We start from the raw sequence: 67382 nt of genomic DNA on the forward strand, positions 1-67382 counted from the left end.
AATCTTTTCAAAAAAAATATATCCGTTCTATCCAAAAGCAGATTATTATGGCTATTCCGATCAAAGAATTTAATGATTTTCTCCTACTTTTCCCCATTTTATAAAGTACGGAAAAAGTAGTGGCAAATGGCGGTGGCGATGATGATGAAAGAGGCCCCATGCCTACAATCTTTTCATTGCCCAGACCCGATGATAAAGAACCCCTGAATCTAGACCATGCAATAAGATTTCGATTAAAACAAAGGACTATGCAAAAAGATATTTCGCGTAAAAAAAGGGAAGAAGAAGAAGAAGAAGATCTCAAAATTCGTAAATTAGAGGGTGGCATGATTTATGAAAGGAGGCTTTCGCATTAAGCTAGGATAGATCCAGGTTATGTACGTAATCACATGCAGTATTATGATGTTGTTCATCAGGCGAGGAAAGCCCTAGCTTGAGATCTAGGGTTAGGGCAGAGACTATTAATACAGAAACAAAGCGAACAAATTATATATGAATTGCACCACCTTCATGGTTGAGCTTGACACGTGGGGAATTAAAAGAAAAACAAATGCCATCGAGGCTCGAGATACAAATTACATCGTTTCTACCGATTCGAAGTCGGGTTTATGATGGTAAAAGAAATACATGAAGCGTATCACGTCAAGTAAGGTTATGCTTTTTTTGTGTTCTCGACGCACCCTGATACGTCGTGTCCTGAAACTCGGGAGCGTTCTTTCTTTTCGTTTCCATTTACTTCAGGAGATGTCGGCTTATACGGGGCTCGCTCTAATAATCATTAGATTTCGACTTTGATCGTAAAAGGAAATTCCTATGATGGACGGGGGGACTTAGCCACATCTCCATTTCGTTCGGCTCGTGTCCCCGAACTCAAGGGGGGGAGGGCCTGGTTTCCACTCGAAATTCTTTGCAGTTCTATATTGGGTCAAATCAAATTCACATTCCTCGGCTGAAGCTCCAACTTTTGCTATTCCGAAATGATTTCCACAGTCATCCTCTGTGTCACATGCCGAGCAAAAGAAGAGAGGGGCCCCCCTTAACTTTCAAAAGCGCCTTTGACACACGGGGAAAAGGACAAGAGAGCCTCGGGAGATTTTTGCAGGCATGGCTCTGCATTCGCCCTCGCAATCACGCTGCTACTAACTACAGCAAGATTTTCGAGCAGGTAATGAAGGGAAAGAAAAGGGGGGGAAAAATGCACTCCATCACGTTCACAGTGCCAAAGATTTTGATGTGATGAGACGAACTTTAGGCGGGGGTGGGACGGGGGCAGATTTTGCAGGCATTTTGGGTGTTTCCCACTCGGCGTTTTTGCTTTCCCCTGTGCCTGCACTGTGCCACTAGAGTCCACATCGAAACGCAACATGGTTTGGCATCCTAAGCATCATATGGAGACGACCCACTCGGGAATTATTTACGGTCCGAAGCCAAGTGGGGCTCTCTGTTCAAAACTTGTCTAATGTTTGATAGAAGAAATGTATACCACGGCCGATCTCTCGGTTTTGGGATAATGACACAAATAATCCATGAATTTTAGCTTAATGTGCAATTTGGTCCATGAACTTTTAATTTGTTCAATGTAGTCCCTGAACTTTAGCCTAATGTTCAATGTGATCCATAAACTTTTGGTACGTATTTAATTTAGTACATGAACTATATGAAAATGTACAATATAGTTCCTGAACTTGAATTAATGGAAGGACTACATTGAACATGTACCAAAAGTTCAGGGACCACATTGAATAAATTGAAAGTTCAGGGACTATATTGAACAAATTAAAAATTCAGAGATCAAATTACATATTGAGTCCAAGTTCAGAGATTGTTTGTGTCATTTTCCCCTCGGTTTTCTCGACCGGTAATGGGGAAACATCCCACGCTTCAAAGCCCCTTAGATGAGAAAGCGCCATCTTTTACTTGTTCACCCAGCAGATAAGCTCACTCTCGATTCGAAATTGCTTTCGCCCCCAAAATCACCTCAGAACACAGAGGATGCTCCTGAAACCCAACAATCGCTTGAGCTGAACATCTTACCCACAAGACATGATAGATTGTATCATCTTTGAAATCGGAAACCAAACCAAACTAACCCAACCGCGTTGCGCCTTGCACGACCTTATGGACACACCCACAAAATTTCTGGCCTACCAAGCCAAGAGGGCCTCTCTTACTCATAACCCTGTCTAGCTTTAAGAAACCTACTTCTAGAAAAGTGTCAGAAACCTATTGTATCGATGCCAATTTAGTTATAGATATTTTGATTTAGTGCCAATTTAATCTTTCAAGATAATTTTGGTCGGATATTGCTGATGTGGACACAGGCGGCCTACATGGCTTCACCGGCGCTGACGTAGATAATTTTTAATAATATTTTATTGATTTTTTTTATTATCGACAATTTAGTCCTATGTGGAGCCCTCATTGGGGGCTTGCCCTCACCTGGCAGGGCCTCGCCTGTGGCAGGTGATGGCTGGCCTTGCCTGGTGAGCCTCACCCAGGTGAGGCCAGCCTGACCGGCCATGGCCGGTCACTGGCAAAAGGAAGATGAAAGGAAAAAAGAAAAGAAAAAAATTAGAAAAAATCGGAAAAAATATTAAAATATTATTAGAAAAATTTTTAACGTTAGTGCCGACGGTGCCACGTAGGCAGGCCGGCGTCCACATCAACAGTATCTAGGAGGATTGAATTGGCATGAGACAAAAATGTTAATGACTAAATTGGCATAATTAAATAGTTTAGGAGTAAATTGACACTAATGCAGTAGCTTTAAGACTTTTCCGATTCTTTTCCCAACTATTTCTGTTATTTAAGAAGCCAGCCACAACATGGAAAAAATTTCCAGATTTCATGGTTCTATTGAATGAAGAGTGGACAAAATTCTGACTTTTGGGCAACCGTGTGTCAAAACCTTCTTTCTGGATGGGAATGAACGAACTTTAAAGACCTGAACTTCAAAGTAGAAAATCGATTACAACATTAATGAATTTTTGGCGGTTTTTTCCCTAACATTATTAAGACTTAAACTGCTTCCGGTAGCACGTGCATTTGCATATTAGCATGCCCCTAAAACGCTAACAAGAGCGTACCATACGCAATGCGTATGAACACGCCACTTAAAAGTTGTTGAATTAGCCGATGGTCAATTTTGGACCCACTTATTTTGTTAATATCCAGCACAAGCACGGGTTCACCAAGAACTGTCACTAGACAACGGACTAGAATGTCAAGCATTGAACGTGCATTGGCAGCGACAAAGAAGTTCCCATCTTAACTCCAAACTCGATACTTCCGCAATCTTGCACTAAACCAGGCAGCCATCTGTTGTTCGTTTCTTAGCCGTTGACCGACATAAGGAAGAATCCATACCATAATGAACCATCAATAGAATGTCAAAACACGAAAGTGTTGGCTCCTTAGATACTAGATCGAGCAGAGTCTCCTTCCAAGTCTTTAGATAGAACACTCAAGTAGACTCAATCTTCGCGAAAGAGAGAGACAACAGTATGGAAGTCAGCTCATGCGAGGAAAAGTAAAACCAGAAGGCTACTGAAATGTTCGAGTAAACAATCTTTAGATCTTGCATTCCTCCGCTCTGTTAAACAAAAAGTTAGTAAACAAAAAACTGTTCTACTTTTAAACTAAAACCACTGGTGTTGACTCGGTCTATTCTATATCTCAACTTAATTTCAAAACTGCAGGAGGTCAGCACCAATATGTTAAAGATGAATTTAGAAACCAAAGAAACCGAGTTCAGTAGCTCTTTCCTTCTCGAATGTCTCAAAGTATTGGTAGATGATGGTGACTGCAAGGAGGATCCCAGTCCCCGAACCGATTGCCCCCATGAAGTCTGCCAGCACTGTTAGCGCACCGATGCACATGCCCCCAAATGCCGCAGCGGTTGGAATGTAACGGCTCAGCTCTTTCTGTAAGTTGGACTCCCGATGGCCAGGCATCACCATTTGTTGCTCCTAGAAAGCAGCAAAACAAGAATAGGTAAGAGACAGTAAAATGTTAAGCAGCAAAACAGTGTCACATCCTTCATCCAATTCATCCCCGTCTATTACTGCAGCTATTTAAAAAAAAAAAAAGAGCCAGATGAATATTAAACATTAGCAACTATGAGACTTGAGAGGTTCTCTTTTACATGATCAGAACACCCAAGCCACTCTAAATGCAGTTTCTCTCTTTGCCCTCTTCTGCATTGTAAACGACGAATTTAAAATGTCCATCCGACAAAATCAAGTGCACACTAAAATGACCATTGAAGCTGCTGAGCTCTTCTTGAAAGAAAAACAACAATACCACGCGCGCACTTCAAACTTTAAATGTTTGTGAATCCCAGAATGCCAGTCAGTAGTAAAATTATTCTTTTTACATGTCAATGATCATTCTACAACAGAGAACCTAAGAGGAATGAATATCAGATGAACAGTGACAGAAAGAAGAACGTGTAATTATACCTTGAGTTGCTTCGCAACATCTCTGGCAGAGGATCCAGAAACTTCAATCCATGTTTTTGAGAAAAGAGCACATGCTGTGAGCATGAACACAAGGTAGAAGAGTGCATGGAAAGGATGAGCTGCCATGTCAGCCAAGCTGCAAAATATGCCAACACGTCAATCAAGAGTGATTTCTGTCACAAGAAGACAAAGAAAAAGGCACCCCATTCAATGTGACAAATAAAAATTACCTTGAAGGTGCAGTTATATAATATGCTAGACCACCAACTGGAACATACTGACCACCAGAATATTCTGATTCCTTCCATTTACCCAGCAGGTTAACAATAAAGTTTCCACTGTACTTCCTGTGAAGCAACTGCATGCACATGCATGACGTCATTAGTTTGTCAAACGCCAAAAGCTCACTCATTGGTCATACATAAAAAAAGAGCATCATGGTATACCTGTGAAATGAAGTAAATGTTGGAAACAAGAGCAGACTGCAAAATGATTGGCATGTTTGAGGTGTAGAAAAGCTTGATGGGATAAGAACCCTGCTGGCCACGGGCATTCTTCGACCTCACTGGCAGAACCACACGGAATCCTTGGAAGTATATAACAATGAGGAATATCAAGACTGTCGCGAGCAGATTTGTCACATTTGGAAGGTTCTGCCGATAAAAGGCCTCTCGTAAAGCACGGACCTTATCTGTCCGCGTAATCAGGAGATGGAATAAAGCGATCACAGCACCTTCAAACTCAGCTCCTCGCCCACTGTTAATGGTCGTGGGACTGAATGCTTTCCAGATAATGCTTTCGCTGCGACCAAAAAATTCAACCTATAAGTATTTGTCTCATATTTATTATACACTGCCATCATGGCTCATTAATACAGTCGATAAATAAAATCTCTCAAAAAGCATTGATCTTTTTTGGCCAAAGAAAGCATTGATTGAAGTTAGTGATATCAATGCCGCTTTATATACAGGAAAATACTGCTTACCAGATATTGGTTGCTATGAAAAGGGAAATTCCAGAGCCCAGACCATATCCTTTCTGAAGAAGTTCATCCAAACATATCACGATGATGCCAGCGAAGCAAAGTTGGATGATGATGAGAATGGCATTTCCAACACCAAGTTGTCCAACACTGCCATACATGCCCGAGAGAACATAGGCGACAGCCTCGCCGATGGCTATCAGTATACCCAGTAACTTCTGTGCTCCATTCCTGCAAGAAGGGGACACCCATTAGAAATTTAAAATTGAGAAGGGGACGAAAGAAGTTTATATCCAAGCACTGGCTCTAATTCATTTTATTGCCAAAGATATGGCCCAGAAGAGCAACAAGCACAGCAGATGATCAAACTATCAAACGGACTAGCAGCAGGTGTTTGGAAAGAAAGATATTCAATCTGCATCAGCACTTCCACTTTAGTTTTGTACTCAATAAAAAAGGTGATGATGCGCTGCCACAAACCATTTTTCCAGAAACCAAAGAGCAATCATAAAATCCCAAAGGCTAGAAATAGGTCCTTTTGGCATTTGCAAAGGTAGAAAGCAGAAAAGAAAAGAGAGCAGCATCATTCATGCCTAGAAACTTACAGAAGGGCACGATCCTCTCTAACATTGTTGTCCACTTCAATTATCTTAGAACCAGCCAGAAGTTGCATCACCAATCCAGATGTTACGATCGGAGTGATACCGAGCTCCATGACAGTTCCACGATTTGATGCGAGAATAACACGCATCCAGTAGAAAGGATCTGCACCTGTTGTAGAGTGGATCCCATATAGAGGAAGCTGACTGCAAACCAAGAAGATGAAAAGGGAGATCACAGTGTATATGACCTTCTCCCTGAATGGAATTTTCCTGTCAGCACTCTGAACCTCAGGCAAAAAAGAAAGAAATGGCCGGACAAGGTGAAGCACCCTAAATCCACCTCCCATAGCTGAGACTCTTCAGGTTAAACCTGGAATATGAGTGAAACAATAGTACCCTTGTAAGAATTAACTTTTTTATCAGCAGCAACCCTATGCCTCAAATGGTAAGTGTCCCTATGCAACTCACAATAACAACAACAAACTACGCCTTATCTCACTAACATGGGTCCGGTCCAAAGCTATATAACATCAACAAGATGTGGCAACCAAGATTTATAACCTCAAAACAAAATAAAGACATGTGTCTACGCCTACAAATCCTCAGACTCAGTGACCAAACAGCCTGTTTGATGGGAACCTCAAGAGGAGCGAAACATCACTAAGAAGACTGTTGATTCTAAAAACAGCTTACTTAGGCAACTCCTCGTTAGTATAGGGCTGTCAAAGAATTTACCGATTTATCAAATTTCAACTAATCCGAAGAATATCTCAAAACACGTCTTTCTCTATGCTCTATCTTCTAAGTCAGTCAGCAATGAGTCAGTTACAATAGTTGGAGAAACCCTGAGCGCACTAGAAAAATACGTCAGCCTGTTTTTTGACCTCAGATGTTGTTCAGCACATGAAGTCCAACACCAACTAAAGTAAACAGTCTAATTGGCTACAGTCAAATTCAGGAGCAAGAAGCAGAACAATCAATTTTCTCAGATATGATTTCAACGAAGAAATAAGCAGCTCAGGCTACTGAAATATCGCGGCAAATTCCAATCCTAATCAAAGCAGAGACAACAAGCAGCAATACCCAATAACAGCACAGACAATTGCACTACAATGCGGGTCCTAACAACCCGGACATCCTCGTCCCAAGCCCGGAACGAGCACAAACCGGAGAAACGAGCAACAACAACCGATGGAACTCGGATCCAACGCGCATGCGAATTCAAGAAAAAAAAACCCCACACGAGAAGACGCAGACCCAACATGCGCCCGCGCATCCGTACACAATTGCTCGCAGAAAAGAGCAACCTTGACGCCGCGCGTGCATGAACAGATCGAGAGAAATCTACCGACTTTTCCTCGCTCTCTATTCTCTCCAACGGATCTACGAATTTCGAAATCGCGAGCTCGGGCGAGATCAGGGAGCCGAGAGCTGCGCGGATAAACCCAAACCAATGCATTCGAACCGGGGGAAGAACGGGGACGGAGAGATTACCTCGCGGATTGGCGATTCTAGAGAGAGAGAGAGTTGGCCGGAACTGGACCTCGCTAGAGAGAGAAATTGTCAACGACGACGAGGGCTGGTTCTTATGCTCTTGGGGGGGACGGCCCGGCGAGGGTGAGGCTTCACGCGTCGATGTGGAGACGCGGTGCACGCGAATCGGTCCCCGACAGCTTGGGAGGGGAGCGGATGACGTGGAATTTCTGTTTTGGGCAAAAGGGAAAGCGGGCGTGGATGAGGAGACCCCCCTCGTATCGACCGCGTCAGGGAACCCTGATCTTAGTATTACGTTACGTTACATCGTACACCATCGCATTTGCGTATGCATCGCTAATTCTTAATATCTAGAGCAGTCCGATTACGATGGCTGAAAGAAAGGTATTGTAGCGAGGCCTCTTCCAGTAAACATGTGATGCGAGGGATTGGCCGAGTTACTATTCGATCCCGATGAGGCTGAGGAGAAAGAGTCGAGATGATAAGAACTTGAGCATGACGAGTCTCGTGGTAAACTGGTCGGATGGGAGTGGCAGGTAAACGAAAGGAATCATAATTTAGTATTTAAGGCTGCGAATGATAACCATCCTGTTTATATTTTTCTATTCCGGAAAAAGGTTTGGAATAGAAATCCGCTTGGTAACGTAATTTCATTTTTCTTTTTTTTTGGAGCGAATTTTGTTTTCAGAAATATGTTTTGGAACAGAAATGAGAAGTTAAAATTTTTTACTTTTTTTTATTTCCGAAATAGAAATGAGAAGTTAAAATTCTTCTCATCGCTCGCTCTCGCTACTAGCCAGTTGCCCACCCGGCACCCATCACCGTCCGCCGCCGCCTCCCCCTGCCGTTCGCAGCCTGCCGTTCGCTACCATTGTCCACCGCGGCCATCCGCCCGCCGTCCACTCGCCGGCCACCCGCAGGCCACCCGAGAGGGATAAATTTTGTGCCGTTATCAAATAAATTTTTATTTCGAGAACAGGAATTTTGTGTCGTTATCAAACGTATTCTTTTGCTCAAAAACTCGTTCAGGAACAAAAATAGTGGCCTGAAACAGAATGATTGTCATTTATAAACTAAGCGTCCAATCAAATCGAGAGGGGTGATGTTGAATTACACTATGTGCATGATTAAACTTTTTGATGAAGCAAGCTCGCTATGTTTTCCAGCTCAGTCTTTAGGCAAACCGTGCATGTTTCAATCGTTGCATTTGGCGGTCTAATTGAGATGGTCGAAAGCCCTTTAGAGGACACGAAGAGATAAGTTGCCAGGAACCTAGTTTTGGCTCATCTGAACACAACCTCAATCCATATCTTGGCTTTTGATAACTTAACATTCTTTCAAATCTTGACCCAGAAAAGAAATATTAACTACTGGGACCAACTGCCCACCATCCACATGCATCTCCACATTCTTATGTTCAAACCACGGCACACACAGAGCAGCACTCCACACAGATCTGCCGTGGGACGGAATCATAATCTAGCATTTGTACATTAGCAGGTGTTCTAGTTAGTGTTTTTTTTTTTTTTTTTTTTTCTGTATATGAAAAACATAGAATCCTAGAATCCGACATCATTCTCTCTTTGATTTTCTTAAGAACGTCCAAATTACACAATAATCTTATCAATCTCTCCCTCTCTCCGTGTCCCTCCTTCAAAGATCTCGCTTTGCTTTCTGTCTTTTCGGGCCAAAATCCCCGCCTCTTCTCTCTGTTTTGCCAAGATCAAAAGTTGGAATGAAAAACGACCCAAGAACAAGAAAAGTGAAAAAAAGGAGAGAGAAATTTCAAGAAAGGCTTTTTTCATCTTTCTTTACCCCTCGCCTTTACCGTTCCAATCTCAAAGCGCAGAGAAGAGGAGGAAAGCGCAGCCCGAACTCGCTCTCTGTCACTCACTACTCACTCGCCACTTCCAGCTGCTGCTGCTGCTGCTGCTGCTTGTATCTAATCATCTCTCTCTCTCGCTCTTCCTCGATGAGCACAACGACGCCACCCACTTGAAGATCAAGATAAGCCCACGGGGTTCAGATTGCCCGATCTTTTCTACTTGCTCGCGCGCCATGAGAAGCTCCTGCTCCTCCTCCTCCTTCCTGCTTCTCGCTGCTGTCCTGGTCACTTGCAATCTCGAGTACCGAGCTGATGCTGCTCTTTCTGGTAGGGCCCTTCATTTCTCTCTGGAATTCTTGTCGAGTTGTGGCTACAGTGGACGTTTGCTCTTTTGCGTTTTAGCTCGTCGGTGCTTGGTTGGAACCCTCGCCCAGCGTTCTTGGAAATTTATCGACCGAATTTCGTTTCGCCTTAGAAAATGCTGTGCTGTTTCGAGCTTGTGCTTCATCTGATCTGTTCGCGTGATGGGTATGGTGTTCCTTGGCTCATGATGTCCGGGCTAATCTTTGTTTTCGTCAGGGCACTTGGTGAGGCAGATGTCCTCTCTTCTGAAGTGGACGAGGGCTTCGTCAAAAACGCCTCAGTCAGGTACGGGTCTGACGGTCGAGAGACATCTTGTAGTTTCGCCTTCACTGCGTATTTTGTTTGTTAAAGATTCGGGCGTTGTTCTTCAGATGGGAATCTTCTTCAGTTTGAGAATGGGTACTTGGTGGAGACTGTTGTCGAAGGAAATGCGATTGGCATGGTTCCTTACAAAATCCGTGTCTCTGATGATGGCGAGCTCTATGCTGTGGATGAAATTAACAGCAACATCGTCAAGATTACTCCTCCGCTCTCCCAGTGTATGCTTCCTTAGCTCTTAAGCCCTCACTCATGTTACTTGTATTTGGCAGGTCTGTGCGGTGGGCAAAAATACTTGGCTGCTTTTTTGAATTAGGATGCTCTAGTTACTTTTATTGATCCATATTACCAAAGTTCTCCTCTCTAGGAAAATTAAACTTGTAAATCACATGTTGTACAAATTCAGTGCGAAAAATGGTTCTGCTTGAGGTGGTTTGTCTATAATTAGTTTCTGATGTACTTGGAAATGTAATGTATAATGCTGTCTTTGAAAGTGTAGCTTGCTTGCTGCTGCTCATTTGTTTGATTTGGAACATTGAAATTGTTGCTCTTGGATTGTGGGATTGGGCTCCTCACAGGATGTTATTATGTTGCAGATAGCAGAGCAAGATTAGTTGCTGGATCTTTTCAAGGTTATACTGGGCATGTTGATGGAAAATTTAGTGATGCTCGTTTCAATCATCCCAAAGGCGTCACTATGGATGATAAAGGGAACGTGTATGTCGCTGACACCTTAAATCTTGCCATCCGAAGAATTGGAGATTCAGGTTAGGGAACATTGTTCAATTTATATTATTATGGAATTGTTTGTGCGAAATTCTGGAGGTTAACTATGAGCAGTCTACCTTACCAAGAAAAAACTATGAGCAGTCTTGAAAATCACTACCGTGGATTATCAGAAAGTTTAATTCTGAAATTATTTGCAGGTGTGACAACCATTGCAGGTGGCAAATCAAATGTTGCAGGGTACAGGGATGGGCCCAGTGAGGATGCGAAGTTTTCAAATGATTTTGATGTTGTATACATCAGGCCTACCTGTTCTCTTTTAGTTGTTGATAGAGGAAATGCAGCTCTTCGACAGATCTCTCTCAGTCAAGAAGATTGTGACTATCAGTATAATTCACTATCTTCATCAGGTCCGAAACTGTGGTCATTTTCTTTTTCTGATTCCGAAGCAATTCTCTCCCTCTTAATCTCTTCTAGAAGTCTGGAAGTAGATAATTTGTTCTGCAAGTTTTACAAACAGGAGTAAAAGGAATAGATCCAGAATAAATCAGAGGAAATTGACTGCTTAATTTCAAAGCACCAATAAGGGTAAATTGACTCCTTCAATAGATCCAGAATAAATGTAGCTCAGAAAGTCGAAAGAAAAGCTTGTTAGGTTTTCCTCCTTTACGATCCAAATATTTCCTTGATGTTCCAGATATATAAGATTTCTTTTTAATTCTCAATTTTTGTTTTCTTTTTATGAAAAGGTCTTTTAGCAGATGTCCTTATGGTTGTTGGAGCTGTCTTGATTGGATATGTTGCCTGCATACTGCACCAAGGATGTGGACCTTCTGTCTACTCTAACAAGGTATCCTTCCCCAGCTCTGGTTTAGAAGATTTATATGTTCACATCTGCTACAGATATATAAGCATCTCTAGTTTGCCTTCATTTATTCTCTCTTAGCTCTCTTTACGCCACACAATCTTTGAGCACTTTGTCCAAAGTATTCTCATGCATTCCCTAACGGGGTCTTCCGGGTCCGTTAGTCATCTTGGAGTATAAACGAGTAAATGTTATTACCACTTGCATGGTCATTAGGATGCCTTGAATGTTACATGTCAACTTAGTATCTCTCTACTTCTCTGTTACTGGAGGTGAGAAGTTTTACCACAAAACTTCAGAAAATTTTCGTTTTTTCTATAAGGGTGACAACACATTAGGAACCTGTTCTGAAAAGACCAATTGCCGCATGTGGTTGATCTTTGATTAATGTACTGATGCAGATGCAGCCACAACCTTCTGAGTTTGTGCTCAAAAAGGAACTAATGGAAGAAAAGCCAATTCCTTTTGTGAATACCCCCAAAGAAGACCCAGGGTGGCCATCATTTGGGCAGCTCTTGATTGATCTATTCAAGCTTGGACTTGAAGCACTGGTAGGAATATTCCTTTACTTTGTGCCCTCACGTCTCAGACCCAGGGGCACAAAGAAGGCTCTCACGCCATTGAAGGATTCTCTCCGGATGCCTGAGGATGAAGCTGATCCCCAGTTAGTTCAGAGGCAGAGGACTCCTGCTCCACTTTCTGAAACCAGGCAGGTTCATACTCCTATTGAGAAGCACTCCGAAACTAAGCCTACGAAACTCAAATCGAGCAGTTTCAAGGATCCTTCTTTATTGAGCAAACATCGAAGTTCAAAACGACAGGAATATGCGGAATTCTATGGTTCAGGTGAGGTTCCTCCATATAGCAAAGTTAAGAGCCACAAAGAAAGGACTAGGCATCGCCAACGAGACAAAAGCGGAGAAGTGGTTTATGGATCATTCGGGGCGGAGCAGAAACCAGTTGAGATGAAGCCTGTTGATTATGAGAAAGCGAGATACGAGCACTACAATAACAGGGGCAAGTATGGTGCTGATGACTCTTTTCGGTTTTAACTTGCTCTTCTTCTATGCTTTTTCTCCCCCTAAATTCATGCTGCTATGTGTTTCATTTTTGCCATCTGTAATTGAATCCAACTTTAATGAGGAGAGTTGTGGCTAGCCCGAAACTTTTGGAGCAGTCACGGGTAGTGCGGGGAGCTGGCTGTTGCTCCTATACTAATAGTGGCATTGTGAAACTCACTTTTAAGCGCTCGAGGTCTCAATCTACTTCTTGGGGAAATACATCAGTCACGGTTCCACTAAACAGGTATTGTGCTCGATATATTGCAGAGTGAGTTTGCAATATAAAGCATCTATCAAGTACATGCTACTTTGGGCATACGAGGAAATAAAATACTAAATACGCTCGTCGTCTCATACATCAACTGTGCAGTCAGTTCTTCTGTTTTGTTCCGGATGGGGACGACGGTTCTTCTGGTGCCCTGCAGGGCTCGCATCATATCATATTGGAGGCTAGAATTCACAGAAACAGCATCAATGGAGACAGAGAATCCGATGTGGTCCTCCTCAAATTCCTAAGATTGGATCCACATATATATGGTGGTGTTGCCATTTCAACTATCTAAGATTTAAACACAGTTTCATGGAAATGGAGATGGTACTTTGTCTTGCCCCTTGTTTACAACTTTCCAGCTACATGAAATGGCTCTCCAACTTATAGGTGGCACATCCCTTTCATACAAATAAACCAGAGAGAAGGAAAAATCACGATCATCGAACTGGACTTCTACCCCTAAAATAACAAACAGAACCTTGATTTCATCCCCGTCTTCTCTAATCGTTTAGGCGACGGAAAGTAGATGCATGGATTCAATCTGTTGTTTAAGATGTGATTCCATTTGACGAAAGAAAAACCGCATCCTCTTTCTTTGTGACATTTCGATATCAGATCCTCTGAGAAGGAAGAAAGGCGTCCTGAATTATATTATTCACACTAAGATCTCGTTGTCTGCTGTAATTCACACGAGTATGATAATTTTAACGCTGCACAGATTATTCAATCAACAATTGCCGATCAAATGCCAAATGAGAATTGAAAATACGTATAAACAAAGTAATCTTTCAATAGATGCCTGTATAGGGTCATCGTGCTCCATTCTCTTGGAAACGTCTTGGCATTGTTTACATGACAAAAGAGGTTGTGGTCACAAGGGCTCCACCGCAATTAAAGGATGACAGACGAGAGTGTCCTTAAGCAGAAGGCGAAACTGCGGTCTTCTCTTGAGGAAGTTAAAGACGGGGACCTTCCTACACAAAGCGGGGAAACGCAAAAACCCTAGTACTTGGTTGTGTGACATGAGAAAGCAGTTCCTCACTAGAAAGATAGTACCATAGCCTGTGAGGACCATAGCGGCTAGTGTCAATATCATCCTGGGCCTGACGTTCAACGATGGCATCTGATAAGTTTCTTACGCCAGTGACTTCCTTTTAACTGTCGTAAAGTTTCGCGACTTAGTTTTCAGTAACGGTTAGATTTCGCGAGGCTTGAATTTAAACTCACGGTCTCTCATCCTCACCTTGCGTCACTGGTTCACCTGTACAACAGTTCCCATTTTTACCAAAAAGTTGAACGGATCGACGAGAGTAGTAGAGAGAATCATTTTCTTCTCAGGCACACGGGTTTTTATTGTTGCACGCCGATACCATTTATCGAAGCCAAGTTATTCCAATCACATCTTCTCAGATACATGGTTTGGAGCAACATTCACCTTTAAAAGACGTAATTTTTGTTGCAAGCGTACGTATATGGAATGATATATCTGGTGAGAATAGTTCGTTTGAAAAACTGCTTGTTCTCTTCTGTCTCTATCATGACAAACACTTGTGGGAAACCTTCAAAGGCCCCACGAAAGCTCTCTCATGCTGATTCTGGACAAAGTCTGTTTCTCTTTTGCAACAAACAAAGTAAGGTGACATTGCCAAGCAATATTGCTATTAGCTCCATTAAGAACTCCACTTTGGAAGCCATTATTTGGAGAGAGAGAGAGAGACAGAGAGAGTCTTGACGTGGTAATTTAAATTCTGTAACCGCTCAGAGTGTGGGTGTGATCGAGCAAGGAACAAACAAGAAACAGGAGATGCTATAATATGGGCGAGAAATGAGAGAGCAAGTTGAACGTTTTTTGTTTTTTCTAATGAATTTCGAAAGCAAAGAAAAGAAAAGGTCTTTCATACTTCCAACTAAATTGTATAGGTTCGACCTGATCTGTCTCGTCTCTCAGACAAGCAACTGGTTGTGAGAAATATCCGGAACCACTCAGATTCTCTCTCTCTCTCTCTCTCTCTCTCTCTCTCTCTCTCTCTCTCTCTCCCCTCGTCAATCTTAGCTGAAAAATGGGCTAAGCTTTTGGGTGATTTTCCTCCAAGGGCTATAAAAATTACTGGTTTCTCGGATTCATTGACCAGCCACTATTTTGTTTTGTCATTGGGCATTTGGGTTCTCCATCTTCCTCTAGATTTTGATTCTAAACTCAACTTTCATGGTAATAATCTTTTCTGGGGTATCAATGAACTCTTGGCCTTCTTTGTTTTGAAAGAAGTGTGTCGATACTCGTTCGATGAACCCTTTGCCATGAGAAAGTAGCTGCTTTCTTATTTTGAACGAAAACTATGATGGTCCTTTCATTTTGGAATTAGATAGATCAGAATGGGACAAGAAGAGAGAAATCCAAAGTGCAGCATCAGTAGTTATGGTGGTGTCAGAACAAGATCTTCCAAAAAGCAGAAGCAAAAGAAAGTGCCACAGAGAGGACTTGGAGTGGCACAGTTGGAGAAGATCAGAATTGAAGAACAACAGAAGAACTATGCATCTGTTCCTGCAGTTTCAACATTAACGCCTCCACAAGATTCAGATCCTGACATGTCAGTCCCGGCGAAAGGCACAGCTCCATTGGCAAAGGCCTTTAAATATGGTGGGCTTGAGAATCCTGGTCTGTACGATACAGCATATTCAAATTGGAATGATCGTGTAGTGTGGAATTCTTGTGAGCATATTGCCGAGGATGGTCATGAGATAGACCCTCGATTCACTTTATGCTCAAAATTACCCCTGCCTAGTGAATCTGACTATCTTTGGCCTTTGTCAGGTTTACCCCGGTATGATCCACCACCTTCTTCCATGGTAATGCAACGGCTTGTTATTCCTGGATTTCAGTTTGTGACTTCTAATTTACTAAGTTTCCTCTGGTCCTTTTTCTCCTTCTGTATTGAAAGATTGTATAAGAACTTTAATGTAGTGGGTATACTGCAGGTGAATGCGTCAACAACTTCATCATCATTCATACTAAATTCTCAGACAGAGCCCCCTTCAAACCAAATCTATCATGGCAATTATGCTCCTATCCAGCAGGAGGAAGAGAAGGTATGCCGATACCTGGATAATCCTAGGCTTCCCTTTAGCGAGCATCCATCTACACAAAATTCATGTTTTCTCAGGACTGGCAAGTTTTCCTTCAGCAATCAGTGAGGAGGATATCCACATGAGTCTTTCCTTCAGTGATCATTTATCTACACGTACATATGTTACACTTTTCTTGAGTGGTAGAATTCGTGAAACAATTAAGGATTCGCGTCTTGATTCCATGCATTACATAAAATGGACTTAGTTCGCTATATTTTTCCTTGACTTGTTATGTAGATAAGTGGCTTGAAGCGGTCATGTCCATTCTCTTCAGAAAAGCTCCCTGTATTTCCGGTCCACTCAAAGCTTCTTACATCTGCCAGTACTCTCCCGGGGTCAGATGTCTCGGCTTCATCTGCCTATGGAGCTGAATTGATTTACGAACCAGGGACCGGGAGTTTTAGGTACATTTTCATTGTCTCGCCAAAACAGCAAGTGTCGTGCTTCCTTTATATATACTTGAAATTGTTGCAGGTATTCTTCATTTCAAGCTTCAGTTTCCGATGCAAAATCAATTCCAAGTAAGAAACAAAATGGAGTTTTCAGAAACGAGTTCCTCACATTAGGCCTTCCTACTTTGGCATCGGCATGGCCGAGTACCAAGAGCAAGCAGCCATTTGGTTCCGGAGCCTTTGCCGACAGTGAACCTCCCGATAATGAGATACCACACTGTCAGGTGAGATTAATTTTTTTAGTAAGTTTTATGTTCCGCATCATTGTCGTCGTGGTTCTAAATCTACTTGATTACCTACATTTGTGAAAAGGGACGTCAGCAAGATTCAAAATTTCAAAAGGGACCTAGGTGGGCGAATCAGCAAGGGAATTACAACTACTACAGCTTCCTCCCTTCGACAAAGATGCATTCTGATGAAGGAGCTGCAAGCATTACTAATTTTCGCAATGGAGTTGCAGATGGAACCGTTGATCTTGACTTGAAGTTGTAGAGATGGGTGGCCAAGATAAAGTCGTCGTGAGGCATCTCATTTATTAGTGGCAAGCTCAGAAAAGAACTGCCTTTATTTCCCCTGAACTTCAAGATGGCTCCATGTTACATGCGAGGCTAAAGTGAGCGTTCTGACCTGAAAAGTGACGTGGAAAAGGAGAACGGAGATTGGTTTGTAGATATGTTTGTTAGGACGTTACATTTGATGGATGTTGGTTTTCTTGGGTTTTTTCTGCCAATTCGTCTGATTGGTGGATCATGAATCACGCGGATGATTGCATGGCAATCGTGATCATCCTCCTCTCATTCCCAGAATGGCGAGGTCACCATATTAAACATCCATATTCATCCATATCAGCTCTGCATAAACCCTAACAGAGGAGGGAATTGACAACCCAAAGAGGATGACAATGTACCATCCTCTGACTAATATTGAAACAGACAGTTCCACTCAAGCATATAAATCCACAAGAACGATCAAAGAGGAGGCAGCATCCCAATGTAATTCCGCAAACAGAGTGTTTCATTCAACATCTCAGCGACATGGAAAAATTCTTAATCCTTTCACTACAAAACACCATTTCTCAGATTACTATAACTAAGGAATAAATCCGGATGCAATCTTACTCCAAAAGATCCAATGTTAGAAAAGCCAGAAAGGGAATATGACAGAAAACTGTTGCATCCCCTTGAGTACCCTGAGAACAAATCTATGACCAACCAACGACATAGTCGAGAACGTAGACCAGCGCCAGCGAGAAAGGATAAAGTATGAAGGCTACTGACGATGTCCACAAAGGAAAGGTGGTACGGAAGCTGGCAAATAATCCCATCACAACGCAAACAATAATAATTACAAGCACTTCTGATGTGAAGTCCCATGTTAGTCCTCTGATGTAGACAAGAGCCAAGAAGACCGCTAAGCAGAGCGAATTGTTCATGGTCACCGCCCCGTATAACTGCACAATGTACCAAAAGAGATAAGATGCCAATCACTGAGCATATCGTCATTCTTGTTGAACATAAGACAAACAACTTCATAAAATAAAAACAACAAAAAAATGATGGAATGACTGCTGACGAGATTTATCATTCCAATGTCCACACCGAAAATAAATCTTAGGTTCAATGACATCTACGAGATAGTTGCACTAGATTCTGATAATCAAATCAAGATAAATAGAAATAAGTCAAAGGCACACCTCAGAGAATGTCAGTGATGATGTCCTCTTCCTTTTACGACTAGCAAAGATTATTGCCGACACTGCTTCACTGGAGTTGGTAGCCAAGGGCAGTGCAATAAACGAAATGAAGAAAGTGGGGATACTAGTGGCGTCTGAGAAATTGTCGACCGCATCTACCAAGGGATCAGCAAACGCTGCTGCTATGACTGTTCCAAGAACAATCAATCCCACTGCTTTTAAGGAGGTCATTTTTACATTTTCAACCACCTCATCGCTTTGATCCCCCACTAACAATTGCGCGTGCTCTTCCTTTGCTTGCTGCACAAGGGTATTGCAGAAGAGTTTGTGAACCTTCAAAATATCCAAATAAACTAGATAGCGACTTACTAAAGAATACGGGAACTTGCTTGTGTCACTTACACTGTGAGCGTCATCATTAAACTTCATCGTGCCCCAATTTCTGCGACTGAAACCTACTCCTGAAGACACCGCCTTCTTTAGCCATTTTTTGATACCCTTTCTGAACTCCTCATTTGAAAGTCGACCATCACGGTCAATGGTATCAAAATCTGCCATGATTCTCTTTACAGCATCATCCCGATTCAGATCTATCTCTTCAAAACGGAATCCTACTAAGAATGCCTTTAGTTCGCTAACGCTGAGTTGGCCATCATTATTCTCATCAATGATTCCGAATAGCCTGTCAAAAAAAAAAAAGGTGTGAGCTACCTAAATAGTATAGGAAACCTAAAGAATTTAACTTAGCACCAGTACTAACTTATCCACAATAGCCGTGTCAACTTCACCATTATCGTTCATAAGCCTTCCTAGGGCACGCCTGTTTACATGTCTTAAGAATCCAAATATAAGTCTTCTCGTTTGGATCCAAGGCTGGAACACCTGCCCACTTTATAAAGTCAGAATATCGAACGTCTTTATAAGCTCGCGCCATAGAACATCAAAAAACCTAGGCACAAATACTTTTCTTAAGCTTGTTTGCACATGGACTCACGCAGAAATGTGTATGTACATCATCGTCAAAGCAAAGGAAGAAAAAAGATAAGACTACAAGAACAACGTCACCATTTCGCTGTTAGGAACTTATGACAGAAGTTTATGAGGGAAGGGTCACCTTCCACTCAGTTAATCCAATTGATTGGTGCCAGCAACCATACACGGAGGTCGCGGCCTTAAAGTTTTCACACTAAACAGCCTTAGCTATATAATGGCAACATAAAAGCACACCTCATCCGTACTTCCGCAGTTGCTACATATACTCAAAATGCATGACAAAAGGCAGAGTCGCAGAGTCCGGGTTAAGAACAGCAATTCACAACGACTTACCTGATATAGGCAGTAAGAGATCAGTAGAACCACAGACAGAATCAGTGCTATCAACTCTGCCACATGCCTTCCCGATGTTGAATTGAGAAGTTGCAGAAGTTGAACAACCACGAATGGAATAACTGAGATAATCATGATCCTTGCTGCACTTCTTGTTAACTTATCGGTAGTAACACCAGAACCTGAAAGTGTTGCGCTTATCATGTACTGTGAGATGATGAGTCATTACAGACTGGTAGAGATAACAATGCAAATTAAGATATAGGATGGATTGAGCAGTCTCTAGAAATCACAGTCACAACTTCTATGCTTCAGCTCAGTGGACCAGGGTCAAACAGATTTAAGGAGGGCACGGAACCTTTTAGCATGCCAGTAAAGTAAGACCACATTATACTAATTGAAAAACTAACACACTTCAAAATTTTTAAAGCCAGTTAGGCACCTGGCCTACGTAACCTGTTTCCTACACTGAAACCTTATTTAGCCACACAAGAGCGTACCTTCCTTAACCATAACTACCATTACTGCAAACCTATCATTCAATCACAATAAAGGCTGCCTTTTACATGATTCAATCTAAACTTTAATTAGATTAGGTTCCCAGCTTGGGGGATTGTCGTTGCCACTGGGTAATGACCACTCGCAATAGAAGCTCAAACAATATTCCCAGCCAAATAAAACCTCTATTGCCAAGGGAGGGGACTGGAAGTTAGCAAATTTTTACCTCTCTAAAGCAACTTTTTCAAAGGTCAGCAGCAAAAGCTGCTGGAGGGTTGATTAGGCAAACACAGGGCATTCACATACACATTAAAGAAGAATATTAGGATCTTACATTTAGAGCCTCTAATAGGCATACATAATCGAGAAATGCTAGCAAAAGGCAAACCTGTCAAACTAAACCCTTTTGTATCCTCATTATCCACTGCAGCTAAGCCTGACTCAGGCACGTCCGTGAGGTCACACTTGCCAACAAGAACACACGAACCCCATATGACAGTTAGAAGCATGACAGTTGAACCCGCAAGCAAGCCCATTCCAACAGAGACTTGACTTTGTGCAGTTTCCGTGCTTCCAGACAGTCCAGATACTGCAGAAAACAATAATGAAAAGCATTTCTCAAGAAATTCATTACAATCATCAAATGAATAAACGCATCATCAATCATCAGAGACAGGAGGAACCCTTAGACACACAGAAAAGGTGAAAATTTCCAAACTGGGTAGCGGAGTAGGAAATATAACGTTCTAGTTTAGAAAAAGACAGGGTGATGAAAACTACTCCCAGCAACCAGTGCCGAGCGTTTAAAAATGTTACAAAGCAATCAACCAAACTGTTCAGCAACAAAAATGCAACTTAGGCAAAGAATTGACTAGTCTTATCCTCACAAGAGGATTGACTACAGAAGGTAATGACATAAAGCTATGCAACAGAGACCAAAGGACTAGATTATTATGTGTGACCGGTAAAAAGAAGATGCATTCCCATATTCCGTTGCTCAACCAAGCATCTGCCACTTGAATCTATTTAACTTGATATTGTCATCCACTCTGTAGTGCACAATCCCCGAAGTATAAATCTCGCCATATCTCGAATATGGGCATCTTTTTTAGCATCTGGATCCGGGATCCTGATCCGAAAAACAAAACACTTACAGAACGTATAGTCCCATTATAGCCAGTGAAAAGCAAATCCACCTTGGCGGTGTCCTTCGGATTATATAGATAATCTTACTACGGCAGTGGAAGTGCATTAGGGTCAGGGCAGGAACAGGACATCGAGATGCTACTCCAGTAGTAAGACAGACAATTACATCTGCATCTTCAGCAGAAATAACCTACCAAATCCAGGTTCCAGATAACACTCAAATTGCATCGGGTAAAATAGCTTACGATGAATTGCAATCATATAAAAAGCAACAGCAACAGTTCAGATTCAGTGAAACACCAAAACCGTAAATTTTCAGAAGGGAAACGTAACCGAGCGCTCTATTTTCTGCCCGCTATAACTTACTCTACTACTCAACTTCACTTCACTCTCTCAAAGTTTCTCAGGAACCGCGCCCGAAACACGAGCCGTCCGGCAAATGCGAAACCGACCAAAACTCACCGAGAATGAGCATGGCGTCGGGTAACGCCCCGAGCATCGGCAGCAAGAGCCCGCCGATGAGCCCGGGCCCCAGGATCTCCAGCAACAGCTCGCTGCCGCTCGAGAGGAACGTCGCGGCCATGTACATCAGGTAACCGTACACCAGGATCAGGAACAGGTTGCCGATCCAGGTGGACGTGCAGGGCAGGAAGCCGTAGGTCTCGTCGCAGGAGTCGGACGAGGCCGAGAACGGGGACCCGCGGCCGAGCGGCGGGCTGAGGACGCCGGAGACCGGATCGGAGGGCCGGATGGTGATGGAGCGGGAGCGGACGGCGGAGATGGAGGCGAGGAAGAGGAGGACGAGGACGAGGAGGAGCAGGAGAGGAGGAGAGGAAGGGCGGCGACTGGCCATTTGGTACGGAGAGCGATGGAAAAGCGAAGAGATTACAGAAGCGATCGAGGAAGAAGGAGAGACTGTAAGAGAAGCGCAGCGGACAACCGCAACGAAAGGTTGGCTTAAGTCGATCAGCTTTGCCGGCAAAGGACAGCTTTACGTATGTTGGAGTGCCGGCCGCGTGGTGTCGGATTTTCAATTTTTTTTCTCTCATTCTGTTTAATCGCTGATTATTTTTTACTTTGTTAAAAAAAAAAGCGCGGCAAATATAGTATTTTTATGGAAAAATGGCATAAACAATCCCCGAACTTTGGCTCAACGTGCAATGTAGCCGATGAACTTTTAATTTAGTCAACGTGATCCATGAACTTTAACTAAATGTGCAATGTAATCCCTAAACTTTTAATTCTGAACTCTATGAAAAATATTCATTGTTGTCCATGATCTTAAATTTATAAAATGATTACATTAATTCATGGACTAGATTAAACATATAATAAAAATTCAGATATCGTATTGAACAAATTAAAAGTTCAGGAACCACATTAAATATTAGGCTAAAGTTCAGACACTATATTAAATAAATTAAAAGTTCAAGAATCACATTATACATTGAGCGAAAGTTTATATTCGTGTCATTATCCCTATTTTTCTTCGTGTCGACAGACAAAAATTTTCGAGCGCGATTTTCTTATTTTATTTTAATACCACGCGGTCTCTCGAAGTCGAAGAGCCGTGCAAAATTAAGTTAATGCTGAATATTCAGTCCACAGTATTATCCGGTCTGCGTCATTTTGGATCGCCAACGAGCATTCACATCCGGAGATCCGAAGGGCGGGGCCCCACGTGGCCGACCTCGGGAGCCGCACTATTGTCGGACTACCGAGCGAGACGGTGAGATCAGCTCCACGATCTCCTGGGCCGAAGCTGCGGTGTGGGGCTCGATCACCGTACGATTTCGCGTGATCGTTTGAAAAAGGTGGGGAAAAGCAAAGGTCTCCGGTTTGGTCCAAAAGATATAATTGCCCTTTGTTGACTTCTTCAGGAGGAATTATATCGTTTTTCTAGGATGATCTTGTGACTTGTCAAGGCGGGAATGGTTGATGGCGTTTGAGATTTCATTCCGCCTTCGCTTCCGGTAACAGTAGGAGCAATCTAATGTAATCAATGAGCCAATTTGCGCGGCAAAAATGGAACGAACAGTCCTGAACTTGGACAAAATATGTAATGCGATCTTCAAAATTTTAATTTATTCAATGTGATCTCTGAACTTTAACTTAATATTCAATATGGCCCATGAACTTTTAATTTGTTCAATCCCTAAACTTTTAGTACATGTCAATGTAGTTCTTAAATTATGTAAAAATGTTCAATACAGTCCTTCTATTGAAATTCAGGAACTGTTTATGTCATTATATCTTTACATGGCGATTGCCCTTTATTTAGGGTAACTTTTCATTTTTTATTGTTATTTTGGGACTTATTTTTACTCTCTTTTTTTTTGTCAGACCTTTCGTTTACTCTTATTCGTTGTGAATCATTTCAAATTCTTCAAAACACGTGATATCATGGACGCGAAATACTATATACGTTCGACTTTTATATGCCCGGAACGCTTTGAATTCTTCAAAAAAAAAAATGCATGATATCGACGTGCGAAAATGTACATAGTTGCGTAATTTCGTTTCGAGCAATGTTAAAAAAAGTCGTGACTAGAAGTATAGACGAAAGTAACGAACAGGCTTTATGCACCACGTCCTCCGCGATCTCCTCCGCAGCTGAAGCTTGAAAACAAGTCGAAGGGACACCTGTAACAATAGAGAAATCAATGGCTGATAAATAAAGCCAACGGTCAAAGCATGACTTATCGGTTGCCGAGTTGCTCCACTGAGTTCATCATGGGGGATCTGAAAGAGAATTGAATGGGGCTGGGGCTGTAGACTGCAGCTGCAGCTGCAGCATTGAATAAATAACAGTTTCAATTCAATAGATTGGCAGGAGCTGCTCCAAATGGTCCAATTCATTCTCTTTATGGCAAGTTAGTGCGCACGATCCAACTCATTCTCTTTAAGGCAAAGCTTAATACGGTCGAATCCATTCTTTAAGTGCACGATTTGAGTAATTAATTCGTGTTAGAACCAAAAGGAATAACGATAACTTTTAGAAGTTTGAAACGAATACACAAGTTGGAGGAAGAAATTGTTCTTAGAATACTTTCTGATGGATTCTATTCGTATACAACACTCACCTCAAATCCTTATATATAAAAGCACAGCACCTATACTACATTTAATGACGAAGAAAAAACATACCACTGACTTACTTTCTAAAGGACAAAATGTCAACAACAAAATAAACGCAAACGTTAAATTAGCCAAAGATCGTGAAGGTTAGAACTTCACACTTTTGACAAAAACCTTCTGACAAGGTTAGAACTTCACGCTTTTGACAAAAAACCAAACAAGAGCTCCTCTTTTCCTTATGAAAGCATTAAATGGTGGAGGTTCTTATTGTGATTTTAACCAACGCGGAAGCTAAATTCGGGATCTTACAATTTATGTCAACGCGAACATAGCCAGAGAAAATAACGAGGAATGATAAATGACGCCCAAGATTTACGTGATTCGGTCCGACGTATCGAAATCTACATTCACGAAGAGAACCAGTACCGTATAATTTACTATAATTGGAGAATCCAAGTTTACAATAATCGCTCACAATACTCGAGTATTTTTCGCATCTAGATTAAATCCAAATTCTAAGTATTTATAAATAAACAATTCAAATGAAAATAATACTCACAGCACAAATTCACTGTGCGGCGCCTTCTTCACTGTTTTGCTTCTCCACAGATTCAAGGAACCAGCTACAATGCACACTTGGGAACCCACGCCCATCCTTCACTGTGCGGCCATCTTTCAAAGCTTTGAAAGAACCCATGGCGGCTGCACACCTAGAAAGAGGACGACCTCGGGCGTAGGGGCTCAAAATGAGACCCTTGACCTGGGTCTCCTTTTTCTTTTCCTCCTCTCCTTCGGCTATAGTGGGCTGGGCAGAGGAAAGAGAACAAGCTTGACCCTTTTACCCCACCCCCACACGAGAAATATAAATATTCTAGAATAAGTGTGCCCCCTTTTTGTCTTGTAGTGCTTTCTTTTGTCCACGTCCAAATTTTTGGTCAAATAATCAAACCAAGACAAAAGAAGTAACTAGTGCATATCTTGTGCTAAATCTTGGACATTTATCCAATCGGGTCGGGTCCCTTCGATCTTCTTCTGGCACCCACCATAAATCAAGACTTCCAAATTTAGAATCCAGCCACGAACGTGCTGAAATCCAACAATCAATTTTATATTATTCAAACAATTTAGGGATGGACACAATTGGAATTGAAAAGGTGTTCCAGACTCTTGTACCTCAAAGGGGGATAAGTGCGTAGGTTCGATTGTTGCTCGAGCTAAAATCGCAAGAAGGTATTTCTTTATCAGCCCCTTACCGTCGATGAGATTTTCCAACCGAAAGAATGCGAATCATTAATCGAGGACACCGATGCACATCACGCCGATAATATCTTTGCCAAATGATTTGCAAATCGCTCCCTCGCCTGCAAATCTAAATTGAAAAACGGGCGGTGTGGAGCTGGAGAGCATGTGCTATTCGCACACGTGTACTATTATACAGTTTGTAACGCATAAAGCGCGGCCATGAGTCGAGGATGTGAACGCGATTACCGAAAGAAACTGACTAAGGACCCATCACGCTCACGCGCTCAGACAACCTAGCGCAGAAGCTACCGGTGTTTCCCAAATAATCAACCGTGACCTTCGATCCATCCACGAAGCGGGTTTTAACGGTGCACGTCAAATTATCCAAAAGCCAGAGCGCGTGCGTGGGAGACGCGACACGTGGCAATGTACTAGCCGATGGGGGTCGGCACACGAGACTGTCCCATGAAAAGCGAGCACACAGGAAAAAACAACAGGACAAACCACTTCGGTTGCCGTGTTCATCTGTGGGTCGTAAGCGTATAGGATACGGGCGAAGGGTGGGGGGTCAAAGAAAAAGCGTCGGGTGGGGTGGGGGTGGCCACGAACTAACCACCCGCGCGCGGCTGGCCCCCACGCTACCGGTAAATCGTCCCGGCAGTTGCGTTGAAAAGAACGAGACGTGACGGCACGCGGCGACAATGCCGGATTTCGCAAACCTACTTTTCAAAATTTTGCGTTGACTGCTCTACCAAACTTTCGTTTCCCACCGCAAAGGAGCTCGGAAATATCCGCTCGATCTTTGCGCCGTGGGCCCTAGGGCTAGGATAGGAGGGTCCCCCTACGGAAGTTGCGTTGGGGTGCGATGGAGACTGGCTTTCATCCTACCGCAATCTATGCGGCCGCGCCAACCAATGAGCGCACGGATGGTTTTCTCGTTCCAACACCAGGTGGTATCCTATGTCGGCATAAGGCTCATTTCCAATTGCTTGGGTGATGAGACCATTTTTGGGTCTGTTGAAGAATCCTTCTTGACACCCAAAAATGGGAGAAGTATTGGTACAAATTCGGTTCTAGGCCTTTCGATTGGATCAATTTAGTCGTAGACCTTTTAGCATTGGTATCAATTGAGTTCATCTGGCCAATTTAGTCCGAAAAAACGTGGACGCCGGCCGTCTTACATGACATGGTCGACGCTGACGATGATATTTTTTTAATTTTTCAAAATATTCTATTTTTTTTTTCTTTTTTTCTTTTCTTTCCTTCTTTTTCTTTTTCTCATCTATGGGCCAGCGAAGGTTGTTGGCCCTCGCCGACCCACATTTGGGAAAAAAATGAAAGAAAATAAAATAGAAAAGGGAAAAAAACAAAAAAAGTAATATAAAATTTAGAAAACAATTTAAAAAGAAATGTCCATGGCAATAGCGGCCATGCTACGCAAAATGGTCAACATCCATAGTAGCAATTCCCGATCAAAATTGACATAAACGTAACAGGTTATGACTAATTTGTTTAAATTGAAAGGTTTTAGGACTGAATTTGTATCAATGTAGTAGGTTTAGGATTTTTTTAGTATTTTCTTCCCAAAAAATGATCCAAGGTTTAGTGAGAGATGTTGGGATGGAATTAATGACAAGATAGTCAAGTGAAGTGGTCACAAATTGATGAATGCCCAGTGTCAAATCAACATCGGGTAGTCAATAATGCCATCGGCGAAAGGGAGACCAGGGTGCTTGTCGACGTACAGAAATGAATGGTCAACCACATTTGAAGATAATCAACCGAGATAAATCATAAATATTACAACTGCGTATGGATAGGGGTATGCAATTAAATATCACGAGTGCGGAACTGAGAACCTCGGAGGCAATTGATTATTGATTTTACAATTTATACATGGCTATATAAGCCCAAATAGAATCAATTGTAAAGGATCCACAATCAACAACACTTATCAAATATTCTGCAATTCAATTTACCGATTCTCCATTCATGTTTGCAATTCTTTAATCCTTATTCTTTTAATTTAGTTAACATTCGAAATTTGTCCCATATCCACTTTTTCTTGTTTGAGGTGCCACATAATCTAATTCACTCAAAAAAATCAAAGGTCAAACCTTTGGTGAAAGGTATTTCTTTGACGATAAGTTTTGACAAAACGGTCGCGGCTGCTGATGATGACTAGCGGCACTTGCAAGTTGCAACTAGCAAAGGAGATTGGTGACTGACGACCGTCCGGGGTGAAGTTGGGCCTTTTTTTTTGTCTTATATAGCTTTGTTGTCGTGGGAATGTGAACATGGAATCCCAATGCTAAAGCGAAGTAATCCAATTCCCATGTGGAATCCAAATCCATATCGTAAAGTTCTATCCAAACATGAAATATTTATATGAATCGGAATACCATTCCTTAAGGAACCCGTTCCACATTGAACCAAACGAGTGCTTAGGTTACCGCGATACCTTTCATTGTATATATTTATTCCAACGTCATGTCAAGGGAATATCAGCAAACAAGATGGGCATTTGTATATCATATCTCATCACATCTATAAGATACGTATCCAACCAAAGACAGGACAACGCATAGTCGCTTTATTGGATGTAAGAGAAGTCACATTTGATCGAAAGTCCAGATAGAGACTTTTTTTTCCAATGGGATTAGATAGAGGAAAGTACAGCTCTCCATTGAATTGCCTTTCCAATTGGGACGAAAATGATGGGTCAGATGGATCTACTTTCGGGTCGGCGTTAAATTAGAATGGCCAAGCTGGACTATGGAGCTCAACGTAACGGGTCTAATTGATCCAGCACCAAAACGCTTCACTTCATTATCGCACAGTCAAGCTGGGCCTGCTCCCAGCCCGTACAGTGAACGTGTGTCGTGGACTCAATCGGGCATGAATTTTGCACCCATTTTTGCTTTGATACATTATTGGGATTAAAGCACAAAAGCTTCATGAACTTTGATCCGATGTGTAATATCATTTATAAACTTTTAATTTGTGCAATGTGGTCCTTAAATTTTAGCCCAATACTCAATATCGTCCTAGGACTTTTAATTTGTTCAATGTGATCCGTGAACTATTTGTAATTTTTTTAATAGAGTCCATAAACTATATGAAAATATTTAAAAGTTCAAGGACTATATTGAACATTGAACCAGAGTTTAGGGACCACATTGGACATATTAAAAGTTTAGGGATCGCATTGCACAAATTAAAAGTTCAGAGAGGGCATCGCACATTGGACCAAAATTTATAGACCATTTCTGTCATCTTCCCCACATTATCTCCCAAGGCGAAGATTCATGCCATGAAGTAGAGTCCACTACAATACAAAAAGGACCATTGTCGGAGCAACAAAAATGTAATAGATATGCTTGATGTATACGAATATATGTTGTTAAATTATTGGCAATTCAAATTTTTGAAAACAAATATCCGTCTAACGTTAATATGTTGTGAACACCCGTTAAAAAAAATCCAAATTCTCACATTCCTCCTGGTCATTTTGCCAGCTCTCCTGTTTGTTCTTCCCTATTCGTGATTATTCGATCAATGTGGTCGCATTCACATTATCTTTTGCGTGGGAAATCCGATTCACATGAGAGTAATTATGCTGATAGAAACGCTCTGTACATATTTATTCGAGACGGTCCCTTTTCCTTATCGTATTAATTATTAACAAAAATAGTTTGCATTCGAGAGATAAGAACTTCGCCCCACCAAGAACCCTATAGCCCTACTCTATCTTAGTTGCTCTGAACGAATGAATCCTTCATCTGCAGGAGTAAAACGCGCTATAAAGTAAGGGAAAACAACGACGGATGTGTAATTTGGAACGTATTAGGATAGACAATCGCAATGATTTCATTACAATAGTCGCTCTTTCGCTACAAACTTTACCCAATGATGTCGGAGATTGAACCCAAAGTCTGAAAAAAACGAAAGGGCTAGAGAACAAGAATAATGATTGCTGAAGGGAGGGAAGACTGAAACAAAAGGGCTTTTTCTCAACTGCCATTTCAATTTTTCTGTCCCTTTTTTTTAGGGGGATGGATAGGAACACGCGCCATGTGATCGTGATGGCCCAATTCGAGGAGACCCCTCCTCCTCCTCCCCTTTTCAACTTTCATGGTCGAGGATTTGGTCCTTATCTGTTGATCCGTTGTTGTCGGATCTCCCCTGTGGATCCTGTGGTGGCGAAGATGGATTGGTGGCGGGGGTCACGTCGGCCATCTTCTTGAGATTTTGCTGCTGATACACCCGCCTCAATCTCTCTATTTCCTTCTTCAGTGCTTCTTGATGAGCTGATGAATAAAGATGCTATAAGCCCACCTTCGCATGATTGAAGTTTCATAACAAAAGCAAAGAAGAATAGAAAAAGAAAAGACAATGATCCATACGCTAAGGCATCTAAAGGGATCGAGATGCTAAAGCTCACATTTAACCAGCTACATTTCTCACCTTTCAAACAATAAAGGGATTGATTAATGTATCAATGTACGTTTCTGGCCAAAAGCAAAAGTGCTTAAACATTGAATATGATGAGGTTAAGCGCATGCCGTTGGATTGATACGCAGTAATGTTATTCTGCTGTGTGCGCTCATGCATGATGCGTATGTATCTGGAAATGTTAATGAAGGTTGAAGGTCGGAGTTGTTTACCGTCTTTGAAAATCTTGTCTTGAGCCAAGGCGGCGATCCGTTGCTTGAGAGCGCTATTGTCGACGTTCAGAATCAGACGTTGGTGATCCAGGAATGCAACTCTGGGCGACAATGCCGATACTTCGCTCTGCATATATCGTGTGCTTTAACATTTATTGTGTGACTCGAGAACAAATACAGCAACTCATCGCGTCCATGTCCGCGTGCACAATGAGTTCTCACTCTCTCAAGTTGTCATGAAATAAGTATAGTTGATGCAGAAAAGAATTGACGGCGTACCTGCAATGTGGTTACGCTCCGTTCCAGCTCCGAAATGTATTGCAATTTCCTCACCCTCGACCTCTGAGCAGATTGTCGATTTGCTAAAATCCTGACATTTGCAAACATTTCACATGGTGCGAGACAGAAATTTAATTTTTCCATCTCATGGATTAACATATATTCAATACGTCAATGGATGTTTATCATGGTTTCACTTTACCTCTTAACCCGTTTCGGGTCGACAACGGCATCGGCATCGGAGGAAGCTTGAGCAGCCTTGGCCGAATCCGATTCGGCCTTGCACGAACTATCCACCTCCAACATTCCAGGTTCTGTTTTGGGCAATTGCTGTCGCGTCGCCCGATCAGCATTTGCCGGGGCCGGCTTGATCTTCTCGTTGTTGCTGTTCTGATCCGACGGCGTGGACGTACCGGAGGAGGAGGCCGGGGGCAGCAGCGCGACAGTTACGGTCATGCTCCCGTCTTCCGAGAACATGGACACGAGCTGCTCGTCGTCCAAGCGGTCGAACCCATAGCCGTTGTGGCGGACCGTATTCCGGTACTCCCCCGCCTCGAGGAAGGCGATCGAGTCGCTCGCCGACCTCCGGTGGGCCCCACGCCTCGTGGACGAGAACTCGAGGAACTCATCGACCCACGAAGGTTGGCAGCCGCCACCGCCGGGGTGAGGGGAAGGAGGCCAGTTTGGGGCGATGAGGTGGGATACATGGGATGGTGGTTGCGCCATGCAATTTGCAAATCTGGAACGTGAACTGTCAATGCTCGGGACCTTGACCTCTACCAAAGAATGTCCCGACCAGTGAACGGAAAGGAGAGGACCAGCAAGCGGAGACGGTAGAGATGACGAATGGGGAGAGAATCAGAGAGGGTTTAGGGAGATGGGAATCGAACCCGAACGTCGAACCATGACAAGAATGTCATTCCTCGTGAAGGGTTACAAGAACTCTCTCTCTCTCTCTCTCTCTCTCTCTCGCGCTCTGAATGGGGTTGGGTTGGGTTGGGTCAGACAATAGTTTACTGTATTTGTCGCAGGTCACATGGGGAGGGGACGAGGGGGACACAGCTAGCTCCAGCTGTTGGGGAAGAACGGCATCCCCTCCCTTTAAAAGTCGCGACTCCCTCCTCTTTTCCGTTTATTCACTGCTGGAATCTGGCCACCACGTGCCGTAGGACCCCCCCCCGTCCTCCCTCCCTCTCCTCTTTAACCCTCCGAGGCTCCCATTCTTCGTCCCCTTTGAGGTCGAAGGTGGGGGATCTTGACGTCCGACACACTGGAGAAGATGCAACGTGCCCTTCGGTCGCTGATGGATACGCATTGCTGGTTGGGACGTGCAGAGGTGCGTATGGATGCAAGCGGGAGGAGCCGGATGGGACTTTAGGGAGGACGAGCTGTGAAAAGGACAGGAGCTCGAATTTCTCGTCTGCTCAGCCTTCTTTTGGCTACGATCTCCACACTCCGAGAACACTTCACATGAGAATCTGTCCCCCCCTCCCCACCCAACTTTGCCTCCCTTTTACCCTCCGTCGACAAAAGGTTTATCGATAATTTTGCACGTCCTGTGTCTTGTGAAGTCGTAGTCCTCCTCGTAACGAATTCATTCAGATAATTCAATACGATTTAGAAAATTACATTAGTCGAGAAATTCCTTAATTTTTTTTAGTTGGTTAAAGAGATCTGGCCGAGCGAAAAAAGTTAAGGTGGCTCAGTAATCTACGTAATGAAATCGGAACGAAAAATTTCATGCCAAATCTGCATTGATAGAAGAAAGGGGGCGCAATCTCTCTCGTCAGCCCCATGATTCTTTTCCTTCTAGAATAAAAAAAAAAGATTGTTCGAGGGCTTTAATGGGGCGATCTTCGGTTGAACGATATGAACCTTGATTCTGCTCCGAATGTGATTCGATGGCTCGATGGCTCGATCTCGAGGCATGTGCTATTTTGATTCTTCGCATAAGCACAACCCGTGGGCCTTAATGGCTTTATTTCGGACCAGATAGCATGATCTTTCATTCCTTGTCAGAAACTGGATTTGAGGGCTTCAAGGCTTGATCTCCAGTGGAGGTGCTAAAAACTTGAATATTTGGATGACCAAAATAACTTAATTTTTAATAGCAAGTGGCGAACGCGTTAAAATAACTAAAGGGTTTAATTAATGAGTGTTTCGCAACACTTTTTAAGCTCATTCCGTAAAGAAACACGAGGAGGATGTGACATTGGAAATCATGAACTTTCTTTCATACGGGTGTTTGAACAAAATCCATATCTAAGTAATGTAAATCTTAGCATTCAAGAATTATCTAGGAAATTCTGGTATAATCCAGAAATTAAATTCGTTTTTCGGAAAAAATACGGGGAAGAAAAAGGCGGGCTCTTAAGCCCCCAAATCGTTCCAGGGTCCCCACGAATATATAAACTCAGATCGCGCCCAAAAAAGATACGTTGCAATTTGCGGAATCGCAGCAGCGCTGTGTCAGCCATGTTGGAATTCGATGATGCGATGGCAGCGGAAGCCGATGGCGGCGCTGCTGTTGAGGAGGACGAGGAGAGTCGCAAGAGGAAGTTGCCGGCGAACGCGGAAGCCGACGGCTGCGGCGTCGGGTCAGCGGGCGACGGTAGGCTGCTCAAGAGGATCATGCTTTCCTTGACGAAGCCGTCGTACGTCCTCGGGCTCGGCGGGGGTAGCTTGCGGTCGGAGAACCGCCGCAGGTTGTATCGGCTCCTGCGCAGGCTCGCGAGGCGGCACGACTGGGCCGAGGCGAGCGGGGTTCTGAGCGTGCTCTTGAAGGGGACGCGCAAGGATAGGTGTCCCGAGCACAATCGGCTCAAGTATTCGGTGAGACACGAATTCATTTCTCTAGACTGTTTAGGTTGTTGGATTTGTATTTTTCTTTTGCGGTGATTGTTAGGGCTGTGATTTAGTCACTGTTACGACCGAAATTGGGAAAAATTAGTTCGGAGTAAAGAAGAGTGCTGCCACATGGCGAGAAGAGGGAAAAGTTACGGTGTGCAAACGGTAGAATCGCTGCTTCATGATTGCTTTCGGTTCAGGAATCGCAGAGTGGAAGTCGCTCTTTGGCTGCATGGTAATTTGGAGAAGGAATTTCTGAGCATTGATTTGCAGTCAGCTTCTGAAAGTACAAAAATGTGTTCATGTTTAGGCTAAACTCAGTGGTAGCCCCGGTTTTTTTTGCAGCAGTTAAACCGTGGTATTTGGAGTTGCTTCTCTCGCAAAAATTTGTGTACAGGCGGAATGTGATGCCATGTTTTTCAGGTGCTAATGGAGGTCCTTCAGCATATAGAAGCCAAGTGTATCAAGCGCATTTACGATATTTGGATGGCAAGGATAGGATCGAAAAGGAATTGCCCATCACAGGTATCTATTGAAATTCTTGTGTCTGAAGACATTATTTTGACCTTCTTTACTTATTTTAATATATATAATTTGGAATGAAATGGTTATACCTTCCTCGGGTGTTTGTATTTCTGCTGTAGTCAGCAAACTCTTATTAATATGCGGTCGTTTCCGTGGGCAGGATAGGCTTGCAGTTCATTTGGAGCTCATCTTCTTTTGTCTTACTCAAGGGAATATTGAGAAAGCACATCAGAATGCTCAATCGTACGATTTTTTCTCTCTCCCGAAATGATGTGTTACTCATCCTTGACAACTGGCTTCTCTTTAAATATGGAAATAATCCTTTCATTAAAACTCAAATCCATCCAGGAATAATCATCCCTTGATTTATGCACCTTGTACCTTAGTTAATATTTTCTGAATCATGATATGTTGTGACAAGACAAAGAAGGACAATTACATGCTTTTGGATTTGCAAAACTTGTTGGTATTGTGCATTGATAAGGACTTAGTTCGAAGGTGGTACCTTTTTAATGCAGCTTTACTTAGCATAAAAAAAGCTTTGCAAATCAAGGTGTAATGAATACGCATCTTGAAGGTTACATTAGATAAAAAAGATTGAAATCTTTATCTTTATCGACACTACCCTCGTGTTTTCTCAGGCTCATGCAAGAACAAGAACTTGGGAGAGATTCGACTTCAGATCTGATATTGGGTTTGACATTTTATCAAAAGTGGTATTCGAGTATCCCAAGAGACATGCAAATGATAGATTTGGAGCAAACTAATGCTTGTCAACAAACTGGGATGTTGGAGGAAAGATTTGACGTTTCAGTTAGGAACTCAGAGGGATATCCTGCCGTTTATAGTTGCGAGGCCAGTACATCCTCACAATGCAATTCTGACACTTCTGTCATGAAGGATAAAAGGATATCGGTGGATACTAATCATGAAAGACCTACGAAAGTCCCTGTGAAGGTCGAGGATAATTTGGAGGAGGAGCAATCACAACGATTTTACATGAATTCTTCTGAAGATGAAGCCCCACAGTCTACCGATGTTGGAAATGTACGTTGCGCTTCTTTTTTATCTGATCTAGGTGAGTGGCATAATTTTTCGACAATAGTTCTGCTGTTTTGGTCAGCTTAAACACTTGATTTCATGCTAGGCATATAATTTTTCGGCAATACTTTTGGAGATTAAGCATCCTATTATTCAGCATAGAATAAGTAGTATGTGTAATAAGACTAGTTTTTGAAATTGGTGCCAAAATGAGATGGCTGATTCTATCGGGTGTTGAATATGTTCCATTTGCTTATATATCCACACGCATTCTGTCATATCACTTTGTAAACAACTTTGTTGACCAATCTTACTATACTTTGTATACCACTCACATTCCGTCATATCACTTTGTAGCATTACTCTATTACAATCGTTGACATCTCTGTCCTCTATTGCTTTCACTTGCTACAGTCAATTAGGAGTTTTTGAGTTCTTCATTGATTATTGAGAGTGTTTCTCATGGTCTTTAATTAGTTGGCCTGGATTCATGGCTGTTGCCCATAAGACTGCCACAAAACATCAAGAATTCTGAGGACTTCATCCAGCGGCACCGGGAGAAGCTTAATGTCTACAAGGATGCAGTAAAGTATTTGCGACTAGCTCTTGATTCATCACGCGCAGTATCAGATGCCCTACTTCCTCTGATTCAGGTGTAGCAAAAGTTTGTTTGATGTAGACTTCAAAAAAATCTTGAGAAATACTTTTGAAAGAATCTTTCTTGCCCTTATACTGGTCATCCTGATCCTGTCCATTGGTGTATTGCTTATGTCAATGCTCATTTTATCTTACGGCTCCAGAGTGCTTTTAACTTTTTGATCTAAATCAGACGGAGTTCTTGAGTGTCTGCTTTCTTTGCACATTGCCTCTGCCTTGCCTGAACAAATTGATTGCGGCATTCCCTTTTCATCTGCAGTTAGAACTTTGTTGTGTAGAATGAAATGGTTTAGACTAAGTGAGCTTAATCCTGCTGAAATGCAGAAGACAAATCACATATTGGGTTTCTCTCCTAGCTGGTTAAATAGTTTTTGTATGTATGCACCATACCATTTGCTTCTCCATCATATGGCAAGAATCTCATTTGATTTTTTCCAATTTTCTGCTAGTTGCTGCTGATTTGCGGACAAGTAGATGAGGCATTGAATGTGCTCGAGGAGGTCTGTCATCATGCAGATACTGCCCTTCCTTTAAGGTACTTCTGTTATATCACAAGTTTAGGTTTGGATACAAGCAAACAAAGTTGGAAGTAACATGTACAACTTTACTGAATTCGTAGGACTTAATGTTCTAGTTTGGACTTGTACCTTAGCGTTTTCTTGCTGAGTATCGTCATTTCTTTGTCAATGTCTGCCTGTTTCTGTGGAAACTAACATTTGAATTTGATTAGAGTGCGAGCTGCTCTGTTGGAACGTTTCGCTCGTGAAAATGTTGTCGAGCTCTCATCATGTTATGAAGAAATCTTAAAGAGGGATCCAACGTGCTGCCATTCAATGGCAAGGCTTGTCACTATGCATCAAAGTGGTATGTCAATGAAGCTTCGCTGTTAATCCCCATCCTCCTAATTTTTCAATAAATTTAACCAAATGCAGGTAAAGAAAGAGGAAAAATTTCGTCATACTGCACATCTCTCTCATAAGGTGGGCAAAGGTGTTAGTGCACATGAGGGTCGGCAAATGGGCTAAGATCTTCTTTGCGACCAAATTGGGGTTTGGATGGTTATTAGTTTCTGACGATGGGAACTTAAATTTTATCGAAGAATTTTGTCTTGGGACTCTTGACATTTTTCTTTTTGATATGCAAAAAATTGTCTGTGAGATTATTTCCAGACAGATGTATTGTCCAGCTGCTTTTGTTTTTCTTCTTTCGGAAGCTATTAATGACTTGGTTAGGGGTGGATTATTCCATTCATTGGAAGTTGCTGTGATGGCATCCGTCCAAAGCAGATGACACTTCTCTATGGGCTTTATAACTTTCCTTATGTTAATGTCCCATCATAACATGCAGGAGATTATCATCCTGGATCCATGCTGGAAATGATTTCTCTGCATCTGGATGCTATGTATGCTGAACACCAGATATGGAGGGAATTTGCAATGTGTTTCCTCAAGCTTGCTAGGCAGGAAGAAGATTGCATGTCAGTGCATCTGGATGGTAAAGAAGGTGGATTTAGGCAAAACTATTCTGGTCGTTTTAATAGGATCCCTGACCATTTCCTGAGGGGTGGCTTGGGCAAGAATTGGAGGTTCCGGTGCAGGTGGTGGTTGACACGTCATTTCAGCTATAGCATCCTTGAAACAGAGATTGCAGCTGGTAATTTATCTGATTTATCTCTGAGATGTCTGCATGGTTGGTCATGTCATGTCATGTATAATACCTCAAGTTGGCTTTGTTGACTGTGCAAATCAATGTTGAATGTGCCACCTAAGTGTGTATATTCTCAACTACTTACCAAAAGGAGATTCAAAACCAGGTTTTGTAGGCATGATGAACTTTTTACTCGCTCCTGTCTTAAAAAATTAAAGTTACTGTAGTGCATGATTAGCCGCTTATCAATGGGGATAGTATTCTGAAAATAGGATGTTCACATGCTATACTGGCCAAGATGATGAATTGCGCAGCTCCATGAGATAGAGCGACTACTAATTAAAACTCAAGAAGTGTACTATTTGACTTCGTTTGAGTTTAATCATTTAGCCAGTGGTTGTTTTCGCTGGTATTCAATCGGTTTTAGTCCAAGTCAGGTTTTATCAGTTTTCCGTGGTCCATTCTAGATTAATTTCATTTTTACATTTGCCTTTTTCCCTGCAGGTTATATTCAGCTCCTAACTTGCAAGGCGGCATGTGCTGCCCATATGTATGGGCAAGAGTTTGAATACGTTGTAAAGGTTTACAATAGTTTAGAAGAAAGAACTAATGAGGACTTCTTGTTGTTCTTGCGAACGCACTTGCGAAATTCCGTCAGTCTCCAGTCAAGCTTTCAGCAGAACCGGCATAACTTTTCACGGTGTTGTTCTCTGGCAGGTGAGTTTTCATCAGCATTTAATGTGCCCGTGGCTGAGAAAGGTGAGGATGCACGGTCAGCAAATCTGACCGCCCAAATGAAAAGGTTCATGTTCACATTCTGTATATAATTGGTAGTTAGGGGAGAGTTGTCACTTATCTGGGTAAAAGCATTTACAACATGCATACAGGAAGCGTGTCGCAGATTTTGCTCCTCCTGTACTAACATTCTCCTTGTTTGATTCTAATTGTGTCAGTTTTCTTTGTCATTCTTAGGGAGGTTCCTTAGATATCACAGGCGACTTCTGTCATGCATTTTAGCCAGGATCAGCAGTTGCAACTCCTGCAGAAAAATCCACCAAGAAATTGGGAGTTCACGATCTGCCTTGTCTAAAACATGCGTGCGTGAAAAGTGAATTCATGTCGTGCATACGCTATACGAAGGAGACAAATTACAGGCTCAAAATGTTGCGGGCCGGCAAGATTTTCTACTTTTTACTAAGGACCATCAAGCTGATAATCTCAAGAATAACTGCACCCCAAACAAGCTCTTAATATGTAAGTCCCTCCAAATTCCACCGAGTTTCTTCATATTTGGGGGGGACCTAAGTTGTATATCAAATTGCCTAGACCAATCATTCCTAATCTCTCATAATTCCTCGTAATTGTTTCTTTCCATCTCTTCCCTTCATCCAAATACGTTGTATTCTAACAAATAAATATGAACAAATGCGGAGAGATTGTGTATTAAGAAGTAAACTTTTTCTTCTCTGTTACTTATACTCATGTTTATATCTACACCTAAGTATATAAAACGATACTTACATCGCAATGCAGTCTTTCCTTTCTTTTCTCTTGCCTCTTGTAGCGGAAGCAAATCTGCCCCTTTCTCACGCTAGTTGGATCCGCCATTTACAAGCACGGGACGATGACATAGGAAAGCCTAATTTGTGCTCACCACCGTCGGATCAAATCTCCTCAATCGATCCTAAAGAACATTTCCCCTTTTCTCTACCTTTTGCCTAGCGTTCCCTTTAAATCTCGCTAGAATCCAAATATCATCTCTTCTTTTCTCTAGTATAAATAATTCGAACATTTTTTTTCCCTTTTGAATTACCCCTATCTAACATAGTACAAACTCTTTTGACCATAAAAAATAACATAGTACAAACTCTTTGAATGCTCACAGAGCTTTAGTATGCACTTGAGCACTTCAAAAAATAAAACATGTTTATATGCTCCCAAGAGAGTTCCTTCAAATGAAGGGAGAAAATGCGGTCCGCATTCGAATTTGACGGGCCGACAAGGCCGGACGGGTTCGGGTCGAAGCCCCAGCCCCGCCCCGCCCGAAGAACGAAGCAGCGGGGGCTCCCCAACCCGGTCCGACCGTGCGCGTACACACCTGAACTCATTTACATCTGCACCCGTCACCGCGTCATCAATGACATTCTCCATTTCGTTCTCGTTCCCCATATCCGTCTCGCTCGGAGCTCGCCGGAATCTCGAGCTTTTGCCGCGAGCGTGAGCAAAACCGAGGAGCTCCAGCCGGTGGAGGAGCTGAGAAGATCTTTGGATGGCGGGCGGGTACAGAGCGGACGACGATTACGATTACCTGTTCAAGGTGGTGCTGATCGGGGACTCCGGCGTCGGCAAGTCCAACCTCCTGTCCAGATTCACCCGCAACGAGTTCAGCCTGGAGTCCAAGTCCACGATCGGCGTCGAGTTCGCCACTCGCAGCATCCGCGTCGACGACAAGGTCGTGAAGGCCCAGATTTGGGACACCGCCGGCCAGGAGAGGTGAAAATTCCGCGTCCCTCGCATCTCTCTTTTCTTTTGGAGTTCGTCCGATGCGAGTTGCAGCGGTCTCTGCCCCTTTCTTCTTTGTCGTGTTGGATCTGTTAATTTTTTGCGTGTTGTGTGATTGGTCGAATTCGAATCTGGAAAATGGTGATCTTTGAGCTGTAGTGCGAATCTTAGATCTGGATTGATGCTGACGTTTAGGTGTGACGGGTGTATCTATCGTGTAAGTGAAGTGGAGCTTAGGCAGTCTTTTTCTTTTAAGGTTGCGGTGGAGTCATGCGTATCATATGATTCTTTTTCGCGCGCCAGACTAAGTTCATCTCCTCGATCCGGACAAAAACCGGACATTTCATTGTGAGTTGGTTTCGCAAAGAGCTGTTCTTGGTGGTCAGTTCCCAATTAATTTGGGACAAGAGTAGATTTGGTGCTGTAGAGGCTATGTGTTTGTCGGAGAATCAAATTTGGGTTCTAGCTTTGTAGAGGCGAGGCATCCTGATGAAAGAGAAGTTAATGAATGCAAAGACAAATGATTTGTGCTTTTTCACCCATGGAAGTTGAAGTTAGATAGGATGGTTTCCCCTTTTCATGTGGATTCGTTTTGATTTTGAGTGCCTGCTTGCTACTTTGGTTTTGCTCGATAAGTGTGTTATTTTGTTGTTCCAGGTGTTCTTTCATCCCGAAGCATGCCTCAATTCTTTAGTGGACTGAATTGCTAATTCACTTCTTGGTGTGCGACACGTTGCATGGTTTTGAAATCAATCGATTTCTTCATATCTTCTATTTTAAGTGGGGGAAGTTTTTTCAGAATTGCTGGAGGTTTTAACGGTGGGGGGCAGCCATTTTTTGGATTGTCTAGGTTGACCTGGAGGTGTAGGATGAATGTCTGTAGACTTACCAAATGCTGCCTGGGGCGAAGATCTGGATTAATAGTTCACTACAGTTTCAAATGGAAGAAACACGTAGAGTAATCAGGATGCAGCAAATAATACCTGTGTTAGAAAAGTCATCGGCGATAAAAGTTCCTTCCGGATCTGACCTCTTATTTTCTGCAATGAACACATCATCGTGTCACGCATTGACTATCTGAAAAGCAAGATACCAGGCGAAGGTGCTGCATTTATAAATAAGAAACTTTTACGAAGATAAGAAAAAAGATTGTGATGCATATTGAACATTTTCATACAATTTAAGGACAAAATTGAACATGTACCAAAAGTCTAGGGGCTGACTTAATCAAGGTCAAATTTATTTTTAATGATTAATAAATTTCGTAGAGAAGCAATAGTGCTATTAGAAGGTTATGCATTGATAGGAACTAATGAAACAGAACAATGGTGTATGCCTTTATCTGAACAGAAGATCCAGCGTGAGCCACTTCCCGATGTTTCATTTCCAAGTTATAGGCTGAATTCCAAGCTTTCTGTGCTTGTTCAGAATTCCACCCTGATAAATTACTTAGTTTTGTCCGTAATTTGCCGCAGGTACCGAGCAATCACTAGTGCATATTACCGAGGAGCTGTTGGCGCATTGCTTGTCTATGATGTAACTCGTCATGTCACATTCGAGAATGTGGAGAGATGGTTGAAGGAGCTGCGGGATCACACAGACTCTAACATCGTTATAATGCTTGTGGGGAATAAGGCTGATTTGCGACATTTATGTGCTGTTTCTACTGAAGATGCGACGGCATTTGCAGAAAAGGAAAATACCTTCTTTATGGAGACCTCTGCGCTCGAGTCTATGAATGTTGAGAATGCGTTCACTGAAGTGCTCACCCAAATATATCGAGTAGTCAGTCGGAAAGCTCTTGAGGCTGGGAATGACCCTGCAGCTCTTCCTAAAGGACAGACTATTAATGTTGGATCAAAGGATGACGTCTCAGCAGTTAAAAAGGTTGGTTGCTGCTCTGCTTGAGGATTTACCCGTCGAACATTTAGGGAAATGAAATACGTCGTTTATTCTGCAACCCGGGTTTTACGAGAATACATGTGGCAAGTCTCAAATTTTCTCCAGTAGTCTCGTGTGTCAAGATGCTTTAGTTTCTCAGCTCTCTTTGGTTTTCAGTTTTCTATTTTATACTTGTTGTACTCTTTCTCATGTATAATTCTTTCCTTTTCTCTGGCTCTTCCCTTCTTTTTTCTCTTGGGTTGTGATTGCTCTAAATTATTCGGACAAGCTCGAAAATTGTATTCTGATAGCCTAGTTTCTGTATTTGAGATCATGAGACGTGACTTGCACGGAGAATAGAATACAGGCACATGATTTCATTTAAATCCAGGGGCATTATTCCATGTCTGATAGCGTATCTTCTCGTTTGTCTGACCAATTAGTTTGTGTTTGAATAATTTCGCATTGTATTTTATACGAAGGAAACACCACGTAATCGTGATGACATGGGTAACCGACTGATCTTTTTTTGTTTGCATGCTATGAATCTACTTCTACTCGGTACCATTTGTGATTCGCTCTTACTTTTAATTGGTCGGTTACATTTAACGTGAAGTACCTTCTCGTATTCAATGAAGAATTCAGGCAGGAGCATAGAGCTTTATGGTGTTGAGTTAAGGGATCTTTTCTAGTTCCTGGTGGCATATTTCTTTGATGCTCTGTTGTGAGAAATTGAGTTATAGCCACGCAATATTGAATGGACTCGAGACAATGCGTGAGTTTCTGGGAAAATTGAAAGTGACACGCCAGTTTTGGCGGATGAGGAATTTACCATCTGCTGACCTGCCATCAAATGCTTATTCTAACAACATAAGATATACTTTTTATACTCTCCTCAAGATTTTATGCAAATTGTCTTTCTTGGCTAGCTTTCCAGAAACCCAAATACATATAATGGCATCTGCTGTGGACTGTTCCAAAGAAGTCTTATGGTACTCTCATGAAGTAACTCGAGAGTGCACAAACCACAAATAATTTGAAATAACCTATAATGGTACTCTCGAGATATAGTAGTAGCCCACTGCCCAAAGAACCTAACCAAGTCGCGGATTGAATCGTTAATTGGGTTCTTAATTCTCCTTTAGCTTTATAAAACCCCGTATGCTCAAAAGCCGCATGTTATTTGAAGTAATGAAAATGTTTTTATTCCGACCAAATAGAAAAGAAAAAAGAAAAACCCGAGTTCCTTAGCCAAATTTCATGAATTTTTCATGTACCCTCGATTTCGATGTCTATTTTCATACTTACCGTAATACAAATGAGGAATTGTTGGTGGTTTGGTTAGCTAGCTCTTTAGACAAAAACTTTGTAGTTAGACCGCTGGTGGATAAAGAAAAGATTGGATTGACCCGTCGGACCATCTGGGCCGGGTGCGCTGGTGATCATGGGCTGAACGAGCGGGCTTTCACCGGAAAAAAGAAGAAGGAAAAGGAAAAGGGCAAAGGCAAAAACGACATCGCGCGGGCGCCTCTTGTCGCGAGAAGCGCGCACCAAAGACGTTCCTGGCTCACCAACCTATTCAACGTTTCGGAGTCGGCGACGAAGAGTGCGAGCCAACGATGAAGCAGCACAAGAACTCCCAGCAGCTCAATCCCAACTGGGCTCAGCTGCAACAAGTACTTCTCTCTCTCTTTCTCTTTCTGTGTACGTGCGTGACTGCGTATGTGTTTCAGCGTGCGCGAATGCATGTTTGTCATCTCACTCGTCTTCTTGATTGTGCAGAAGCTCAAGTCCCATGGCTCCCGACCTCCAAAAAGTTCCGACCTTTCCGACTCCGGACTCTCCAAATCCATATTGGGTACTCCCAAGTCCTACCCTTTTGGCCCTTTTGCCATACTCTTGTTGGGTGTTGCGTCGTATTTTCACGGGTTTTCCAGGTAGTAACGCGTACGCGTGCTTGTTTTCGAGCCATGAGCCTCTCACGCATTAAACTTGTCTTCCTGCGTTTGATGTGTTTTGACTCACTGTTGTCTTAGTTGCTTTGGAGAAAGAAGGGTCATCTGAATTTGCATACTGTTATATGATCCGGCTTTGGGGGGCTTTTTCCATGTGCAGGGAAACGCAAGGAAAGGTCCGATGCGGAATCTGATGATCCTCGCCCTAATCCCTTGACTCCCGCCAATAGTGATTTCGGGTTTGTTTCTTTTGTTTCCTGTTCATTGCTGCCTTTAACCATCTGAACTACTTGCTGAATATTAAGTATTTCTCTGGATGGTTCCTGTGTTTATCATGAGCAACTCTGGGGGAATAAAGTCATGTTTGGGGTTCAATAGAAGACATTAACCTTGGCCCCTTTTATGTTTAATAGTGCAGCTTTTAGGCATTAGTAGTTTACTTTCTTGTGGGTGGCATAATTCCTCCATGGTCATTTGTTGTGCTATTCATAATTCCGTAAGTGAATCATACGCAGAATGACGGATGCGATTGCCATGGATTGCGAAATGGTTGGTGTCGCTCAAGGAAATAAGAGTGCACTTGGGCGAGTTACACTGGTATGTGAACGTTCTTTTTTCTTTTTAGTGATTAGTGGGATACGAACATTCTTACTTACTGTGTTCTCATTTTTCTTGAAGAGATCGTAGGTGATATCTCATGTGCTTATAATATTACTGTATATTGGTGACGAGTGTCAGATACTTTCCATCTCTTAGAATTTCTGGATATTCTAAGGCTATCCTAATGCCTTTGCAACTTTATCATATTTCTGTTTATTGTAGATTTTGTGAGAGTCCGGTGACAAAGTTGAGATGGTAGTTGGTAGTAACTTTGATGTATTGTTTTTACTTTCAATGGAATCGTGCTAATGGGAAAGAATCTGGTTCAAACTAAATCCACTACTTTTGCATGTATACATTGCATGGACTTTAGCTGTTTGTCCACCTTGCTGTTCCAACTTCCAGATGGTTCCTGGATCCCCCACCTTCATGCTTTCCACTTGGTCTCTGGAGAGTGGAAATAGGGATGGAGTGAGAAAATTAGGACCTTTAGAGAAAGAAAGATCCGAAGTACAAAGGAATAAAGGAGAACTTAAAACTACGAACAGTAAAAGAGAGATAGATAAAGCAGAGAACGGAAACAGAGATTTTAAATTAATGCTTTGTATTGATTTCTCTCGTTAAGGATTTACAAAGAGATGATGGGTTTATATCCACTTGTAGAGAATCTGTATAACAAAATTCAGTTGAAGTTTGAATAAAATTGAATGAGTTATCGATAAAGAGTTATAGATATGGAGAGGAGCCAGAAGTTTCTCGTTGAACCGATTCTGGTGGAGATGACTTTGACTTGTTCAACAGATGGAGAGTATGAGCAAGACTTGCAGTCTTGGAGAATGTGCATGACTCTTATTTGGGCCTTTGTGAGTTAGGAGGGATAACCGTGTCTTCCATCGAGTAATAAGCATTAGTATAAGAATTTGTTTAAGGCATTCCTGACTCCTCGATATCCTGGACTGTTCCTAATTAAAGGTACTACATACCATTCACTGAAGTATTTACCACAATTCGTTGGAGTGTTGATTGACAGCGCTAAATTTTCTTGAACATGCTTCATGCGGTCTTTTACTATTAATTTTATGTGCTTCACAATATCTCTGTCTTGGGAAAAAACCAATTGTTTACATGAGAAAAAGTATTATGCTTATTCAACTTGTTCATAACTTGCTATTAGAGCTAATGACAGGTAAATAAATGGGGAAATGTTGTATACGATGAATTTGTTCGCCCAATTGATCGTGTTGTTGACTATCGTACACAAGTCAGTGGAATTCGACCCAGTGATATGCGAAAAGGTTTGTCTCATCTTCTCTTCATTTTTTCCATGTTCTTTATCCTATTCCTATCCTTGATTGTGCAGTTAGTAAAACTGGTTAAAATAGTGCATATGATGCCCTTATCCAATGTTTTGAGTCTTTGTGGGGAATATTTGAATTTTCCATCTGGTATTGAATAAAGTCTTCTGTTAAGCTCGAACCAAATGTTAGAGTTAGCAGAATAGCTCCAGTAGTCAATTTTTTTATAAGTGCTTTTGAAAAATTTCAAGTAATGAGGGTGATCTTGTAAACTGCATTATGATTTGAACATTACCGGGTATCCTTGGTGGAGATTTCTTTTGGATGTCATTACTTTTGTGCTGTTTTTTTATGCTATCATTTTTGTTCATCCTGCTGCATGGTCAAGGCCTATTGAATGAAATTAAAGGACTCAACAATCACGGAAAATCTAAAGAACTCCATTCTTTTATTTTTGGGTTAATACCACAAAAAACTCCAAACTGGTAAACCTATGACAATTTTACCCCAAACTAATTTTTTGACTGCGAAAAACCCCAAACGGGTACACTTGTGACAAATTTACCCCAGACTAATTTTTTGATCACCAAAAACCCCGAACGGGTACATTTGTGATAAATTTATCCTCCGTTAGTTTCCATTAAATTAAACTAATACTACAAAAAATCATAAAATGGTACGCCTGTGACAAACGGCGGGTAAAACATAAAATTGGTACATCTGTCAATTGCCGCGTGTCATTTAACAAAGCAATTTGACAGTAAAATTTAACGGAAATAAACTGAGGGTAAATTTATCACAGGTGTACCAGTTTGGGGGTTTTTGTAGTTAAAAAATTAGTTTGGGGTAAAACTGTCACAGACATATCAATTTGGGGTTTTTTGCGGTATTAACCCTTTATTTTATTTGCAGCCAAGGATTTCTGTACTGTTCAGAAGAAAGTTGCTGAATTGATTAAAGGGAGGGTTCTTGTAGGCCATGCATTGCACAATGACCTTAAGGTATGTAAGATATTGTTTCTGGTGGGTATGAATGGCGTGTCATTCTGATCTGGACTATGTTTTCTTTATACCAGGCATTACTGTTGATTCTGGTGGGTTTGAATGGCGTGTGATTCTGATCTGGACTATGTTTTCTTTATACCAGGCATTACTGTTGACTCATCCTAAGACGGACATAAGAGACACCTCCGAATATCTACCCCTTCAGAAGTACTGAATTTTACTCTTGCTTGCTATCGCCCTCATGCATTTTAATTGACCTATTTTGGTTTCCTTAGTGACGTGCAAATCAATGATGCAGGGAAGGGCACCGAAAGGCGCTTCGTCATCTTGCAGCCGAGCTTCTTGGGGCTTCTATCCAAAATGGAGAACACTGCCCTGTAATTAGATTGACTTTGTCCCGACTGTACTCTCCTTTTTTCCATTGATAGTCCATTCCTATGACCACATATTGTTGCAGCATTTCTATATTGCTTCAGTCATTACCTGGAAATATCTCAATGCAATTTATTTTCCCTTTCATTTATTTATCGAATCCTCCTTTATCCTAATCACAGTGATTATTTCTGATGATTCTTTTTCACATTCCCCGTAACAGAGCTAATATCTTTGTTGTTTATGGTTTCAGATAGAGGATGCGCGTGCTGCAATGTTGTTGTATATAAGAAACAAGAAAAAGTGGGAGAAAAGCGTCAAAGATCAAATCAGGTTCAAACAAAAGCAGAAGAAACGCAAGCCAAAAAGGAAGCCTGTCGACAATGGTGCTTTGAAAGTTGACTAAACTACAGGTAAACTCATTTTCCGGACATTTCCTCGAGTGTCAATATGCTAGATGCTGCAGATCAAGCCTCGTGGACGCCTGAAAGAGGAATGTATTCAAACGAATGCTACGAGTTTGAATTGGAAAAGATGATAGGGGATCTGCATTTGCCCTACAAAAGGTTGAAGCTTCCATGAAGCAGCCGTGTATTTTGTTTTCTTAAAGATTATGATTTTGGCATCGGTCGATCATGTTCAGTCTACCAAATGTAACGGAAAATTGTCGACAGATTCAGAAATGTACGATTATATTGCACCTTGCTATTCAAACACGGGGTGAGTTGCAAAGGAAACCTTCTTGTGCATCAGATGTGGCAAAGCAGTCTGAATTGATAATGTCTTAAATTTAAGCATGTCCAGTTGATTAAATCACGTGAAAGCACCGTCAGTTAATTGAAAAGCCATCGATTCACTTCAATGTCGGTAGCTTGACCATTCAAAGCTATTTTCTCACACCAGAGACCTCCATCAGCATCCTCTACTTCTGAAGATGCAGCTCCAGCAAAGTCAGAGTCTAGCCAAAGCATCGATTTCGTTATTTAGCAGAACCATATCTTCTTAAAATACTGCTCCACTGTCAGTCTTTTTAAAGCTGAAGAGGAGCGTAGAATCATTAGTTAGCGGTTTTCACTTTTTAAGAATTTATTATCAGGATCAGTGGCAATGCCATGATCACTTTTGTTCCATTTTTAATGAAGATCATGCTTTCGGCCAAAAACAAATAATAAAGGTCATCCTGTGTTAGGTAAAGCACCAGTTCTTTTTTCCAGAACTCTCCTGGTGCAGGGTCATTGTCAAATTTGCTTTAGCATCCAAAGTAAGGCAAGCATAATTCATTCTTCACTTCTAAAACTCAGATGTGCCCTTGTTTGGAGGGAAAAAGGACCAGACGACCTTTCTGATGTTTGTAGTCTGAATGAACCACTATAAGTCGCGACACGGAAGACTATTTTCAGTTTATGTGCCTGATTGCCACTTCCTTGCCTAATCAAATTCACAAAAAGCAAAAATAAAATAAAGTAATAATTCACAAAAAGAGACCAGTTTGGTGCTGGTTGTTGTTATGCTATCAAGTATCGACAATGGAAAATGAATTTTCTCTTGATTTGCACACAACGGCGCAACTGAAATTGCTTTATCATCTGGAGAAAAGTTTAGTTTCCGTCAACCCATGCTTTTTTACGTTGATTTGGACCATGCATAGCAATACAATTAACTTTGTGATGGAAAGCGATGAATATATGTGCGAGGTATCACGGGACTGCTGAGATGCCAGGATAATCATGTTCCCACATAATTAATGTTTTTTTCTGCGAATTTTATTTTGCCTTTTACTTCATCATGGTCGTTTTCGGATTAAGAATAGTAAATGTTTAGAGGGTGGTCACACACACTCCCAAAGGACGTCACTTTAGTAGCCCCCTAAGTGCTGCCGTATTAAAACATGAGATAAGAAAAACTAACCTGTTAAATTGTTCTCTCATATGACGTGTGTAGGTATGCATAAGTTTCATTGTAGGTGGCACAATGAATTGACAGGAACCAGTGGAGTTACATTTTACCTTAAGTGGGCAATTCAAGATTTGAGCCAGCAATTCTTGGGTTGATTGAGATCACCTCCCTTCGAGTCTAATTAGAAGAGAGAGATGGTTTGGAGGAAGGAACACTTGGACCTAATCTTGGTTCCTTGTGGGTTATCTATTATGCTTGGCTACCATCTCTTCCTTCTCTACAGGTGCCTAAGATGTCCACAGACCACTGTGATTGGCTATGAGAACCACTATAGACTAGCTTGGGTAGAGAGAATGTTGCAGGTACAAAATGCCACCAAACTTCATACCTCCTTTGATCTATCAATCATGTGCTTGATTCTGATTCGCGTTCATAAGTTTAATTTTTATGTGCAGACTGAGGCAAAGAACAGAGATATTCCTTTGTCCGTGATCTCGAGCACCATAACAGCTTCGACTTCTCTGGCATCAATTTCCCTGGCTCTAAGCTCACTAATTGGTGCGTGGTTCGCGAGCTCTTCAAATAGCATCTTGACTAGTCCTTTCATATATGGCGACACAAGGCCTACTATTATTTCCATCAAGTACATCAGTCTTCTGATATGCTTCCTGCTCGCCTTTGCATCATTTGTCCAATGCGTACGGTGCCTGGTCCATTCCAATTTCCTGATCAGCATGCCAAATAGCGATGTTCCAGTGAAGTACGTGCAGAGGGAAGTGATAATGGGAGGCGTGTTCTGGTCCCTCGGTCTTCGTGCAATCTACTTTGCAACCACTTTGCTGTTGTGGATCTTCGGTCCAATACCTATGTTTGTTTCCTCAATAACCATGGTCATGATGTTGCACTTCCTCGATACCAACTCCACACCGCTACATCAATTTCAGCCAGCTTGTCTCCTCTAATAAAAGGGCCTTAGAGCTTTGTAGAAGTTTGAATCTCAAAGGAATTTTAGATGCATGGCAATGTTCTCTAGGATCCCCTAAATCATCCGGCGGAGACATTTTTGGGATGGAAAAGTTTTTTGAGTCGACAAGATGTTGAAATGATTCACGTTTTGTCCTCTAGTTTTTCTTGGTAGCAAGTTGTAATAGTTTGTGGCTTTATTTTACTTTCCATTTTCAAATTCATCTGCTGCATCCATATGCACCTTCCAGTCTTCTGATTGTTTATGTATTATGAAGCTAAAAACAAGCCACTTGTTCTGTCTATGAGCAAGAAATTGTCAGTCCTCTACTATTTGTTTTGACGCCATGATTGATAGCCACGGAGAAAATTCAATTCCAAGAGATGAATTTTCCTTGCCAAATTCTAACTATTCAAGATTTCTGGATCTAGCAGAATTTCTTTGTAAAAGCTGTGGACGATAGAGTCTCATTAAGAGCAGAACTACTTGTAAACGACGGCAACAATCCAACATCATGTGATACTTTTAAGCAGACGAAGAATCACTGTGATCAAGTTTCTGTCACATGGCTATAGGGCAAGACATCTTCATCAAATATGGTTTCAGGAACTATAGATCATTACCCATTTTGTCAGTTAACTAAGTTTTCTAATGAATGCTTAATGTACTAGTCTCGCTTTACTCATAGCTTAGACGTCTGACGTAAATGATTTCCTGTCTTGTCTACTCTCCCAGCTATGGGTTCCAACCTTATTTGTTAACAGCTTCATATTTTGGGAAAATAATGGCCCTAACATCTGGATGGGTTCTTATCTCTTCTTTTGTTGATTCTAATACGAGGGAGAGTCTTCGCTGGGAACTAGTAAGCTTATTTTGATACTGAACCTGCAAAAGAAGTGTGCTTACCAAAAACAGTGCCTAAAGATGGTTTTCCTGTATAACAGGATATCTATGGTTCCATCAGTAAAACATCAAACACTTCATGTTCTAATCCACCGGCAATAATAGAGGATCAGATTCTAATCTAGATTTAGAGTACTAGCATAAGAGCTCCTGCCTTTATGCCGATTCTAATATTGGTAGATGCTGCTGTAAACAGTTTTCCATTGTAAGTGTCAATTCAAAGAAAAGCTGGGCCAAGCAAAAAGCAATACCAAAACTCTTCAATGAATTACGCCAATTGCCTACTGCAGTACAGGGTTTTCAGAAAGGTTCTGCTTATATTTTATCTCTCTTGCATGAGGAAAGTGTTGTTAAGAAAAGTAACCAAACTTGCATCATCACCATACCCGAAGGTTCATTAGTTAATCGCAAACGAAGGAATAACAACCATCCAACTGTAGAACCCATGAATATCAGGACATAATCAAAATTCAAACTTTTGAAAAGATTGTTCTTTTGATTAATAAAACAAATGCATACAGGTATCTGTCATTGTTGTCATACATGACCAGATCCACTAAACACTCGCTTTTATTTTGTGAGTCACATGACGTCATGAGTTTGTCCACCATATTTATTCTATTTTGCAGTGTTAATCAACCCATCTTCTTCTACACCGTTAGTAAGTGACACCTTCATCCACACACTCTCAGAGAGAGAGAGATGAGTTGGAGAAAGGAGTGCCTAGATGTTATACTGGTTCCTATTGGACTATTAATCATGTCTGGTTACCATCTTTTCCTGTTGTACAGATGCCTAAAGTTCCCTCAAACTACAGTAATTGGATATGAAAACCATTGCAGGAAAGTGTGGGTTGAGCGAATGCTGCAGGTCAAGAAAAGCAAAAACTTCTAATGCCTCTATTTCTGGACAGAAAATTTGTGTGTCTCCAGCTGTATTTGAACTGGATTATCTCAGAAATTTTTTTGTTTGAATTTGCAGATTGAGGCAAAGGAAAGAGGAATGTCCTTGACAGTGATCTCCACCACATTATCAGCAGCAACTTTCCTGGCATCAACCTCCTTGGCTCTGAGCTCTCTTATTGGAGCATGGATTGGAAGCTCCTCACATAGTGTTTTCACGGCCGATTTCATTTATGGGGATACGAGTCCTTCCATGATTTCCGTCAAGTACATAAGCCTCCTCAGTTGCTTTCTAGTGGCTTTCGGGTCCTTTCTACAATGTGTGAGGAGTTCAGTCCACGCCATTTTCCTCATGAGCATGCCAAACAGTGATATTCCAGTGGCCTATGTTCAGAAGGCAGTCATAACAGCGAGTATTTTCTGGTCAGTCGGTTTACGGGCGATCTACTTTGCTATCAATCTGCTGCTATGGATTTTTGGTCCAATACCGATGCTCATATGCTCGGTCACTATGGTGGTGGTTTTGCACAATCTTGATACAAATTCAACCGCTTTGCACAACTTTCAGCCTAAAAAGGATCTTAACCTCCTTAGCAAAATGGGCCACGGTGTATCTGACATCATGAGAGGAGTTGAACATCCCGAGAATGTACAAGGAGCAAAAGGCACAGGTTCTGCTTCAACCGGTTAATGCCATGCTCATGTTGGCAAAAGGGTGCCTGATGAAGTCACAGCTTGAAATGCCATAGACAACATCGTACCACAAAAGTTTAGGTGACCGGCAACCAAGAAAAGAGCGGGGAAATCCTCAATGACATCTTGAGATTTGGGAAAGAGTTGAAGCCACAAAAGTACACAGATCTGGTGCTGGATCTCTATTGTTATATCTGAGGGATTACAACGTCTGACTTTAGGGAATTTCGTATATTCTATGTTTGCAATGATTGCGCCTATCCTCATTACTCTGATGGGTGGGCAATAGGATAGTCTGGCCTGGATTGATCAATAAGACTTCGATTTTATCTTCAATGCATGAGTCCTAGTACCTCAGACGAGCATATATTATTTGCTTTTGCCAGTGTACTGCAGAAATAGAGATACAACCATTACAAATTTGGAACAATCATATATGGGCCATAAGTTAGTGCAAGTGCAACTCAAGTTGAATTGATAGCGAGGCCAACTTAAAACCAATTTGCTTCTTTTATCAAACCATTGCATGTATGCAGTACCGGTCACGTTTGAAAACGCTTTGCTCGTTGGAAAAACTGATGATGGTGAGAAAACTCGTGAAGGCAAGTGGGTGGTAAAACCTGATGATGCTAGTTGCATATGTGCTAATATCTACAGAAGTACGGACGATTCGGTTTTTGCTAATGAATTTCGTTCGCTGGATTTGCCAGAGGAAGGATGCGAACAGAGTTGACCAGGGTTGAAGAGCTTCTTACCAGAATACAAACATCGATCATTCCCATTATCCAGAATAGAGCAGCCAAAAGTAACTGACTTTGAGTGAATCCTCATGTATACGCTGTAAAGTTTTTATTAGGAATAGCTAATCAATGAAGAATCACGACCTTTTAAAGAATAAAAGGTCCTAGGAATTAGTAATATTAACGGGGGAAAACAAATAATCAATCTGAATCTTCATCACGATCACATTAGTATCGAATTAGCAGCTAATTTGTGTATTCAGTTTCAGCATTCTTGACGCATGTTCGACGCCACAACTCTGGCCCAATACTTGATCTGAGCTTTCATATCTTCCGGCGAACCACCCTTGGCGTTCCACTTTGGGAATGCAGGAGCATAGCTTTGTGCGAGCCACTCTTCAGAAAGATAAGGCCCTTCATCCCCGTTGCCATCCTCATTCTCCTGGGTCTTCCCTTGCAAACCGGGAAGTATGTTGACGAGATTCGGATCCAAGTGCTTCTCGTCAAATGAAAAACCCAATTCCTTGAAGCCTTGCACTTCTTCATCTTCGAGATCACTCAGGCTCTTCCTTGAGTTGCTCTTGGTTAGGTACCTTCGCCTCATCTCCTTGTTAAAAGCTATGGCACTTTTTTCAGCATCTGTAGATTTCGGCGATCGGTATTTCGACATGCTCGCACTCTGCGTCATTCCCTGCAAACCAAGCGTTCTCTTGATCTACCGATCCAAGAAAGACACAAAGGGCTCTATCTGATTATGCAACTAACTATCCTAGCTTTTAGTCCTGAATGATGTTCGATTAGTACCTTCGGAGTGTGCCGCGGCGGCAAGAACTCGGATAAGTTAAGAGAGGCTTGCCTACTCGGTTTGGTCATCCTAGGAAAATTCTCTCTTCCTTCGAATCCCTTTTCTCTTCCTATACAAGGCGGTAGAGACGGCGCCCTGAGAAGAACAGGGCGCGGTGACTGCTTGTGCTTGTCCATCCCGCCTTCCTTCAGACCACATTTCCCCTCTTGAACTCCTTTCTTGCTTGAAGGCGGCAACTCGGCTGAGGCCCGCACATCTTCAGGAGTCCCATCATCGACCTGCACCTGTTCCGCTTCTTCTCTCGCTTCTTCGCACGAGACCGATGGAGCCCGAAAGGAATCGGCTCGAACATGACCAATGCCTTCTGAATTCATCTTCCTCTGCAAAGGAGAACTCGAGTTGTTCGGCTGCCAGTTCTCGACTGCCTTCTTGCTTGAAGGTGGCAACTCAGCTGAGACCCGCACTTCTTCAGGAGTCCCATCATCGACATGCACTTGCTCCGCTTCTTCGCACAGGACCGACGGAGCCTGAAAGGAATCGCCTACAGCAATGCCTTCCAACTCCATCTTCCTCGGCGAAGGAGGACTCGAGTCTTCCGACTGCCGGTTCCCGGCTAACGTCTCGCGGGCGCGATCACCGACCGAAGGGCAAGGATCAGCGAAGCATCTGGACATGACGGCGCTCTTGTTGTTGTTCCTCCTATGGAGCAGGTTGCCGAAGAACCAATACTCCTCCAATAAATCCACCGCTTCCCCATCAACCAAGCAACCCTCCGAAGAAGGAGCCTCCTCATCCATCTGCCGAGTCCTCAGATCTGCCACGTCTCATGGCTAAAAGCACTAATCTCGTGAGCATTAAAAACTTTACAGATGGGGCTGACCAAGGAAGTCGCGCCATGTGCTCTGTACTAGAAACACGATTATAGACACATACGCGTACGTTTAAATAATCAAAGAAAGACATGGATATGGAAAGGCAAATTGAGGATGAATAGCGACGGAGAAAGAGTTTCGGGAGGGTGGGGTCGCGTCGGATATTCAATGTGGGGCGAAAAAATTGGAATGGGGTCGTGTTGCAGATTGGCGCAAGGCAAGGGGACGCCAGCCCCACTGCCCCATGTGACGGCCTCTTTTTGTTCGCTAAGGAACGGGAGATGATTTTTTGATTCTATGGGTTCTGGATGGGGTGTGTAGGTACAAGCATGTGACAGCTAAGTTTGTGCCGATCACAAATTTAATTTTTAATGAGGGGGGAAATATGGAGTGGGATGGAGGGGTTGGGTTGGGTTGGGTTGGCGTTGGTTTTTGTCCTTTACGGCAGGAGTAGCTTGTATAGATTATGAGTATTAGTTCATCTTCATCTTCCTAAGCCAGCTTAGTTTATTGGTAATCTGAAGATCATATTCTATTTCAATTATAGGGGGTGCAGGAGACTCGTGGATGAATAGCGGGGATCGTGGCCTGATTGGGGGGAGCCCACGGGTTCCATCAACCAAACTCGCGGCCCCCCCGTCCCCCCCAACTGCTTTGATGCTTCGTGCTGGGTGCATTTCCCATCATGTGTATACTGTAATAATTCATGGAATTTCATGTAGAATTTCTGTATCCCAAACCGAAATTGTCCAATCGATCGTAAATTTAATTATAAGAATGTCGATTCAGTTTTAAACTTTTCGATTTTGCCAATTTATCTCTAAACCTTTGCGCGAAATCCTAGTGTTATCCTTATGACCGATTCTTGCCGATAATAGCCGATGTGGCGGCCTAATCATCGATGGCTGTCTTACGCGACACATTGCTCATGTCAACGAATTAGAAGGAGGGGACAAGTGGAGCCACCACTTGCAACGACCTGCACCACCGACCTAGCTCAAATCCCGACAAGCCCTCGCCTAGGTCACATGACCCAAACAAGTGCTCGCGCAGCCAAATCTTGCCTAGAACAAGTTATGGCAAAGACGCAGGGGGGGCACGGATTAGTAAATCTCTTTGGCATTTCATTTTTCACTACATTTCTATTTGCTCAATGGCCTCTTCAAGCTACGAAATCCAGGTGACTCGCGAGCTTCGGCCGTCGGAGACCTTTGCTTGGGCTGTGTGACCTTGGCTAGGGCTTGCTGGGGCTTGGCAATGGTGGTGGTGCAGATCGCCGTCGGGGGTGGCTGCCGCCACCGCCTCTTTTCCCTGCCTAAAACTCGGTCAGCCACCCCCTCTTTTCCCTGCCTAAAACTCGCTCCTCTCTCTCTTTCTCTTTCATTTTTTTTCTTGTTTTTTCCTAAATTTCTCTTAATTTTTTCTGATTTTTAAACTTCTCCATTCAATTCCTTTTTTTTTTTTGTCTAAATGTTCAAACTTGCCATATCATCCTAGCTTGATTAAGTATGTTCATAAAGCTTGATTGCACAAATCATACAAAACAAAAAGTTCGAGTGAACAAATTAAAAGGGAAAGGATCCCGTGGCACGATAGGCATGAGTTATAGGACCCCCAAAAAAAAAAAAAGAGTCAATCATGGGCCTTGGGTCCGGTTAGGCATCGCTAATTGGCATCGTCGCTAATTTCATAGCAAAACTATTCGTCGCCGATTAGCGACAAAAATAATAATTCGTCGCTAAAGAAAGAAAAAACAAAACAAAAATAAATAAAAAATCAAATGCATTTGCATTCTCCCCTCCCCAGCTCTATCATTTTCCTGTCTAAAATTAGGTATACGGGAACTTAGAGCGATTTGGGGCAGTTTGGGTACAGATTTCGCTATGATTATCAGTGGGAGAAGTGGATTGTTCTAAATTACTCAGGCGGCATAACATTTACATGACAGAGCTCTGCTAAGCAGTAATATTTGGTTCTCCCTAGGATCATTTGCTCGTGATGGTGTGGTGGCAATACATCGTGACCACAACTTTGGGAGGTTAGACTCCAGAAATATGAACTTTAGTTGTAACTATGATACTTTGCGCTATCAACAGGCATGGAGTGAACAATCAGGACTCCAACTTGGATCAAATTGATCTTTCGTGTTATGATCTTCATGTCGGGTAAGCTACTTGACAAAAAATGTTGTCTGATATGTTGGATGATATTCCATCGCGGATGTTATCTTATTTTTGGAAGGGCCTAGCCTTACCAGTTACTAGAACTGGATTGATAGTGGGTAGGAGAAACATTACTCATATGTAAATTTAAGGTGGTCGATATGGAGTATAATGTGTGATAAAGGAAGGACATAGTGGTCTTTCAAGTGATGCTGCCTCATGGACTGGTCACAAGAAATGGAACTATTGGCTTGGCCTAGCAAGAGTTACCAGCTAATGAGTTTGTTGTGGGTGACATCAGAATAAATATGCTAAGAATGCTAAATAACTTGAAGAAGGAGAAACGAATGCATTCTAGATTCTGGTTGGCTATTGTGTTCTGGGTCGCGAAACGGGTCTTCAGTCCACAGTGGTTGATAGTCTTCTCTCCAGATTCTGAGGGGACAATCACCGGTCATTGGTCAGTCCTGGTTTAAACTTTCTCTAAGTTCTTTCTCAAGCTGTAGAAACCACGAAATATTGATTTAAATAGCATTATGTGAGTTGACTTTATGATCTGATTGTAGGTATGGCTATGTAACCCCTGATGATGTGCCTGAAGTTCTCGAGCAGCATATTGGGCAAGGAAAAGTGATAGAGAGGGTTTGGAGGTTTGCTCTTTTGCTCTTTGTGCATGGAGCTTTCAACGAGTTTATTTTGTTCTTAATGCTCACCAGCACTGAAAAGTATTAGTGGGAATTATCAAATGCTGTAGCTGGTGATGTTAACTATAAGGACTCATTGCCCATTAGTAGGCCCAAGTGCACCTACAAATCTATGTCTTTCTTAGGCCCAATCTGTCGAAGTGGATCCATCTTAGGCATCCGACTTTGATCCGTTCCGGCCCTCCTATTAGTCGAGTACATCCCTCGGAAATTAACGGCAATAGACTATGTTTGTTCTTCCAAATAGCAGAATAATAACAATTTAACGGCAAAATAATATAAAGAATTGTATAGTACATAATTCAGCGCACTCCGTGTTTTTACACAATCCATCTTTCGTCGTCATTCGTCATAGTTTAAAAAATTGACCAATTATCCATGTCAATGATGATCGACACCGGTTGGCATGTAAAAAAGAATACAACCGTGTATCAAAAATCATGCCGTAATATTATCATACTGTTGCGCAACACTACTCCTTCGACGTTCTAAATTCAGTGCATAACTGATGACGATATCTCAAGTTAAGTCCATGTTGTTAGAGGAAGTATGTTGGTATATATAAACAAAGTTTCCCATGCGTAAATACACAACGGATTTATGTTTTTCTTAACCTATGATATCCTCGTTGAAACAAATGTGCGCAGGTGTGGAGGCGTGAGGAGGGAGAGTAACGGATGTTAAGGGAGACAAACGCGGAGAGAGAAGGGAAAATCGCAGATTTTTTCAAATTTTCTTACTTGTGGGACCGACTATCCACATGTCGTCCGCGGAATGGTTTATTGGATGGCCTACGTGGAGTATTCCAGTCACTTAATCCTAATATTTTCTCCACCATTCTCCTCCAGAATGATCTCTCTCGTGGCTTTTTTCACTCCTTGTAAAGCGAAAAACACGAGGCATCTCAAAGTCAGGGTCAAACATTCCTGTCTCGTCCGGCTTTCACGTTCGTCAGATATAGACCAGGAGTTGCTCATCATCAATCCGTTACATCCGACCACGACAATCCCATTCTTCGCGAAAAGGTCGATCCAGCACACGAATCTTGAAGTCCAGGGATCTAAGAACTAAAACGGCCAATGTGTTGATGCACGTAAAGGGAAAAAAAATCAAGAAGAATTACTGATGGCAATGTCGGAGGAGACGAATTCCAAGTTTCACGTAGCCATGTTTCCATGGTTCGCAGTTGGTCACATGACCCCGTTCCTCCACCTCTCCAACGAGCTCGCCGAGAGGGGCCACAAGATCTCCTTCTTCTTGCCCAGGAAAGCCATAATTCTCTTGGAAAACCTCAATCTACACCCCGACCTCATCACCTTCCACCCGGTCACCGTCCCCTCAGTCGCCACCCTCCCTCCGGGGACTGAAACTGCCTCCGACATCCCCCTCTCCGACAATCCCTCGCTCGCCGTTGCCATGGACCTTACCTGCCCCCAGTTAGAGGTCTCGCTGCAGGCCCTGCGGCCCGACTTCATCTTCTACGACAATGCCTACTGGATCCCCCAAGTGGCCAGACCGCTCGGCATCAGGACAGTCTGCTACAATGTTGTTTCCGCGGCCGCGATTGCCATCGTCCTCGTGCCGGCGCGGGAGGTGACCCTCGGGAAACCCCTCACGGAGGAAGAGCTGGCGAAGCCACCCGAAGGGTACCCATCAAAGACTGTCGTGCTGCGTGGCAGCGAAGCCCGATCCCTCGCATTCGTAACCCTGCCTTTCGGCGACAACATGACGTTCCACGGGCGCACCACGACCGCCATGCGAGAGTGCGACGCGATCGCCATGCGTACGTGCCAAGAAATAGAAGGGGACTTGTGTGATTACATCAGCAGTCAATACGGTAAGCCTGTCTTCTTGACTGGCCCGGTCTTGCCTGAGCCGGCGAGGAAGAAGCTGCACGAGAAGTGGGCCGAGTGGCTCGGCCGGTTCGAGCCAGGGTCCGTGGTGTTCTGTGCGTTTGGGAGCCAGCACGTTCTCGAAAAGGACCAGTTCCAAGAACTCCTGCTAGGGTTCGAGTCAACAGGCTTGCCATTTCTGGTAGCTCTCAGACCACCAATTGGGACGAACTCAGTAGAAGAAGCTTTTCCCGAGGGTTTCGAAGAGAGAGTCCAAGGGAGAGGAGTGGTTCACGGCGGTTGGGTCCAACAGCCACCGATCTTGAGTCACCCATCGGTCGGGTGCTTCGTGAGCCACTGCGGGTTCGGGTCGATGTGGGAGTCGCTGATGTGTGATTGCCAAATAGTGATGGTCCCCCATCTGGGCGACCAGATCTTGAACACGAGGCTGGTGGCCGAGGAACTGAAAGTGGGGGTCGAAGTGGAGAGAGAAGAGAGCGGGTGGTTCTCGAAGGAGAGCTTGTGCAGAGCCATCAAGAGCGTGATGGACGAGAAGAGCGAAGTGGGTCGGCTGGTGAAGAAGAACCATGCGAAGTGGAGGGAGGTTTTGGTGAGCCCAAACTTCATCAGCGGCTACATCGATAGGTTTATTCAGAATCTGAAAGAGCTTCAAATGAAAAATTAGAGGTACTCATATAGAGAGATCCGGAAGGGCAAAGATAGCGAATGTGAAGTGGCCTTTCAAATATTTAGTTAAGAGTGCTGTTGCTAAAGAAGTGATATCATGGAGATGGGTTTGACTCATTTAATCAGCGGGGAAGATTAGTTTGATCTACATGATCTTGAGAATGATATTTTCTCCGTGGAAAGAGATTTTCCTTCCCAAATTTACAATACTTTTTGGGCCAATGTACCGTGACTTGTCTTTTGTAGGGCTGTCAAAAGAAAACAACCTGGCCCGACCCGAAAATTTTCGGCCTTTTCGGGGTTGAGCCTTAGTTTGTTTCGGGTAACAGTTAAAAAAGATTGGGTATTATTGTTATGGATCTGTTGGGCTCGTTTTATACCCGAGCCCAAACACAGAAACAATAACAATATTAAACCCTACCCTCAACCGCCGTACAGTAGAAGGACGAACGTAGTGCGCCTTCTTCTTCCATCGGTGAGAACACAATTAGAATTGTGGTCTCCTTTCCTCCTCTCGCTCGCACGGTCCTCCGGTAGGCCAAAGGCGTCTTTGAATTGCCGACCGCAAAGGTGACCGTCACGATGAATCCCATGACGAGGCTTCACGATGATGATGGGGAATCGATTTGGGATGAACTACTTATGGCGTTTTGGGAGCCGGGATGAAGCGACGTCTTCAGATCCATGGAAGCAAAATGAAAATGAGGGTTAAGAGTCGAATCCTTTGGTTAAGAAGGTTCTGGCTCTCAGCACTCGGAAGAATTACCCTTGTTTCGACGTTGATCCTTAGGCGAGACTCGTCGAACTTCAGAGCGCTAACGTCATCCATCTTTCTGACAAAAAAAAATGCCGTCCATCGTGCTCACCTTTGTATTCGCTTTTGTTTCGCTGCTGATGATCCACTACAAAAAGATGGGTTTTGCAGCAAGAATTTGCCGATGGTCTTCCATTGTTGCCATTGCTGCAGTTTTAGTGTTGTTCTTGTCCAGCTCGGCTTTCCATCAATGGTGAGGCACAAATTTCGGTGAGTTCCTAAGAGGCGACAATGGTATAACACTGTTCCCCGAGAGTTCGATCTTGGGCAAAAGAAAATTGTATTCTTTTGAACTTACTTGTACTGAATGACAAAGTTATGGCAAATGGCGTGGATTGATCAAATGAATGCTGCGTTTTTGCTTATGAAACAAGAACCCGACCCGGACAAACACGACCCGACCCGATAAGATTGTTGGGGTTATGTTTTTGTTCAGGTCGGGTCAGTCCGGGTCAAGCACACATGTGTAGTGTTTCGGGTCCGGTTGGGTATTATGAAAGCCCGCCCCAACCCGACCCGTTGACACCCCTAGTCTTTTGTAGTTGAGTATTGACTTTTTCATATTCAAACTACAATGGGACTTGTCCTCGAAGAAGCCTCTTTTAGGTAAATTTTGAGCAAACAGAACTCTTATAATATATAGGCTTTACTAACATAACAGTCTTTGTGTCACTTTGAGAGTAATAATAAGATGTGAGTCACAAATTCTTAAAGGAATGGACCCCGCAATAATTTATAATAATTTGTTATTTGTTTATTTATGGTCCAGAATAAACTGTTACCCAATCATTTATTATTATGGGATAAGTGCACTAGAAATTCTAAAACTTATCACGAAAGTACAATCGAATCCTAAAACTTAAAAAAAATGCAATCAAGTCCTAAAACTTATCACGAAAATACAATCGAGTTTTAAAATTTTCAAAATGCGCACTGTCACCCAATCATTTATTATTATGGGATAGGTGCACTAGAAGTCCTAAAATTTATAACGAAAGTTCAATCGAATTCTAAAAATTTCAAAAAGTGCAATCAAGTCCTAAAACTTGTCACGAAAATACAATTGAGTCCTAAAACTTATCACGAAAGTGTAATTAAGTCCTAAAATTTTCAAAAAATGCAATCAACGAAAGGACTTAATTTGACCAATTTGACAAGTTTTAGGATTTGATTGCACTTTTGAAGTTTTAGAACTCAATTGCATTTTGCCATAAGTTTTAGGACTTAATTGCACTTTTGAAAGTTTTAGGACTCAATTGCTTTTTTGCGATAAATTTTAGAACTTTTACTGCACTTATCCCTTATATTATTTAGATATTACGTGTTGTCATAAAAATAATTTGTCGCATGAGCAAGTATGTGAATCAATCACAAGTCTCCTATATAAAAGTCAAATAACCGCATAAAAATATGTTTAAGTTGACTGAAATGTACGAACTCATTTAAGAAACTACACCACAAATTCTTTCTTGGTAAGTTTACTATAAGACAACTTATGCAACGATTATTACGAAACAAAAATGAAGATTGAGGTTATATTGTATGTCGTAAAATTTGAAAGATAATACTAAAAATGCTAAAATTAATATAAGAAATCGATAATTTTAGTAATGCAGCAAACTGTTGATGGGTATCGGATATAATTCCTTTGCTGGATTCCTCTATTTGCAGTATTACATCATCTGCATGATAACTTTATAAACTAATCTTATTATAGGTAACATTTATCACTTAAAAGTGTTGTGTAATAGAATTGCAAGGTAGCAGTCTGGCTCAAGCAAAATTATGGTGCATGAGCAACCGAGCTTAAGAAACTGAAAAGGGAAATCAATATGTTGACACAAAAATAATCCAGTCATCGATAAGCACATGCCTAGCGCGTGAGTGAGAACAAACACGTGCATGGCACATGAGTGTCATTGCCCATACGTCGGCTTATCAACAAACACATAAATTGACATATGGTAATCGACATTGGTATTCATCAATGCCACGTATCCAATTATCGAAATAAGAATGATGGATAGTCGGTAACCACTGATGTGAGCATCGACGACCAATAATTTGAAATTTAAAATCAGCAAGACAATTGTGGTCAAGGGCGCACATGTTGGAGGGAGCAGTTATCGCTTGAAAGCAAGATCGTGGGATGACCATCGTTATGAGAAAAGAGGATCATGGAGTAGTTCACATACAGCAACAGCAACAACAACCGTTTGAGAACATGTGTGCAAGACTTGAATTTGTACTTTAAATTGAATGAGTAATCCTCAATAGGCTCACTTCTCTTTGAATGATTGATTGAGAAATAAGGTCATTTGGCCTAAGTGTATGTTTAATCCATCGCTCATGCATGTGTTTGCTAGATGAATGATTAGGCTCAGTGCATGGTTCGGTGGGTAGCCCATGGTGGACACTTAGAACCAACTTTAAGGGTTAAGTGATATCGACCACCGTGTTGTGAATTGCAAATGGTGGCCGATTATCATTAACCGGTAATCAATCTTGGTCATTAGGAATGGGGGTGATCGAAACGCATGAAAGGCAAAGGCCAACCTCGAGCCAATTCAATGCTTTGATGATTCATTGTAATTGCTTTATTTAGATTGTATGCTTACACGTTGTTTATTGAAAATGCATGGTTCAAATGTAAAACCGACACCCATGAGACGAACCATGGTGGAGGAGGCCAAAAGCTTTGAAGATGATGGCAAAAGACCAATGTCCAATCCGGTCTCATTTTGTGCCCAATTCGTGTCACTCGAACATGTCTCGGTTTTTCATTTGTGTTGTAATAAATACCCAACGAGTTGCGAATTTTCTTTTCTTGCATTTAGATGAACTCGCCTTTTAATTACATTGGGTGTTTACTTTATGCAATGCCTTTCAATACAATTGTTTGTTAATTTCTTTTCTAGACGAAGATCGGATTAGTTCATAATCATAAATGGAAAACACAAAAACAAGATACATGATCATTTAGTGGATTAGGATTTTGACATGAAAATGATAAAAAACAAATGCATGACGACTTAGAAAACAACCAAATTAAGTTTAGCGGTACCGAAAAGGTGTTAGTGAAAACATTAACGTAATCTAATCCCCGAACTTAGATATCTCTGGTTTCGTAAAAATCGAAACGAAATTCCCGTGTTTCAATTGAGTATTCTAGCTGACCCCCAACAAAAGCTAGTGGCGACTCCTAATTGTTAAAAACATAAAATCAATCTCATGTCACGCGAGAGACAATCCACGTTCATTAAAAGTGAACCCAATGGGCAAAAAATCCAAAGAAAAACGCCTTTTTAAGCCGATATAATTTATTTATAGCATTTCCAATGAATAATTACCTTTAAACCCGCGCCCCGAGGCGGCCCTCGAGGGGTGGTCGCGACATGGATTGAAAAGATGTACTTGGAAAGTCAAAAAAGCAGCAGTGATTGGACTAGATGTTCAGTAAAACCTATCGAAAAACTTGCTGTAAGCAAAGACATTATCGGGAACATTGGTAGGCTTAAGAGATTCAGGAGGACCGATATCCTTTATAGGTACGCCATTAGGGAGAAAACCAGCTATAATGTAGGTATCTAAAAGAGTTATCGACATGAGGCCCCAAGAGAAAAAAAAGCAGTTAATCGATGGAGGCACCTAAAAAGCCCAGGTCCAAGTCACAAATTAGACTGCTAAGTTGTAGAGCAGTATTCAAAGATCATCTTTCATCCGCAACTACCATCTGTGGAAATCTGCTTCGAAAGAAGGAAAACCTCGAAAATGAGAGGGGTTGGTAGTCCAGATATCCATGATAGAAAGCCTCTGAATAGGAAACAGCTCCCCATGCCGTTGAGGAAAACATGGTTTAAGGGAGGCTGGAATTTGAAGATGACTTTGGAAACAGGGACCAAGGTCGAGACGCTCGATGTATTTTTTTATCAGGTTCAAAAGATGAAAACAGTCATTATCGGAGTGTTCATCTCTCTTTAAGCCATCAAAATTGGCGATATAATCCGTAGAAGAGTACTGAGGAGGATTGGGAGCCATGAAAAGTGATGAAGCGAGGAACAGAGAGAAACCCAAGGGGGGTTAGACCAAACGAGAATACTAGGGTTTAAAGAGGGAGATGAGGAAAGCGTAAAAATCAAATATTTCTGCGTATATACGTTTTCCCATGATAAACAGCAATTCAGAGGATGATGATTCGAAAGATGTAATCCATAATGACGATGAGGGCACCATGAGCTGGCCCGGCTGCAGAGTACGAAGCATCAGGGAGACAACACGCATGTTAGGATTACTAACAGAGGAAAAAAACGTGCATGATCAAAATTAGGGGTGATCGATTCCCGGTTCGGTCCAATGGAACCGGCCACTATTTCCACGGAAGAACTTCACTCACATCGATACAGTAAAGAATCCTCACAAACAGCCTTATAGCTTCTTCATACTCACCCTCTTCCATATAACCGACAATCAAGATAGCCCAAGAACTGAAGTCCCTTTAGAGCATTCCCTCAAACAATTTGCGAGCACTAACCAAGACCCGGTTAAGCATATGCAAACTGGGTCTCAACCCACTAAGCCGGATGTGTTTATGGAGCTCAAGTGCTCCGGCAAAGTCACTATTTGCCGTGCACTCTTTGATCAATGAAACGTAAATATCGGGTGAAACAGTCACGCCGGGGCCATCCCATAAATGCAAAACGTCTGGGGTCGCACTCGAGGCATTGTTTTTCTTCCTCTGGATCAGAATTTTGCGACCTTCAGAGGCGGTTTGAGGGTGATTCGTGGAAGGGTTCATTTGCGGGGTTGAAGTTTGGAGTATGAGAGGGCGGGTGCGAAGCATTTTGGGGCTGCGAAGAGAAAGATGGATAGGAGTGGGGGGCTCGTCGGAGAATGATATTTGGTGGCGCACATATCATCAATGAAATAAAAAATTAAAAATATATATGTAGTCGATCCGATTCCCTTTGGAATCGGAAACCGAACCGCCCAGACATCAGTTCCACTTTTAGGAATCGGGAACCAGACCGACACTCTCGAGAACTGGACCAAATCCGCCGGTTCGGTCCGGTTCGGGCAGTTCTCGGTTCGGGCGATCCATTTTGCACATCCTTAATCGAGGTACTATTTTAAAAGAATTAAAAGAACTTTTAATTCTTCTAAAAAGGGACTTATAAAAAGATGTTTCATTGGAATTTCCCTGTTACGAAATGTCTTTTACCGAAAGTCATTTTTCGGCTTTTAATTAAGGAGACCAAAGTTTTGCGTTAACTCTGGACAGAAAATATCACAATCACAAGCAAAAGGAATCAACACTTTCGAATTCAAATTGAATTGTACAGGCTAAAACCGTGATGAAATTTAATCAACAATGAGGTCTGGAAAGTATAGACTCGATTAAGTAACCAAACATAACCAGATTCTGCTGGAATTTAATGGATGGCACAACCTAAGAACTTAAAGATACTATGCCAGAATTTAATCGAAAACGCAGCACCCAGGATAGAGATACATGCCGAAATTTAATTGACGACGTGAATCAAAAAACTACGGCTAAGGAAATTTAAAGTATAGTGCAGGAAAACTAAAGATAATTGAAAAATAACATTGTGTTTGATTTGTGCGCAGGGGTCTTTCTGATGGATGATTGGTGGTATTTATAATGGTTATGAAGTAACGGCCTTCTGACGATTTTCGGCGATTACATTCCCTTTAGTAAATCTTGTCGATCACCTCCATGTTTCTATATTTCCACGAGTCTCGCACCCATGTTCTTAAACAGTTGTTGTTGCCGTATGTGAGCTGCTCCATGATCCTCTTTTCTCGTAACGATGGTCGTACCACGATCTTGCTTTTAAGGGATAACTACTCCGTTCAAAAATGTGCGCCATTGACTTCAACTGTCTTGTTGGTTTTAAATTTCAAATTATTCATTACCGATGCTCATATCAGTGGTTACCGACGATCCGTCATCGTATTTCGATAATTGGATACGTGACATTGATGAATACCAATGTCGATTACCATATGTCAATGCATGTGTTTGTCAATAAGCTAGCATATGTGCAATGACACTCATGTGCCATGAACGTGTTTGTTCTCACTCACGCGCTAAGCATGTGCTTATCGATGAGTGGATTATGTCCACTGTTTTGTAAATAGCAGTAACAAAGCCAGATATTTTCACATCATATTATATCTACTATTTGGTATCAATAGCATATCAGTGCAAATAAACCTAAAAATTGCACAAACGGAGATGGTAAGAATCTCTCACGACATTCTTGCCTACTTCATTTTATTTGCTTAGTTTTTATTTTTTTTCCCTCTCTTTTTTTTTATTTCTTTTCTCCCCTTCCATCATTCTCTAATAAATTTTTATTAAATATTAAACTATACTAATATATGTATAATACGGAATAAATACAAATACTAAATATAAGTACTATTGCGGATTTGGACCACCGGCTACGACATCAGTGGTGAACTGCAGTAACTGCCACCTTCGTCGCCATTGGTTTTTTTTTTACGTGTCGAACACAAGTCTTCTTTTTTCATTATCGATTTGTTTTTCTCTTCCACCTCAACACCAAAAGCGGGAGATGAAATAA

General features: G+C 42.2%; 12 protein-coding genes across 14 annotated transcripts; 8 read left to right on the forward strand and 4 right to left on the reverse strand.

The window, feature by feature from the left end:
* Positions 1–3554: 3554 nt before the first annotated feature.
* On the reverse strand, positions 3555–7641 carry LOC115664932 (uncharacterized). Its single transcript, XM_030586804.2, has 7 exons — positions 7539–7641; positions 6048–6414; positions 5446–5673; positions 4907–5261; positions 4691–4818; positions 4461–4596; positions 3555–3968 (listed from the first exon to the last, which is right to left on the reverse strand). Exons 2-7 carry the CDS (start codon positions 6389–6391, stop codon positions 3729–3731), a joined length of 1431 nt encoding a protein of 476 aa, XP_030442664.1. The 5' UTR covers positions 6392–6414; positions 7539–7641; the 3' UTR covers positions 3555–3728.
* A 1500-nt stretch (positions 7642–9141) lies between these two features.
* Positions 9142–12880, forward strand: LOC115664916 (uncharacterized). Of its 2 annotated transcripts, none has more exons than XM_030586800.2 (7): positions 9142–9690; positions 9943–10011; positions 10098–10265; positions 10641–10811; positions 10971–11180; positions 11532–11620; positions 12037–12880. In XM_030586800.2, exons 1-7 carry the CDS (start codon positions 9597–9599, stop codon positions 12685–12687), a joined length of 1452 nt encoding a protein of 483 aa, XP_030442660.1. In that variant the 5' UTR covers positions 9142–9596; the 3' UTR covers positions 12688–12880. The 2 variants fall into 2 exon arrangements, with proteins under 2 accessions (XP_030442660.1, XP_030442653.1); XM_030586793.2 differs by having other exon boundaries at positions 9145–9690; positions 11520–11620.
* Positions 12881–14679: 1799 nt separating this feature from the next.
* Positions 14680–17262, forward strand: LOC115664948 (protein SPEAR2-like). Of its 2 annotated transcripts, none has more exons than XM_056311523.1 (6): positions 14680–15605; positions 15780–15814; positions 15944–16054; positions 16331–16497; positions 16568–16769; positions 16858–17262. In XM_056311523.1, exons 1-6 carry the CDS (start codon positions 15341–15343, stop codon positions 17035–17037), a joined length of 960 nt encoding a protein of 319 aa, XP_056167498.1. In that variant the 5' UTR covers positions 14680–15340; the 3' UTR covers positions 17038–17262. The 2 variants fall into 2 exon arrangements, with proteins under 2 accessions (XP_056167498.1, XP_030442700.1); XM_030586840.2 differs by having other exon boundaries at positions 14693–15623.
* Positions 17263–17511: 249 nt separating this feature from the next.
* LOC115664905 (sodium/calcium exchanger NCL-like) lies at positions 17512–22162 on the reverse strand. The gene is made up of 7 exons (XM_030586783.2): positions 21671–22162; positions 20451–20651; positions 19565–19746; positions 18999–19120; positions 18641–18920; positions 18239–18538; positions 17512–17995 (listed from the first exon to the last, which is right to left on the reverse strand). Exons 1-7 carry the CDS (start codon positions 22059–22061, stop codon positions 17747–17749), a joined length of 1725 nt encoding a protein of 574 aa, XP_030442643.2. The 5' UTR covers positions 22062–22162; the 3' UTR covers positions 17512–17746.
* A 7212-nt stretch (positions 22163–29374) lies between these two features.
* LOC115664968 (basic leucine zipper 61-like) lies at positions 29375–31471 on the reverse strand. The gene is made up of 4 exons (XM_056311524.1): positions 30677–31471; positions 30475–30565; positions 30196–30322; positions 29375–29838 (listed from the first exon to the last, which is right to left on the reverse strand). Exons 1-4 carry the CDS (start codon positions 31198–31200, stop codon positions 29654–29656), a joined length of 927 nt encoding a protein of 308 aa, XP_056167499.1. The 5' UTR covers positions 31201–31471; the 3' UTR covers positions 29375–29653.
* Positions 31472–32917: 1446 nt separating this feature from the next.
* LOC115663958 (uncharacterized) lies at positions 32918–38482 on the forward strand. Its single transcript, XM_056311522.1, has 10 exons — positions 32918–33306; positions 33745–33846; positions 34007–34089; positions 34488–34924; positions 35365–35540; positions 35994–36079; positions 36275–36408; positions 36892–37197; positions 37696–37950; positions 38164–38482. Exons 1-10 carry the CDS (start codon positions 32950–32952, stop codon positions 38301–38303), a joined length of 2076 nt encoding a protein of 691 aa, XP_056167497.1. The 5' UTR covers positions 32918–32949; the 3' UTR covers positions 38304–38482.
* An 828-nt stretch (positions 38483–39310) lies between these two features.
* LOC115664998 (ras-related protein RABA1f-like) lies at positions 39311–41978 on the forward strand. Its single transcript, XM_030586885.2, has 2 exons — positions 39311–39684; positions 41169–41978. The coding sequence occupies exons 1-2, from the start codon at positions 39461–39463 to the stop codon at positions 41599–41601; spliced, it is 657 nt and encodes a 218-aa protein (XP_030442745.1). The 5' UTR covers positions 39311–39460; the 3' UTR covers positions 41602–41978.
* Positions 41979–43017: 1039 nt separating this feature from the next.
* Positions 43018–47514, forward strand: LOC115664979 (uncharacterized). Its single transcript, XM_030586866.2, has 9 exons — positions 43018–43250; positions 43357–43432; positions 43690–43768; positions 44045–44126; positions 45316–45424; positions 46337–46425; positions 46571–46635; positions 46727–46805; positions 47054–47514. Exons 1-9 carry the CDS (start codon positions 43194–43196, stop codon positions 47204–47206), a joined length of 789 nt encoding a protein of 262 aa, XP_030442726.1. The 5' UTR covers positions 43018–43193; the 3' UTR covers positions 47207–47514.
* Positions 47515–48371: 857 nt separating this feature from the next.
* On the forward strand, positions 48372–49961 carry LOC115664988 (uncharacterized). Its single transcript, XM_056311868.1, has 2 exons — positions 48372–49058; positions 49152–49961. Exons 1-2 carry the CDS (start codon positions 48891–48893, stop codon positions 49656–49658), a joined length of 675 nt encoding a protein of 224 aa, XP_056167843.1. The 5' UTR covers positions 48372–48890; the 3' UTR covers positions 49659–49961.
* Positions 49962–51265: 1304 nt separating this feature from the next.
* Positions 51266–52156, forward strand: LOC115668179 (uncharacterized). The gene is made up of 2 exons (XM_030589678.2): positions 51266–51433; positions 51545–52156. The coding sequence occupies exons 1-2, from the start codon at positions 51266–51268 to the stop codon at positions 52154–52156; spliced, it is 780 nt and encodes a 259-aa protein (XP_030445538.1).
* An 836-nt stretch (positions 52157–52992) lies between these two features.
* Positions 52993–54830, reverse strand: LOC115667116 (uncharacterized). Its single transcript, XM_030588734.2, has 2 exons — positions 53703–54830; positions 52993–53589 (listed from the first exon to the last, which is right to left on the reverse strand). The coding sequence occupies exons 1-2, from the start codon at positions 54498–54500 to the stop codon at positions 53164–53166; spliced, it is 1224 nt and encodes a 407-aa protein (XP_030444594.2). The 5' UTR covers positions 54501–54830; the 3' UTR covers positions 52993–53163.
* Positions 54831–58009: 3179 nt separating this feature from the next.
* LOC115663767 (anthocyanidin 3-O-glucoside 2'''-O-xylosyltransferase-like) lies at positions 58010–60209 on the forward strand. Its single transcript, XM_056311239.1, has one exon. It carries the CDS (start codon positions 58567–58569, stop codon positions 59956–59958), a length of 1392 nt encoding a protein of 463 aa, XP_056167214.1. The 5' UTR covers positions 58010–58566; the 3' UTR covers positions 59959–60209.
* Positions 60210–67382: the final 7173 nt, after the last annotated feature.

This window comes from Syzygium oleosum, unplaced genomic scaffold, assembly GCF_021117445.2.
Source record: "Syzygium oleosum isolate NSW1041296 unplaced genomic scaffold, Sole_v2.1 Sole_v2.05, whole genome shotgun sequence".
In the NCBI taxonomy this organism is placed as follows: domain Eukaryota; kingdom Viridiplantae; phylum Streptophyta; class Magnoliopsida; order Myrtales; family Myrtaceae; genus Syzygium; species Syzygium oleosum.

Bases quoted from the DNA above. Each gene is read 5' to 3' on its own strand.
- LOC115667116 (XM_030588734.2), bottom strand. From the start codon at position 54,500: ATGGATGAGGAGGCTCCTTCTTCGGAGGGTTGCTTGGTTGATGGGGAA. The intron at 53,590-53,702 runs GTACTAATCGAA...CTTGGTTTGCAG, and splicing joins CGCCGCGGCACACTCCGAAG to GGAATGACGCAGAGTGCGAG.
- LOC115664968 (XM_056311524.1), bottom strand. From the start codon at position 31,200: ATGGCGCAACCACCATCCCATGTATCCCACCTCATCGCCCCAAACTGG. The intron at 30,323-30,474 runs GTACGCCGTCAA...CGATATATGCAG, and splicing joins GGAGCGTAACCACATTGCAG to AGCGAAGTATCGGCATTGTC. The intron at 29,839-30,195 runs GTAAACAACTCC...TTTATTCATCAG, and splicing joins AGACAAGATTTTCAAAGACG to CTCATCAAGAAGCACTGAAG.
- LOC115668179 (XM_030589678.2), top strand. From the start codon at position 51,266: ATGAGTTGGAGAAAGGAGTGCCTAGATGTTATACTGGTTCCTATTGGA. The intron at 51,434-51,544 runs GTCAAGAAAAGC...TTGAATTTGCAG, and splicing joins GGGTTGAGCGAATGCTGCAG to ATTGAGGCAAAGGAAAGAGG.
- LOC115663767 (XM_056311239.1), top strand. From the start codon at position 58,567: ATGGCAATGTCGGAGGAGACGAATTCCAAGTTTCACGTAGCCATGTTT.
- LOC115664948 (XM_030586840.2), top strand. From the start codon at position 15,341: ATGGGACAAGAAGAGAGAAATCCAAAGTGCAGCATCAGTAGTTATGGT. The intron at 15,624-15,779 runs GTCTGTACGATA...GGCCTTTGTCAG, and splicing joins TGGTGGGCTTGAGAATCCTG to GTTTACCCCGGTATGATCCA. The intron at 16,055-16,330 runs GTATGCCGATAC...CTTGTTATGTAG, and splicing joins TCCAGCAGGAGGAAGAGAAG to ATAAGTGGCTTGAAGCGGTC.
- LOC115664932 (XM_030586804.2), bottom strand. From the start codon at position 6,391: ATGGGAGGTGGATTTAGGGTGCTTCACCTTGTCCGGCCATTTCTTTCT. The intron at 4,597-4,690 runs GTAATTTTTATT...CATATTTTGCAG, and splicing joins TATATAACTGCACCTTCAAG to CTTGGCTGACATGGCAGCTC. The intron at 3,969-4,460 runs GTATAATTACAC...GCTGCTTTCTAG, and splicing joins ATGTTGCGAAGCAACTCAAG to GAGCAACAAATGGTGATGCC.
- LOC115664988 (XM_056311868.1), top strand. From the start codon at position 48,891: ATGGTTTGGAGGAAGGAACACTTGGACCTAATCTTGGTTCCTTGTGGG. The intron at 49,059-49,151 runs GTACAAAATGCC...TTTTATGTGCAG, and splicing joins GGGTAGAGAGAATGTTGCAG to ACTGAGGCAAAGAACAGAGA.
- LOC115664979 (XM_030586866.2), top strand. From the start codon at position 43,194: ATGAAGCAGCACAAGAACTCCCAGCAGCTCAATCCCAACTGGGCTCAG. The intron at 43,251-43,356 runs GTACTTCTCTCT...TTGATTGTGCAG, and splicing joins ACTGGGCTCAGCTGCAACAA to AAGCTCAAGTCCCATGGCTC. The intron at 46,426-46,570 runs GTATGTAAGATA...TCTTTATACCAG, and splicing joins CATTGCACAATGACCTTAAG to GCATTACTGTTGACTCATCC.
- LOC115664916 (XM_030586793.2), top strand. From the start codon at position 9,597: ATGAGAAGCTCCTGCTCCTCCTCCTCCTTCCTGCTTCTCGCTGCTGTC. The intron at 10,012-10,097 runs GTACGGGTCTGA...GTTGTTCTTCAG, and splicing joins GTCAAAAACGCCTCAGTCAG to ATGGGAATCTTCTTCAGTTT. The intron at 11,181-11,519 runs GTCCGAAACTGT...TTTTATGAAAAG, and splicing joins TAATTCACTATCTTCATCAG to GTCTTTTAGCAGATGTCCTT.
- LOC115663958 (XM_056311522.1), top strand. From the start codon at position 32,950: ATGTTGGAATTCGATGATGCGATGGCAGCGGAAGCCGATGGCGGCGCT. The intron at 34,090-34,487 runs GTACGATTTTTT...GTGTTTTCTCAG, and splicing joins GCACATCAGAATGCTCAATC to GCTCATGCAAGAACAAGAAC. The intron at 36,409-36,891 runs GTATGTCAATGA...CATAACATGCAG, and splicing joins TGTCACTATGCATCAAAGTG to GAGATTATCATCCTGGATCC.
- LOC115664998 (XM_030586885.2), top strand. From the start codon at position 39,461: ATGGCGGGCGGGTACAGAGCGGACGACGATTACGATTACCTGTTCAAG. The intron at 39,685-41,168 runs GTGAAAATTCCG...AATTTGCCGCAG, and splicing joins GACACCGCCGGCCAGGAGAG to GTACCGAGCAATCACTAGTG.
- LOC115664905 (XM_030586783.2), bottom strand. From the start codon at position 22,061: ATGGCCAGTCGCCGCCCTTCCTCTCCTCCTCTCCTGCTCCTCCTCGTC. The intron at 19,747-20,450 runs GTTTGCCTTTTG...CAACACTTTCAG, and splicing joins AAAAGGGTTTAGTTTGACAG to GTTCTGGTGTTACTACCGAT. The intron at 19,121-19,564 runs GTAAGTCGTTGT...TAAAGTGGGCAG, and splicing joins TCTCTTACTGCCTATATCAG to GTGTTCCAGCCTTGGATCCA.